At 32.7% G+C, this 60,948-nt stretch overlaps 7 protein-coding genes and 1 pseudogene across 7 annotated transcripts; 5 read left to right on the top strand and 3 right to left on the bottom strand.

Moving 5' to 3' along the window:
- Nucleotides 1-7,623: 7,623 nt before the first annotated feature.
- Nucleotides 7,624-8,895, top strand: LOC11422851 (heavy metal-associated isoprenylated plant protein 12). Its single transcript, XM_003592330.4, has 3 exons — nt 7,624-7,783; nt 7,957-8,032; nt 8,304-8,895. The coding sequence occupies exons 1-3, from the start codon at nt 7,778-7,780 to the stop codon at nt 8,618-8,620; spliced, it is 399 nt and encodes a 132-aa protein (XP_003592378.1). The 5' UTR covers nt 7,624-7,777; the 3' UTR covers nt 8,621-8,895.
- A 2,705-nt stretch (nt 8,896-11,600) lies between these two features.
- Nucleotides 11,601-14,648, top strand: LOC11414675 (alpha-L-fucosidase 1). Its single transcript, XM_003592329.4, has 3 exons — nt 11,601-12,355; nt 12,573-12,812; nt 13,798-14,648. The coding sequence occupies exons 1-3, from the start codon at nt 11,811-11,813 to the stop codon at nt 14,483-14,485; spliced, it is 1,473 nt and encodes a 490-aa protein (XP_003592377.1). The 5' UTR covers nt 11,601-11,810; the 3' UTR covers nt 14,486-14,648.
- Nucleotides 14,649-15,873: 1,225 nt separating this feature from the next.
- On the bottom strand, nt 15,874-19,231 carry LOC11414674 (cytochrome P450 704C1). Its single transcript, XM_003592328.4, has 5 exons — nt 18,865-19,231; nt 18,228-18,443; nt 17,425-18,036; nt 16,640-16,843; nt 15,874-16,444 (listed from the first exon to the last, which is right to left on the bottom strand). Exons 1-5 carry the CDS (start codon nt 19,171-19,173, stop codon nt 16,259-16,261), a joined length of 1,527 nt encoding a protein of 508 aa, XP_003592376.1. The 5' UTR covers nt 19,174-19,231; the 3' UTR covers nt 15,874-16,258.
- A 3,542-nt stretch (nt 19,232-22,773) lies between these two features.
- LOC11414673 (cytochrome P450 704C1-like) lies at nt 22,774-33,553 on the bottom strand (annotated as a pseudogene).
- Nucleotides 33,554-36,251: 2,698 nt separating this feature from the next.
- On the top strand, nt 36,252-38,478 carry LOC11422850 (PTI1-like tyrosine-protein kinase At3g15890). The gene is made up of 4 exons (XM_003592325.4): nt 36,252-36,477; nt 36,628-36,784; nt 37,047-37,309; nt 37,616-38,478. Exons 1-4 carry the CDS (start codon nt 36,422-36,424, stop codon nt 38,247-38,249), a joined length of 1,110 nt encoding a protein of 369 aa, XP_003592373.2. The 5' UTR covers nt 36,252-36,421; the 3' UTR covers nt 38,250-38,478.
- Nucleotides 38,479-42,346: 3,868 nt separating this feature from the next.
- Nucleotides 42,347-43,732, top strand: LOC11422849 (carboxylesterase 1). Its single transcript, XM_003592323.4, has one exon. The coding sequence runs from the start codon at nt 42,502-42,504 to the stop codon at nt 43,516-43,518; it is 1,017 nt and encodes a 338-aa protein (XP_003592371.1). The 5' UTR covers nt 42,347-42,501; the 3' UTR covers nt 43,519-43,732.
- A 193-nt stretch (nt 43,733-43,925) lies between these two features.
- Nucleotides 43,926-45,612, top strand: LOC11415103 (carboxylesterase 1). The gene has a single exon (XM_003592322.4). The coding sequence runs from the start codon at nt 44,456-44,458 to the stop codon at nt 45,437-45,439; it is 984 nt and encodes a 327-aa protein (XP_003592370.1). The 5' UTR covers nt 43,926-44,455; the 3' UTR covers nt 45,440-45,612.
- A 3,386-nt stretch (nt 45,613-48,998) lies between these two features.
- LOC11427874 (serine carboxypeptidase-like 45) lies at nt 48,999-55,811 on the bottom strand. The gene is made up of 13 exons (XM_039831334.1): nt 55,215-55,811; nt 53,665-53,791; nt 53,369-53,539; nt 52,875-52,979; nt 52,688-52,783; nt 52,498-52,586; nt 51,606-51,800; nt 51,441-51,524; nt 51,228-51,352; nt 50,909-51,001; nt 50,700-50,817; nt 50,373-50,516; nt 48,999-49,366 (listed from the first exon to the last, which is right to left on the bottom strand). The coding sequence occupies exons 1-13, from the start codon at nt 55,341-55,343 to the stop codon at nt 49,250-49,252; spliced, it is 1,593 nt and encodes a 530-aa protein (XP_039687268.1). The 5' UTR covers nt 55,344-55,811; the 3' UTR covers nt 48,999-49,249.
- Nucleotides 55,812-60,948: the final 5,137 nt, after the last annotated feature.

Genomic DNA, 60,948 nt, shown 5'->3' with positions numbered 1-60,948 from the left:
CAAAACCAAAATGAGGCATATTTGCAGGGACCAAAAACAACAATTTTTTTTTACGGGGACTAAAACCAAAACGAAGCATATTTGCAGGGACCAAAACCATATTTTAGTCAACTTAAAATAGCCAAACTTTGCAAAGTCAGTCCTTCTAACTTCTAAGCCATTCCCATAATCGTGATACATGGGAACTAACTATTCGATTAAGCCAAAATCATAATGCTGATTTTTTTTGCGGTGGACTATTTTTTTTTACCTCTGCATGTTACTCGTTGTGTATCAAACTAGTAAAATGTTTAGTTCAGTGTAATTGGAATAAAATCTCTCAAAATGCAACACAAATCAACAGTTTAAACATAAAAGTGGTTCCTTGGTGGAATTGAAATTCCAAACAACAATGGTTAGTTTTTTTTGTTACCAAGTTGATCAAAACAACAAAAAGAGAAGGAGAAAAATAGGAAAAACCAAAAACTAATCCTTAGAGAAAAATGTTTCTACTGCGTCGATCTTGGGAAGACTCATAATATCATATGAAGGAGAAGGATCGATGAGGAAATCCATAATCGATAAAGCTCCAAGCTTATCCAAAAAATCGTTTAATCATTAAATTTAATTATTTTAATTACATAAAAAATGGATTTAATTACACTTGTAGTCCAAGTATCGCGATATAATGTGATTTTGATCCTCCATTTTTTAACTAGTAAGTTAGATACTAGGTATTTATCTTCAATTGCAATTGTGTGGTTCCCTTATTTTCTCTATTTACTTTTTTTTTTTGGTAAAGATGAGATTGAGGTCCCCACATTTTCCATAAATAAATAACAAGTAAATTAAAAATCCGAGATTTCAAACGAATTTTTATGAATAGTATTAGGAGTTTCATGTTGCTCAAAAAAAAAAAAAAAAAGTTATGTATCATGTACGTGTTAATTGTTACTCTTTACATAAAGTAAAAATAAAGCAGTATGTTATCCATATATAGTATGGTAAATGTGTGCCATTTAGTAAGGCCATTATTTATTTCTGTGAAAAGTATTCACATGCAGCCCATCATCAATTTGTAGAGTGAGCATGGTTCTATATTTCACCAATTTATTTTGGTCTGCTAGTTTATAGTTGTGGCTACCTAATAGAACTGCAGAAAATATCTTTATATGTCTGTATGCAAACTTCTTGCCAAGGCAAACTCTTGGACCCGTATGTGCTAGCTAGGAGGTCACACATATAGTAAGAATTCTGCTCTTCACTCTGTATAATTTGCTCGCGCCTTGCAGCCATGCTAAAAATACCCTTGTGCTAGTTAACAAGCGCAGTGTTAGTTAAGTCACGCTACGTGCTGTCTTAAACAAGGAAGAGCACCTCATTTTCTCATTTCTTATCTAAAATCTCAAAAAATCTCTCTCAAATCACCCAAATTCAAAATTCCTTCAAGCTCAAATCAAACAACAGTCCGGTAACAAATAAGTTTTCATGATCAAACACCATTAACCTTTTATATTTATATATTAGATTTTTTTTCTCTTAAATTAGAAATTTTTTAGATTTAGAGTTTGTTTAAATTTTGGTGTTTTTGGCAAGAAATCATAAAATGTTTGCATGTAAATGACTTGTGTTGCTTAAATGTTTAGATGTTTGCATGTTTATGTTGTAGTTTTGAGTTTTAGAGAATTTTTTTAGATTTAGGGTTTGTTTAAATTTTGATTTTTTTTGCAAGATATGATACAATGTTACATGCAAATGAGTAATATTGCTTAATTATTTAGATGTTTGCATGTTTATGTTGTAGTTATCATTTTTAGGGTTTATGTTTAATTTGCACTCCAAGTGTTTGATAAAATGTTGGAATGAGTTTTTTCATTGATTATGTTAAATTACTTAATGTGTAGATTTGAAGCAATGGTCGGGTGGATCGACGTTCATGCAGAATTCAACGGCGGAGAACCTCAGAGGTTGAAGGTTCGGTGCCTTGATGTAATGTTAAGAGGTCTCAAGGATCAATTGAATGAATTCAACCAAGGAGTCAACCCCAGAGACGCAAGGAAGGTGGAATACGTTCGGTATAAACTGAAGGTGAGAAAAACACAAGAAGAGGGGTTGAATTGTGTTTTCTTTTTCTCGTAAAAAAATCTTCTTCTGATATCACTTCAGAAGCTGGTTGAGAGTGCTTCTGATGTGATGTTCAGAATTATATATGCAGCGGAATAGAAACAGAGCAGAGAAAAGAAAGAGAGACACAAGCAATTATCCTGGTTCCTTCCACAAATCGGAAGTAGTCCAGTCCCCCCTTGCACTTCCAAGGAGATTTCCACTAAGAAATAATCACACAGATTACAACTGCTCAATACTATCTAGTATGAGACTTCCCAAATGCTCAAGCACGCATGCAAGAGACTTCCAATGCTCAAGCACTAAAGCAAGAGACTTCTAATCAAACAGAATTACACAGAAAATTGTTTGACTTGAACACTTGATATACAATCAGTGGTGTTCACAATACAATGCAATAAAAGACTCTAGACTTAAGAATTTCTAAGATATATCAAATCAGTGCAGAAATTCAAAGTGCTTTTGAGAATCAAATTTGGCAGAGTTTGGGCGCTTTTAACTTGTGTTGATGTCTCTCTTGATCTTCAAGTCTTCACTCCTTTATATAGTGGTAAGTAGAGAGACGTTGAGATCTTTAGCACGTCTAAAGAGTCGTTGAGTTCCTTTGATCATCCACCAGTAATCTTTTGCCTGATTTGGGTGTAGTCCTATGAAGGATCAACTTCAAATTCATTCCTATCTTGAAGGAACAATTCTGCAGGCAGAGCTGTTAACTTGTCTTGTAGCGAAGACACACTCAGGGTCGTGGAGGTAGTGGTTGTACACTTGTACTTTGTCAACTCTTCAATGAGGGACAAGCACCCAGTGCTTTTCAAATGAACGTTGGCACTTCCCTTTTGATCCTTCGCTCTCTTAGACGAGGTTAACTTAAAGAAACAACTCTTTTGAGATTCCAGATTGAATCTTCTGATCAACTGTAGCTTCTGGTGATGATATAGCTTCTGATGAAATCTTGCTTCTGATGAACTTCTGCTTCTGATGACGTCATTACTTCAGAGGCACTTGTAACTTCAGAAACACTTCATAGCTTCAGACGCAATTTTCTTCAGATGCTTTAGGTTCCTTTGCTCTCTATTGTTCTTCCAAGACCTATTGAAATTGATTAACTTTGCCTATGGTCCTGTACACTTGAACAAATATTAGCAATAACCAATTGACAATTTTTAATACCTTGTTATCATCAAAACTCATTAGGGTTTATTGTAAAACACATTTTGTTCCAACATAAACGTCCAACGCTCGACGAGGGGAGAGTATCATTCACTTGGGTGGAGTTAAAGAACGACGAAAACGTGACGAGCATGTTTTGGGAGCACAGCATGTTCCAGTGGATCGATATGTGGGTAACGTTGTTGAGATCAATTGAAGATATCATCAACAGCTTGATTCTGCCAGAAGATCGTCATTAGTTAGGGTAAGGTGCATTCCAACTACAACAATTGTCTTACCTCTGAAATGGGGTAATTCAAACTTGCCAAACGGCCATGACTCAAGCATTTCGCCCAGCGTTCATGTTTTTCCTTTGAAAAGATTAAATTCTTGTTATGCTGGTTTAGATGAAAGTATTAAGTGTCAAGGAATGAACCTCATTTCGTTGGCACTTGAATACCATCAACTAAAGTAAGCCTAACAAAAATTCATTATTTTCAAAGGAAAAACGTGAACGCGGGGCGAAATGCTTGAGTCATGTTGTTTGGCCAGTTTGAATTTACCTCATTCAAAGGTAAGACAATTGTTGTAGTTGAAATGCACATTCCAACTACAACAATTGTCTTACTCTGGATGGGGCAATTCAAACTTGTTAATCGGGAGGACTACATTCGATAAGCCTCTTGAATGTTGGTATTCAAGTGTCAAGGAATGCACCTCATTCTTTTGACACTTGAATACCATCATTGGAGTCCTGCTGTTTAGCAAGTTTGAATTTGCCCCATTCAGTGGTAAATAATTGTTGCAGTTGGAAGGTACATTCCGAAATGTAATGTAATGATAAGAACATGTATTACTGAGAATCAGCTATATAAGTTATTTATTGACTTTTTATTCGAACTTTTATTTGAATTCACGCTGTCGCAATATTTATTTGAATTCACGCTATCACAATTTTTATTCGAATTTATTTAATCGCAATTTTTAATTCAAATTATTTTATTTACTTTATTCTAAATTATTTTATTTACTTTATTCTAATTTATTTTATTTACTTTATTCTAATTATTCATACATTAATATTTATTAAATTAATATTGATTCGATATTATTCATTAAATAAATACAAATATAAATAAAAGTAAATGAACTAAATTAATATTTATTCATTAAATACAAAATTAGAAAATAAAAGCAAATATAAATAAAAGCAAATATAAAAAGGAATGAACAAAATTGATGCATATAACAATATCTCATTTTATTAATAGAATTCATACAATACAATAATTGATACAATAATTTATTCCAATTCATTAATTTATTCTACTTATTTTCTTCCTCTTTGGGGTAAAAAGTGATCAATCTTCATGGGGTAAAATAGTGAGCAGCCTTCTTCGGGAAAATACATCACCAACCATTGGGCTAAATTTAAATCTGGTTTTTTTAATACCCCAACAAGAATCTTTTTACCCACGGTGAAAAGTTTATGGAGTAAAAAAAAAGCAGATTTAAACTTATCCGAAGGGTCGATCACTTCCCCAAGTTGGCTACTCACTATTTTACCCCGAAGAAGTTTGACCACTTTTGCCCCCAAAGAGAATATTGAAAAAAGAAAGAAAGAAGAGAAATAGAGGGAGAGAGTGAGGAGGGGGAGAAAGTGAGATCGTGTGAAGAAATAGGGAAGTATGGAGGGATATTTATAGGTGGAAATGGTAGTGTAGGTTATAACACCATAAATATGGTCAAAAAAACGTGTAAAGTTTGTAGAAAAAGTGTGGATTGAAGGTTGAAAACCTGACCACCGGCCAAAAAACGTTTGTTCTTCAGTTCTGACCACCGGTCAACATGCGTGAGTTAACTCGCGCATAAATATTATAAGACCATTTTAAAAAAAAATTGTCTCTAAATATTATAAGATCATCTATATATTTCTAGATGCATTTATATTTTTTTTCCCATAATACCCCTTACTAATACTACAACCTATCTTGGAATATAAAAAATTAACATTAAATACCATCTATACAAAAAATGTAATTTGGTAATAGGCATACTTTGTAAAAAATTATTATTTCAACAATTTTCCCAATATATGTGATTTTATTAAATGGTCCTATAAAAATAGACAAAACCAGTTTTTTTTTTTTTTTTTTTTTTGTTAACATTCCTTTATCATAAGAAAGAAGTGATATTGATAACATAAATTCAAATAAGAGGTAAGTAAAGTCTGATCAATATCCTAAAAGTTAGTTTAGGGCTTGTATATTAAGATAATAGATTATCTATATTAAGATGCCCCCTAACACGGAGTGCATCTTTGCTCCATTTATGAGAGCTCCATTTACACCTGTTCACTGCATAGATTTATGACACGTGGCAAAAACAAAATCAAAGGCTCAGATTAAAAGATTAAAAATAGGCATTTGTTCACTGGAAAAAATCATACACACGCTCTCTCAAACAGCCCCACGTTCCTTCTTCTTCTCTGAAACAACATGGCCGCTGCCCCTCCTTCTCGCCGGCGCCGTCCGATCGTCTCCATCTGATGAAATTAACTACTTCGAGACAACAGGGAAAAAATAAAAACAAAACGATCCAGATTGATATCAACGGAGATATTGAAATTAAAAACTGAAACAACAATTGATCTACAAAATCTTCCAATAACAACAAAAGTAGAAAAGAAAAGGTGAGGGAATTATTCTTTGGATGATAAATTTGTAGCATTTGAATTTCGATTGATATCACCGTTTTAAGAATATCCCAACATATGCTTGTTTTGATTAAACAAATTTACTAGGTCACTGTATGGTTTAAACATGCACAAGATTAAAGGAAGTTTGTTAATGTTCAGAAAATGCAGTGACGTTGTTTGTGAGGAAAAAGGAGGAGGAGGTATTGTTTCAGAGAGAGAAAGAAGCTGAAGCGCATAGGTTTTTTTTTTTTTCTTCCAGTGAACAAATACCTATTTTTAATCTTTTAATCTGAGCTTTAATTTTATTTTTTCCACGTGTCATACATCTATGCAGTGAACAGGTGTAAATGGAGCTCTCATAAATGGAGCAAAGATGCACTCCTAACACGAACCTCTTTATCCAAATATGGACCTCCAACTTAACCGGCTACAGCCTGTTTCATTCTGCTCATTTTCGTCTGCTTCTTTTCTACCTAGTATGTCATCTTTGATATAATCCCCTGCCAAGTATCCTTCTTAATTTTGATAAACTTGTTTATATGTTTAATGACCCTTTTTTTTTTTTTTAGAGAATGTTTAATAACTCTTAATTAGTTAATAAATAATATACAACACATTATACATTAATTCAGTTCCTCCACCCTTCTAGAAAATTAAAGAAAAGAAAGGAAAAAAAAATATCAGTTTCTGCACCGTCGTCCATTCTCATTCCGATCACCGGCCTTACCCTAAAAAATGAAATACACAATATATATTCTTCCGAGAACTTCTTAAATCAGATCCGGTAAAAATTCCCGAGTTGTTAAATCAAACAAGTTATAAACTGTTTCATCTTTAAAAAAAATAAAATAAACTGTTTCAAGCATGTCAGAAGGAAAACTAGCAAATTCAATTCACTTTCTGTCAAGCTTAAATTTGTAGAGAGTAAAGTAATGCATGCAGTAGAAATAGTACTACTTGAGAACGAGTGGTGTAAAGTCTATATATCTTTGTAAAGTTGATATTTTTTGTTTTAACTTTATTATTATACCTTTTAAAAATCATGGTTGAGCCTAACACAAACCCACAAAACTGATTTGTGAGATGATGATTGCCTCCATTTATAAATACACATCATCTCCTATTTGATATAAGACTTTTAACAATATCAACCGGTACATTATCTGGTGAGTAGGTAGAACTATGAGGACCATGGTTGGACCACTTTTTGGAGGGTGCATGTTAGGGGCTCCCCTATATTAAACTCGTCTCGTCAAAAAGAAATCTATATTATACTTGTGTGACACATGTATGGGGGCGACGCGGAAACAAATGGACCAGTGTAACACATGTAGCCTGAAAGTCATACCAACGCCAACAAAAATGTTTGGGGATTCCAACGTTAAAGCAACATGATGCCTTCTTGGAAAGTTTCCTTACTTTTTTTTTCTTACTTTTTCTCCTAAATATAGTAGTTGGTAATTTAGATCTACTTTTTTAAGAGTCAAAAACTAAATATTAAAATTATATGAAAAATAAACTTAGCTTGGACAAGTCTTTAATTTCTCCCCTAAAAAAAAAAGTCTTTAATTTCTGCTGCTTAAATTTCGAGGAAAATCACGAATTTGTACTTGTTTGGGTTGACCCCTGCTTCTATCATCAAGTCTTCCTTACCTTGCTACTATAAATAAGCCACAAATTATCATCTTCACTTCATAACTTAACTTCAAATTGAAAATTATCTCTTCCTATTGCCACTTCAATCCCCCTAGTTCTTCATTCTTTCCCTTCTATTACAATTTGCATCAAGAGTTTCTTCTACCTTAGCTCATAAGCTTCCATAACAATATGAAGGTTAGTTAATACTTTACCATAGAATTTAGAAACATGATTGGTAAATTTTCCTTTTCTTATGCACAATTTCAAGCCTGAATTTGAAGTACTTCTTTGGTAATCTTAGTTTGAGACTTAGAATTTAGAAAGATAGTGAGTGTTCAGTTCTAACAACTATATTTTTTCTTTGACAGAAAATTGTGCTAAAGTTGGAGATTCATGAAGACAAAATTAAACAAAAAGCTATGAAGGCAGTCTCTGGCCTCTCAGGTAAAGAAAAAAAATTCCATTGATTATGTAACATCAATATCAATGTTGTGTGCGGTCACAATCTTAGGACTGCACACACTTAGTCATATATTAGACTAAATTCGATATTTTAGATTTAAAAAATAAAATAAAATCTATATTAAAATTTGAATCGTCTAATTTTAATTGGACAATTCAGATATAACAACAATCTAAATTCGTAGAATCAATGATTTGTCGATTTTTATTTTAGTGATATATATACTAAGACTGTATTTTAATAATTTTGCAGGGGTTGAGTCAGTTGAAGTAGACAAAGACAAGAAAATGACCTTAGTAGGAGATACCGACCCAGTACTTATAGTGGCTAAGCTAAGAAAGTTATGTCATGCAGAAATACTTTCGGTTGGACCAGGTAAAGAGGAAAAGAAAGAAGAACCTAAAAAAGATGATAAAAAGAAGGAAGATGATAAGAAAGATCCACCAATGATAATTAATCCTTTCATGTACTATAGTACACCTACCTCTACCTATTATCATCAGATGCAACCGCTATACTGCCGTGCCATAAGCGTTGAAGAGGATCCTAATGGCTGTGTCATCCTCTAAATTTTATATACTATGTTTGATAAAAAAAAAATTTAATCAGAAAAATAATCATTTTTTGAGGAATCAGAAAAATAATCATTATATACTTTTTTGAGAGGGAAAATAATCATTGTATTTGTCGTCTATCGTTTTGTTTTTTTGTTTTTTGTTTTATGATTTGTAAAAGTAGCATGGTGTATAGTGTGTCGATTATAGTATGAGGTTTGCGAGGCTCTGCAAGGGTTTTGGATCCATCAATCCACAATTTAATATTAGTAGAGAGAAGTCTTTTAGAACGAAGACATTCTATATTCCTCTTAGCGCAAATATCACTCATATTTAAGGAAAACCATAGTATATACAACCTCGAAGTGCTACAAAAGAATAACAAAGATGGAATATATTTTTTTTTAAAATAAACTAAAATAAAATTATATAAATCAACCTTCTTTACTTATCCTGTATAAGAACTGTTATAGTGAAACAAAGAGAATGTAAAATTAAATCATACACATATACGGTACACCATAGAAAACACTGAGAAAGGATTTAGCCACCACATTTGATAATCAAAAATAAGGTTATTGTGTTTCGCTTTCAACCATCTAAAAAATTGTGCATTTATGTTGTCAAGCAAGTCGTGGATATTTTCATTTGTATTCTTGAAGATTCTCGTGTTTCTTTCTTTCCATCACACCTAAATTGTAGAAAATCAAATTAAGCGAATAATACCATGCTTGCGATTAGAGAAACTTCTGAAGTACTCGAACTGATCTAAATGATCTAAAATATGAAACAGACTGACCTTGAAGAAGCCTAACCAATCAGAAACAACGATCCAAATTTGACTGAAAAAGTCACATTGAAGAAAAAGATGAGCCACATTTCTAGATTACCACACCCTCCACACAAGATTGAGAAGTAGCTGGAATCACCCCTCATTTGAACAAATTATCTTTTGTTGGAAGGCGGTTGAGAAGAAGACGTCACACAAAAAGATTGATTTTTAAAAAAGCATTTTTATTCCACATCCACCTATCAATAACATCATCCCGCAAAATAACAAAGTTCAACAAATCATTACACTCCCTCAACCGCTCTCCTCCCACGCCCATAACCTCATGCGCCACTTCCAAGCCTCACCACCCTTACCCCCACCTTAAAAGCTTCATATTAGCCACCGCATCCATCTTGTTATCAGAAAGCTAAAAAAGACGATTGAACCTATCTTTCAAAGCTATTCCTTCCAACCAAGGATCCCATCAAAATAAAAAGAAATTACCATCACCTAATTCACAAATAGAATTATCATCAATCTAACTTCCTATAGATGTACCAACACCACAAACAATACTACGCAATGAACCTGTAGCCATCTTGTGATCGTTTTTTGAATTATATGAAATTGATATCCCAAACCAATAGAAGTTGAATTTGATATGTTTGATTCAGAGGCGGATCTAGGTGGGGACTGGGGATGACCATGGCGTCCCCAAAATCTCAAAAAAAATCATTTTTAATAGGTATATATAAACACATTTTACCTAAATATTATATTATATATAGTGACGCTTACATTACATAACATTCATACAATCTAGTGAAGCAGTTATGCATCTCGCCTATGAACTCTAAATCGTTTGTTTGATCCTTAGTGCGATCAATTTTAGTCTATCAATGACATATTATTTGAATCGAACATGGAAAAAAGATGAACCAATTTGATTGGATTGAATCTTTGACTTCATATCTGTTAATTTGTTTTGCTCTTAAACCCCTAACCATAACAATGAGGACAAGAGGGAACCTCAGTTTCCGAAGGACGAAGTTTTAGATAATTTTTAAATATAAATAAATCCAATTTTGAATCTGCCATAACCAAAAGGTTTGTCTACAGAAATTGTTCTAGATGCAAACCAATGCTGCTTCAACTTTGAATTTTTTTTGCAGTAATGCTTAGGATATTATAAAAGTTCCTCCATAAAAAATTAGACATATGAAATTTTTTTTCTGAAAATGGTCTATTATAGATGTTTTTTTGGAAAATAAAATTTTTACGAGGGTGCAAATCAAACCGAAAATTTTATAGGGGCGAAAATCGGAAATGACATATATTACATGGGTGAAAAACACTATTAACTAAATAATTAATTATGGTGAAACTCACTTAATGGTAAAATTCACTATCTATTTTTTGTATCTATCTCTCTACAAATTATTCACTCAATTTATTCTTCCATATGGAGAGATCCTAACATAAAAGTTAATTGGGTTTAACAACTAAACCAGCATAAAAGTTAATTCGGCTTAACAAACTAATAAATATCCCAGTAGCACTAACATGACTTAATAAAAAATGAGCATAATAGATTAAAAAGTCAAATAGATTTATTTCGAAACCTAGATCAAAACTATGTGATTTTTTTAATCACTTTTGCTTATTTTTATGGCCCACGTTTAGTATAAATATTTGTGTTTTTATAAATGATATATTTTTATAAATATTTGTGTATCGATTACATTGAAAATTATTATATTTAACTTTTTGAAGAAATAATTTAAAATTTAAAATTCTTAAAAAGTGTTCAAGAATACTTGTTAACAAGATCATTAATATTTTATTACTTGTTAACGAATCTTTGGGAAATCGGAGCCACTCTTTTATAATTAAAATTAACAAATCAATAGTCACATGTGAAATGGTCCATTTATGATAGAGAAATGATATTTGAACATCCATTAGTGACAACTTTTGTAATAATTTTCTCTCTCATACTCACATTATTTTTTATTTTATCTCTCTATTGCTATAGTTTTCGTGCCAATACCACTTTTTTCTTTGTAAAATTTAGTTGTTAAATAAATTGTCACTGATTGTTCAAATAACACTTCTGTTTATGTTTATGATAATGGGTTTACCTTAGACCCCCGCACAAGCAAAGAATGAAAGCGACACATAGAAGCAAACCTTTTATCTTCGTGGAAAGTGAATGACAGCAGAAAAATCAACATGTGAACCATTGTTGTAAAGTGTGATGAATACTATAAGACAAATAATCAACTGAACATAACACACATGATGATTTTATCTTAACTTCACCTTTTGTCTTAGTTCTATTCATCACATTTTTCAACTCTTGTCCCCATTCCCCTCAACCCTCATAGAAAACCAAACAAACAAACAAAAAAAAAAAAAACAATCAAGATCATCATGGCTAGACTATGGTGTTCTTTTTTCTTATTCACACTATTATTCCAACTAAACAATTTCTGCATTTCTATGGTAGAACAAGTACCAAGTCCACCATTACCAATTCTCCCACTCCCAACATATTCACAATTAAAATGGCAACAAAGAGAGATCATAATGTTCCTTCATTTTGGTGTCAACACATTCAGTGACAGTGAATGGGGCACAGGCGATGAAAATCCATCAATATTCAATCCAATTGGACTCAACACAACCCAATGGGCCAATGTGGCAGCAGAATCAGGAATTTCATTGATGATATTAACTGCAAAACACCATGATGGATTTTGTCTCTGGCCATCTAAGTACACTAAACATTCTGTCATTAGTAGTAAATGGCAAAATGGTAAGGGTGATGTTGTTAAAGAGTTTGTCAATGCAGCCACTGATAAAGGAATTGATGTTGGGATCTATCTTTCACCTTGGGATAGACATGATTCTAGATATGGTCATGATTTGCTTTACAATGAATACTATTTGGCTCAATTGCAAGAGCTTCTTAAAAAGTGAGTCTCAAATTTTTATTTTATGTATTGTGATTGCTTTGTTTGATCTCATAGATTAAGCGAATGTTTGGATTTAATTAGAAGAATGGTTGTATATCACCATAACTTTAATGAAAGTTACGCGTGTCATAGTGATTTTATCAAATTTATTGTCAATCCAGATATCCAATGACAATTACGAATTTTACATTATGTTGTATACTTTTTGTTTTTATAGATATCAAGATGTTAGGGAAATTTGGTTTGATGGAGCAAAAGATCCCAGGGCACAAAATGTTACATATTATTTTTCAGATTGGTTTTCTATGGTGAAGGAATTGCAAAGTTCTATCAATATTTTCTCAGATGCTGGACCTGATGTTAGATGGGTGGGGGATGAAACAGGGACTGCAGGGGACACGTGTTGGTCTACCATTAATCGAACATCTCTTTCAATTGGAGCTTCAAACATAACTCAGTAAGTGCTCTTATTTTTCTTTTTTAAGCAAAAGCATGCCAAAAAAGTGGTTGATTCTACATTTTGCCACTTACACTGAACTCTATGGTGATAAATATAGCTAGAATGATGATAAGGTACGGAATGTGAAGCTTGAGTGCTAACTTTTCTTTATTAAGAAAATGCATGATCTCCACTCAGATCAAAAGGAAATAGTAAAGAAACTGCATTCTTTTGTGATCTATATTCCTTTCTAAATCAAAAGTAAGGTAGGTACTAAATCAAATCAACCATCGTAAGCAAAAAAAATGTGGGTTACCAAACTCGTTGTCTCATAAATCATGTTTATGCATGCTTAGTTGTATAAATTTTGTCCCTAAGCAACCAACTAATTTAAGTCTTCAATTATTTCGATTGTTACATTTCGTTTCAATCAAGTCCTTCCATAAATTAATGGTCCAAATGCTAACCTAGATGTGAGGTTAATACTTAGTCCAACATGACATCAACAATTGAGGTATTTGGGATACCTAACCCTAAGCAAAAGTAAAATGTATTTGGTCCAAATTTAGATTAAATACATTTGACTTTTTACTTATATTTATGACCGAAGATAATACCTTAAAAATGAACATAATATGTTGGTTTCGTGCTAAGGTCAAACTTAGGTTTTGTAATGTTTATCCTAAACTATTCTCAGCCATATGTGTGAGAAGAAAATTGCATAATGATGATACATGGGGACCTAAATATTCAATTAAGCCAAAATAATAGTGTTGGCTTTTTCTTTTTTGGGGTAGACTTTTCACTCTGCGTGTCACTCACTCATGTGTGTATCAAACTAGTAAAATATTTCGTGGGATCAGAATAAAATCTCTCAAAAAGCAAAACAAATCAACGGTTCCATCATGAACAAATTATATTAACCCATACCCTAGCATACCTATAATATTTTTATTATACTTTTTAGAATTAATAATAATAATTCATGTTAATCACAATGCAGGTATCTGAACACTGGTGATCCAAAAGGGACAGATTGGCTACCAGCAGAATGTGATGTTTCAATTCGTCCAGGATGGTTTTGGCATAAATCAGAATCACCAAAAAAACTAAGTGACCTACTTGACATTTATTACAAATCTGTTGGAAGAAATTGTGTGTTACTTCTTAATGTACCTCCTAATACAACTGGTCTTATATCTGAAAATGATGCACATAGATTAAAAGAATTTAGAAGTGCAATTGATACAATATTTCATAAAAACATAGCTGAAAATCGTTATGTTAAAGTTAGTAGCCAAAGAGGAGGAAAAGAGGGAGGGTTTGGTCCAGAAAACATGTTGGATAGTGACCATTTGTGGTCATATTGGACCCCACGGGAAGATGATAAGGAAAAGGACCATTGGATTGAAATTTGGGGTAATGATGGAAGTTTAAGATTTAATGTGATTAGAATACAAGAAGCAATTGGACTTGGTCAAAGGATCGAACGGTATGAAATTTATGTGGATGGTAAATCAATAATCCAAGGGACAACAATTGGTTACAAGAGGCTTCATAGGCTTGATGGAGATGTTGTGCATGCTCGTGTTGTGAGAATTAGATTTATTAAAGCTAGAGGAGTGCCTCTTATTTCTTCTATTGGATTACATTTTGATCCTTTTTGGCACTCAAGGTTTACTGCTGCATGAAGAAGATAATTATATATATATATATATATTGTTCTGGGAAAATGTTTATCGTTAAGAAAAAGTTTGACAAGAAAATAAATGATTATATGTAGCAGCATGTAACATAGAATTTGATTAGTCAAATCTCTTATTATTATGCATTCTTCTCTTTATTTCTTGTATAGATCTTTCGTAACAAATAGCACTGTTAGTTGTTTTATGTCAAAAAGAACAAAAAGATAAGTATTTTTATTTTTCCATTCAATGTTTTTTCATATATTTTTGTCTCAAAGCATCGTGATTAGAAAATATTAATGCGGTCACAAATATTTAGACACGTCATTTAAACACATATAAATATATCTTTTTGTTATTTTTAAAATATATCTTATATATTTGTCATAATTATGTGTGTGATTAAATGGTGTGTTCAAATGTTTATCTCAAACTCCTTAAAAAAAAAATATTGTTTATCTCAAACTCAACAAAAAAAAACTTAACAAGTTATGTCAAATTCTTCTTCTTTTTTTTGGTGGAACGTCAAATTCTTGCTTAAAATGGCCAAACTTTGCAAAGCCTATCCTTCTAAGCTATTCCCATAATCATGGTACACGGGAACCAAATATTCGATTAAGCAAAAATGATAATGTTGATTTTTTTTTTTCCTTTCCTTTTTTGTGGTAGACTATCTTTGTCTATCAAACTAGTAAAATATTTAGTGGAATCGGAATAAAATCTCTCAAAAGAGTGGTGATACATGTACACCCCCATACCCCCATGTGGCAATACATCTCTTACACCCACACAAAATTATGACATGTGGCAAGAAAAAGGGAGAGGAGATGAAAGAGAAAGTATGGTTGTGAGATGAATTTACCAAAATATCCTTAATGCATTGGGTGTACAATAGGATATATGATTAAAGGGTGTTCATGTAACATTTTCCCTCTCAAAATGTAACACAGATCAACAGTTCCATCATGAAAGTGGTTCCTTGGTGGAATTGGAATTGGAAGCTTTCTTTGTGGAAGTTGTTACTTGGTAAAGGAATCACTTAGTCACACAATTTAATTATTTTAATTGCATAAAAAAATAGTCTTAATTACACTTATTGTTCAAATATCGCCGTAGAATGTGATTTTGATCTTCTATTTTTATCTACATGTTTATCTTCAATTGCAATTGTGTGTTCCCTTTTTTTATTTAATTGTTTTTTTTTTCTTTTTGTAAATATGAGATTGAGGTCCCCACATTTTCCATGATATTTTCCATAAATAAATAAGAAGTAAAAGAAATCTGAAATTTCAAACTAGTTTTTATGAATACATGTTATGTATCATGTACATGTTGATTGTTACTCTCTTTTTTAACAGCAAAATTTATTAATAACAAAGTACCTGCAAAAGATGAACAGGGACCGATAGAAACTACATAGCAATGGTGCCGTATATAGGAGGAACATCCAAAAGAAAATGCATGTACATCTTAAACACGAATAAAAAAATAAACCTCCAAATTCTAATCAACACCTAAACCAAGATAAACACCCACAAAACCAACATAAACCAAAAGTTGATTCAAAACCTTACACTCCATCGTAAATGACCACAAACAAAAATCAAACACCTATCGACTACTTCTCACACCAAGGTCGCTCCAAAAAACCATCACTCCCACTAAAACCCCTAACAACAACAGCTCACCTTCTCAAGACAGCAAACAACATCAATATAGTAAAATAAAGTAGTATTTCATCAATATAGTATTCTAAATGTGTGCCCTTTAGTAAGGCCATTATTTATTTCTGTGAAAAGCATTCACATGCAGCCCATCATCAATTTGTAGAGTAAGCGAGGTTCTATATTTCACCAATTTATTTTGGTCTGCTAGTTTGAAACTGTGGCTACCTAACAGAACTGCAGAAAATATCTTCATCTGTCTGTATGCAAACTCCTTGCCAAGGCAAATTCTTGGACCCGCCTGTGTTAGGAAATCACATTGATAGTAAAGTTACATAGAGATATATTGTGAGACTGTTTGAAAGAGCTTATGAAAATATGATATAGCTTATATGAATACAATTTGATTTTATCTAGTGGTAGAAATTGCTTATACAGAAGCACGTATATGATAAGCGATTATGCGACGACAAGCGCCTAATTAAGTTGTTCATACCTGGAAGGCTGTGAACTTAAAAGGGCTCTCTCTTTGAAAATTTCCATTTTCATCAAGCCATCTCTCTGGTCTGAATTGCTCAGCATCTTCACCCCACAAGAACTTCATCCTTCCCATGACATATGGTTGGAATGAAACAAGATCACCTTTCGTAACACTATATCCATCCGGCAACGTGTCATCTGAAAAACAATACTTGCTTTCCTATAGACAAACACCATAACATGAAACTAGTTAAGAGGTTCAATTTTTTTATCTAACTCTTCTAAAGTGAACAACAAATGTAAAGTGAGTAATATAAATTGTTGATGATTAAATTAAAGACTAATATTCTTTAACAACTAGTAACAGAAGATTCAAGAAAACGTAACTTGCAACAATGGAGCATGATCGTTTGTTTATGTAGTTAGGCCAATTGTGCCTACCTCTCCGACCATAGAGCATCTATACTTTTCTATATTACTTAAATGAATTAGGGTTTATAGCGTTACAAGACATATATAATATTACGGTTCAAATTACAAGAATACTCCTAAACAGTACTGCGGGGTTGTCGCCCCCACAACAAACAGTTTGGCCTAACACACGTTTGGGCCAAATGCAAGGGTAGGGCGGAGGGATATTTGCAATACTATATGCTAGCTCAGCCCCCCATGCCTTTGCCCCTCTTTTTATGCACATGCATAATTAATCATAGATGAGTTGAAATAGCAGCTAACGAGCCTTATATTTGAGAGCAGTTTTTTCCTTAAAAAAGAGCATATAATTAGGGATAGAGATAATACCACTGGAACTGGTGGGTGGAGCCTGAGTGTTTCAGTCAAAGCTGCATGCAGGTACTGCATCTTTTCCATGCTTTCTTCAGTTAATCTAGCTGCAAGTTCATCAATAGTTGATCCATCTTCTACTTTAGTTGCCTCCATAATCTCCTGTGCAATTTTTTCCTGAACATGAGGATGCTTGCAAAGTTGGTAAAGAAACCAGGAAAGAGTGATTGCTGTTGTATCTTTTCCTGCAATGATAAAACTCAAAATTACGTCTTTAAGGTACTTTGAATCTGTCTCATTCAATTCTAGAAACCTTGACAAAATGTCTCCTTTCAACTCAGAAGAGTTATTCTGTGGCTTTTGAGATTGCTCAATCTTGCTTCTGATTACTGTGTACACGTATTCGTCGATTACTCTTAGGTTTTTTTTAAGTACTGCTTCCGATCCCATGTTCAGGAACCGCTGAACCTTCCAGAGAAAGTTAACATACCGAAACATAATAGCAGCACTAGCTTCATCAAAAGCATTGGAAAATTGTGTGCCTTCTCTATAGGTTCCACACATTGTGTCCAATTCTACACCAAGGATAACTTTGAATACAGAATCTAGAGTTGATTTCATGAATAGGTCCTGCCAATAAGCAAGATATGCAGATTAGACCAAGATTGTTACTACCTCTGTCCCTAAGTATATGATCTTGTTGACTAAATCACAAAAATTAAGAGCAAGGGAAAATTTCAAGAGGTTCTATAGTTAGGGACGGAGGTAGTATTACGAAGATCATAAGAATTTTTTGTATTTCAAACCAAGCAAAATTTTACCTGCAGCTCAATAATATTGTTTGAGGTTGCAGCTTCAGACACTATCCCTGCAAGTTTTACCGCATTAGATTTGAACACTGAGCTGCTGAAGTCTCTCAATAACTTAGTTGAGAATTGATAGCTTGCTGATTTTCTCTGATGTCGCCACTTCTCTCCATCTACTGTAAATATACCATCTCCCAGTAGATCTTCCAAGACACTATGGTGATACCAACCCTGCAATAGATGAAGATATTTTGAAGCTAAATGCCATGGAGGAGCACTATTATACGTTCTTATTCATTTATATCTAATTAACTATATCTATTGATAATTTCGTTAAGAGAAATGATTTTTGTCACACAAATTCAACATCAAATTTCAACAATATTTTGGATGGTTAGAGTGCAACTCAAATATATTGTCAAAATTATGTTTAGTAGATCGATAGTAAATATAACAATATGTCGCAATTCATTAACCATCCAATCAACACAATGAACCACAACTTTGAATGTCATTACCACGTCTGGACCAAGTGCAAATGGAAGTTTTCCCCCCGCATTCTAGTCGGAATCCAACAAAAGTTTGGGCCAAACCTAGGGGGAACATTCTATCTTAAGTGACATATCGATTTATTAGTAACTACGAGTTATACCTTGCCATAGTTTGAGAAGTTCGTCGCCATCATATGCTCAATATTAGCAGGATCTGAAGTGTACACTTCACTTCTATTAAAGCTAAGCAACCTATAAGTTTTTCTTTTGCTTGTGAGGTCAGTCATGTACTCAAGCAGCCTATGAAAGTTGAACAGTTGATGCAAGACTGTGCCAGCAACAGGGTGATATCTTCTTTTCTTGTCAAAAAATCTACTGCCATGGATTTTGATGATAAAACCAGCTAAAGCAATTGCTATTAGTATTGGAAAAAGAGGTTTCAGTGCAAAGAGAAAATCAATGAATTTCATTGCTTTTTTTTATTAGTTAGAGATATAGTTAGTTAGTTACTAGTAACTAATTATATATCTCTAATAATTTTTTCTAACCAATATGTGAACTTCAATACTAGCGAACTAACATATATATGTAAAGGGCAGTCCATAATATGCTGATTTTTTTTATACGTGCATGAATGATATATTGAAAGTTTGATGTTGAGGTTGCATAAAGTAGTGAACGAGACGTAATTCCATTTCCGCATATAGAAATTCATTCACCTAATTGTGTTTTCAATTTTGATCAGTGTTTAGACAAAAAAAATGCATTAAAATTAAGAGTATCTAAAAACCGTGAAATTGAGAGGATTTTTATATTAAGTAGGAAAATTGTTTTTTTTACACTCATTATCTATTCTACACCAAGAAATTAGAAATAGGAATAGAGCGAGTAACGTAGTAAGTAAGCAAAGCGATATAAAGAGAGATAAAAATAAAATGAGATGTTAAATGAGTGTGGAAAAATCAAGAGAAATGATATTTGTACAAACTCTTCCTCATACTTAAATTGTGTTCTTATTTTTTCTCTTCATGTTCTCTCTCTATTATTTTTTACCAATATAAAAAGAAGAAAAATTGTTGTCTTAAAAGTTATTCCAAAATGATTGTACAAATATCATTATTACTCAAAATCAAAATCAAGGTGTACAAATATAAGGGTTGATTTAAGTAGATCCAAACTCCGAAGAGTTTTAAGATAATAGGCAAGTTGCGGTTCTTCATTCCAACCATTCACGTAATCATCATATCATCATAAACATCATCATTGTTTTGTCATGTAATGTAATGTGGTACTACATTTTCAAAAACCAAGATTCATAAGGTTACAATAAAACACGTAAGAAGAAAATGATCAGAGAAGCCGGTTTTATTTATTTCACTTTTAATTAGAAAAAATATTACTTTGTTTCATTTTATGTTCTCTTTTCAAATATTTGTACAGTAAATATTAGTCGTCCTAGGGTCGATACCGAGTTTTCAAAGGAAAAAAAAAATATCTAGAACTATTAAGTTCTTAAATAAAGTTGCAACAAAGCAAAAAAAATCTCATTTATTTGGTCATAGTGTATCTTTGGATTGATGGTTAGTTCGGTAAAATCACAACGAACATGCATGGCGTGACCACAACTACTCCAAACAAGCATATAGCCAAACTCACCCCCCACTTTTCCGATTAGAAATAACTTTAAGATATGACTCTGAAAGATAAAGTAAAATTGCAATTATAAATCTTTTTTTTTACTGTTTTGTATAAATTTAGTATATTTTTCATACAAGAGGGGTCATATGTATGTTATTGTTGATTCAAACTTTTTCAATTTTGCCTTTAAGAAGAGGACAAAATATTGAAGAAAGAATTGGAAACCCATAGGCAAAATTGGAATTTCATGTATGGCAGTAATTGCCACGTCATCAAATTAGTGACATGACAGTAATTAAGTGGGGAGAGAGACGAAATTTTAAATGATTAAACAATGCAAGGGTAAATTGTCAGGATTAGCGATTACATGGACCAATTTTTAAACGACCCCTAATTACAATGATGAAATACATATTTAAACCATAAATAAAAAATGCTACACCTAAAACAAATTATGTTAGAGTTCTGATACACAAACCACCTTATGTGGCTACACACTCTTGTACCACTTTAGGTGGCAAATTTAATATTTAAGAATTAAATAAAAAAGTGCCAGCTTAAAACCAAAAAAAAAAATAAAAAAAATTCAATTCTTTCTCATTCACATCGTTGTTATCTCTTCCTCTGTCGCTGGCTACTGTGCCGCCGGCCACCGCCACCGAAAATAAATGATGGAGACGGGTCCAAGTTCTACAAGCTTCTCAATAACGGGTTGAGCGCCCAATCACGACGTAGACAAAGAAGAGGATGCGACGGAGGTGGGGCAGAGTGAAACTGTTCCTCTTCCTTATCCTCCTCTCAAATCTACCCAAATTCAAAGAAACATCTCTCACCACCGTTACTTCTCATCGACGTCGAAGCCGGATCTAAACAGAAACAATGATTGTTTTAAAAGCGGATTTGAACGTCTGTTGGATTTGAAGGAGATGCCGGCGGAGGGAGTGAGGGACGGCGGCCGTAAAAATAGATTGAATCGGAGGAGAGGGACGGTGGCCAGATGAGACAGAGGTATTCCGGCGAAAGAGAATGAGGAACGACAACAGTGGATGGTGGCGGCAGAGGGTGGAGGTGCAGATAGAGAGAGTGATATGCGTGAGAGAGAAAGAGGGGATGGTTTGGTGAGAGAAACAAGGAACAGGTGGAAAGGGAAAGGAGACTGGTGTTTGAAATTACAAAAATGTCCTTGCCACATGGAGTGGGTACATAGGGTGTATGGAATATGAGTGTGTCTACATATAATTTCTCTTATGTTAATGGATTGAGGACACATTCAACTCATATGAACTTGAATCCTCCAAAGTCAATGAAGTTCAGAACAACCAAACCTCGTGTAGTTAAAGCTCTCATTGAACAAAGGTCAACATTCCTGTCAGCTTCATCATACTGAACTAGTCATCTCCATTAAAGCAACATGCAGTTATGTTCCCATATATATTGAACAAAAAGTAGGCTTCGCCATTTGTTCCCACCCCAGTTGACAGCTGAAGAAGATAATTATATATTGTTCTGGGAAGATGTTTATTGTTAAGAGAAAAAGTTTGACAAGAAAATAAATGATATGTGGCAGCATATAACATAGAATTTGATTAGTCAATATCTCTTATTATTATGCATTCTTCTCTTAATTTCTTGTATAAATCTTTCGAACGAATAGCACTGCTCCTTGGCCCTTGCTTACGTCAAACTCATACTTAAAATGGCCAAACTTTGCATAATCATGATATACATGGGAACTAAATATTATTCGATTTTAAGCGGAAATCATAATGTTGTTTTCTTTTTCTTTTTCTTTTTTGTGGTAGACCATTTTTTTTTCCATCTTCATGTTGTTACTGTGTGTATCATCAAACTAGTAAAATATTTAGCGGAATTGGAATAAAATCTCTCAATATGCAAAATAAATTAACAGTTCCATCATGAAAGTGGTTCCTTGGTGGAATTGGAATAGGCTTTCTTCATGGAAGTGATTACTTGGTATAATCATTTTATTTAGTCACTCAATTGTGATAGAACATGATTTTGATCCTCCATTTTTTAACCAAAATGTTAGATTCCACGTATTTATCTTCAGTTCCAATTGTGTGGTTTTCTTTTTTTTTTTTTTTTTTTGGCAAGATGAGATTCTCCACATTTTCAATGATAGTTTCCATAAATAAATAAGAAGTAAACAAAAGATTTCGATCGAAATTTTATGAATAGTATTAGGAGTTTATTTTATGTATCATGCACATGTTGATTGTTACTCTTTACATCAAGTAAAATGAGCTTAGCTCAGTTGGTAGGAATATTGCATATTATATGCAGGAGCCGATGTTCGAACCCCGAACACTCCACTTCTCCACAATTAAATTGTGTGAGCTATTTGACCAAAAAAAAATAAAGTAGTAATTCATCCATATAGTATGGTAAATGTATGCCATTTAGTGAGGCCATTATTTATTTCTATGAAAAGCATTCACATGCAACCCACCATCAATTTGTAGAGTGAGCGTGGTTCTATATTTCACCAATCTATTTTGGTCTGCTAGTTTGAAGTTGTGACTACCTAACAGAACTGCAGAAAATATCTTCATCTGTCTGTATACAAACTCCTTGCCAAGACAAATTCTTGGACCCGCCTGTGTTAGGATGTCACATTGACAGTAAAGTTACATAGATATCTGGGGTGACAGTGCTTATAAGAGCTTACAAAAACAACATATCACATGTTTATAAGCTATTTTAGCTTATTCTCATAAGCTGTCTATAAACAGTTTATGAAAATAGGATATATAACTTAAATGAAAACAATTTAATTTTATCTTTTGTGGTAGAAATTGCCTGTACATAAGCACTTACTCCCTCCGTCCCAAATTGTATGACGTTTTGGGCATTTCACACATCTTAAGAAATGCAATGTGTGGGAAAGAGATATTATGAGTTGTTTTACAAAATTTTCCTTAATAAATGATATGGGAAAGATAAATGAAAGAATTGAAAAAAGAAAGAGTAATAAATAGTTAAGGATATAATAGGAAAAGTAACATTAATGTTTCATTGGTATTCTAAAGTGACATACAATTTAGGACAAATATTTTTTCTAAAGTGACATACAATTTGAGATGGAGGGAGTATATGATAAGCGATTATGCTACAAGCGCCTAATTAAGTTGTTCATACCTGAAAGGCTGTGAACTTAAAAGGGCTTTCTCTCTGAAAATTTCCATTTTCATCAAGCCATCTCTCTGGTCTGAATTGCTCAGCATCTTCACCCCACAAGAACTCCATCCTTCCCATGACATATGGATGGAATGAAATATAATCACCTTTCCTCACACTATATCCATCCGGCAACGTGTCATCTGAAAAACAATACTTGCTTTCCTATAGACAAACACCATAACATGAAATTAATTAAGAGGTTCAATTTTTTATTAACTCTTCTAAAGTGAACAACAAATGTAAAGTGAGTAATATAAATTGTTGATGATTAAATTAAACACTAATATTCGTTAACAACTAGTAACAAATGATTAAAGAAAACGCAAATTGAAAATAATGGAGCACGATCGTTTGTTTACGCAGTTAGGCCAATTGTACCTACCACTGCGACTATAGAGCATCTATAATTTTGTATATTTATTTAAATGTATTAGGGTTTACAGTGTTACAAGACATATAAATAATACTGCAATCTTTCTAAAGCAAGAAGCGAGAAAGTTACGGTTCGGATTACAACAATACTCTGGAGCAGTACTGCGGGGGTTGTCGCCCCCGTAACAAACAGTTTGCATATCGCACGTTTGGGCCAAATGCAAGGCCAGGGGCAGAGGGAGATTTGCACCACTATGCTAGCTCAGCTCCCCAGGCCTTTGCACCACTATGCTAGCTCAGCTCCACAGGCCTTTGCACCTCTTTTCTGAACATGCATAATCAATCATAGATGAGTTGAAACAGAAGCTTCATTTTCCTCATTTTATGTTTGATTTTCAGTATGTTGTCCTTTGTGTATAGATATGTTTAACATTGACTTTTCAGCTCTCAGGACAAATTACTAGTATTGGCAAGTAATAATATTTATAAAGAATAGAATAAATGTATCTAATAACTTGTAACTAGCCTTATATTTAAGGTAGTTTTTCCTTTAAAAAGAGCATACAATCAGGGACAGAGATAATACCATTGGAATTGGTGGATGGAGCCTGAGTGTTTCAGTCAAAGCTGCATCCAGGTACTGCATCTTTTTCATGCTTTCTTCGGTTATTCTAGTTGCAAGTTCATCAGTGGTTGATCCATCTTCTACTTTTGTTGCCTCCCTAATCTCTTGAGCAATTTTTTCCTGAACATGAGGATGCTTGCAGAGTTGGTAAATAAATCAGGAAAGAGTGATCGATGTTGTATCTTTTCCTGCAATGATAAAACTCAAAATTACGTCTTTAAGGTACTTTGAATCTGTCTCATTCAATTCTAGAAACCTTGACAAAATGTCTCCTTTCAACTCGGGAGAGTTTTTTTGTGGCTTTTGAGATTGTTCAATCTTGCTTTTGATTATTGTGTACACGTATTCGTTGATCACTCTTAGGTTTTTTTTAAGTACCGCTTCCGATCCAATGTTCAGGAACCTCTGAACCTTCCAGAGAAAGTTAACATACCAAAACATAATAGTAGCACTAGCTTCATTAAAAGCATTGGAAAATTGTGTGCCTTCTTTAGAGGTTCCACACATTGTGTCCAGCTCTACACCAAGGATAACTTTGAATACAGAATCTAGAGTTGATTTCATGAATAGGTCCTGCCAATAAGCAATGTATGTTAATTAATATAGTTAAAATTTAAAAGTAGTCTTATAGTTAGGGACGGAAGTAGTATTACGAAGATCATAAGAATTTTCTGTAATTCAAACTAAACAACATTTTACCTGCAGCTCAATAATATTGTTTGAGGTTGCTGCTTCAAACACTATCCTTGCAAGTAGAGCTGTCAAAACGGGCGGCCCGGCCCGAACGAGCAACGGGCTTTTGAGGGCCGGGCTAAAAAGCCCGGTTTAAATATGGGCCTGAAAAATAGAGCCCGAGCCCGGCCCTATACGGGCTCCCGGGCTAACGGGCCAGCCCTGACCCGTATTTTTTTTTTCCTTTTCCATTCTTTTACGTACTGAACATATAAAATAACATAAATATACCGGGCTAACTGTAACACCCCGTTTTCCCAATATACAAATTTCTTAAACATTTATCAGAGTAAAAACCATAAACGGGATATCACATAGAAACGTAATCCAAAAACAGTTAAATAATAATTTAACCTTCACAATATCTTTAACATAGCAGCGGAATATTTAATTCAAAAATCATAAATCAGTTTGGCACGTAGGCCCCATCAAAATAGTTCATATTCCATAACATAATAAAAATAACATATTATCCACGTAAGAGAATGAAGCATGTTATAGCATATAACCCCATCCCGTTACGTATCAGAGCGACCTAGACGACACAGTGAAGGCAAGGCCAACTCACGAAGCAACTGCACACTAAGCACGATCACCTGCAAGTTACCCATACGAAGGGCAACATTTTCAAGCAGAAGGGGTGAGATTTCATAATAAAATAACATTAATCAATGTAATTGCGAATCATAAATTAACATCAATCATTCCATTATTAACTTTGCATAAATGCTAAACAGTTATCACGTAATCATATAACCAATCATTATAAACAACATAACATAATCAAATAACACTTATCACATAATCACATATCCATTCATTATCAACAAGGCATCTTAATCATGACAATGTGACAATGCTCCTAGACTCCTTATATGCATGTGGTACCAATCGTCATCATAAGTATTAATATACTTTAATCGTGCGGAGGACAAAGCTCCTATAAAACGTGCGGAGGACAAAGCTCCTAATTTTCGTGGTGAGGACTAAGCTCAATGATATGCTATGCATGGACACATATGAACAAAACATCATAATCATCGTAATCATGTGCATTCAATAACTTGATGCAAAACGTCATCATTTTCATTATATTCATATATAAACATTGCATACTCAGTTAAATAACAGCAGCAGCATAGTCAAGTCGCATAACTGCAAGGAGATATCAATATATCAACAACAATTTACTAGAATCATAATCATTTCAATTATATCTTACATATTGCATAATACCTTAATCATGCTCAAATAATATCAACTTAACTCAATAGCTTTACAGACTGCATTAAACGTTATCATAAGGTTTCATTACCAATTAGGGGTTCACTCTGGACCAAAAAGTGCGACACAGATCGCACAAACACATAATCAAGTTCATCCTGGTTGTACTCGCGAGGCGAGAGTACTTACTCGCCATGGCGAGCACCACTCAACTCACAAACTAAGCTTGTTCTGGGTTCCCTCTGATCCTACATTCATTCCTAATCAATACTAGGTAAGTTCAGGTACTCAAAGGCATACAAGATTCAACTAAAAAGGTCGAAACACGAAATATGACATGCACTCTGCCTAAGCTCGCGAGGCGAGGAAGGTTGCTCGCCATGGCGAGTTGAACCAAACAACTCGCGAGGCGAAGGAAAGGGGCTCGCGTGGCGAGCGATGAAGTTCATCACTCGCGAGGCGAGGATCATCACTCGCCGTGGCGAGCGATGAACAGAAGCACGGGCAGACTAGGGTTTTTTCTCAAAAATCCCTCACACAACATGGTTCAAAGCCTAATTTTGATTCCAGAATTCATCCTAAACATGTTCTAAGGTTATAGGACGGTTCTTACATCAATCTAAACAAGTTTTACCGTTTGATCATCAATTTTTAGGGCTTTGACCTAATTCCAAAACTTCTCTAAATCAATCCTAACTTTGTCAATTAATCATCAGAATTACAACAATCAATGCTATTGAATTATTAGTCTCACCCTTACCTGGTTATGAAGAAATCGCAGCTCTCTCTATGCTCTTCTCCCTTCTAAGCTTTTTCTCCCTTTTCCAAAAGTTTTCACGTACAATGAGTTTCTAAAATATTAGGTCTTCTCCTATTTATATCTCTTTCTAATAACTTATCTTATCTCACTTTCTCCCCCAAAACTATCTAAAATATCAAAACAGCCCTCAACTAAATATTTTTCAAATCTTTATTTTATTTAACAATAAAATAAATTCTCTAATCTTATCAATTCCTCCAAAACTCAGAACCTAACACGTCATCAATCAAATCACCAAAATCACCACAATTTATCAAAACATATCAAAATCATACATATATTATATAAATATAATATAATCACCTAAACTCGATTAAATAACGATTAAACGAAAGTGGGCGTTACACTAACGGGCCAGCCCGGGCCCGTATCTGTTTTTAGCAATATAAAGGATTTAAGGAACTGCAGCCAAAGCCACTGAAATTGTATAGTGAATGGAAAAATTTCATATGCTAACAGTGAATTTTAAGAAAGTTATGCCTATGTGGATTTCTTGCAATTTGTGTAATCAAAAGCACATATTCTGAATTCACACAGCCAATATTAATTTTTTTTCAAACAATCCTAAATGGATTTGTGCTGTCATGAGGATTCTGCTACATAATTATGCAGGATAGGTGCCAATGTGGTGGGAATGGATACAACTAGAGGTGAACATATGGGTGGGGAAATGTGGTATAAAGAGGCAACAATATGTAACCGTGTATTAGACAGTGGGTGAAGCACCAATGATTCTTTATAATGTAGCATTATGTGCTACTCTCATATTTGGTGAGCATTATGTAAATAAACACATCAGAATGTATAAATAAACACAGCAGCAGGATATCAGATTCTTTCACACCAAAAATTGGGCCGGATCCTAATATTGGGTTGGACAGTCCAGGTCCAGCAAACACCACACCAAAAATGACCCACTCTTAAGTGGTTTCTCTCCTCGTTGATGTTAATGGTAAAAAAAACATTGCTTAATAGTTTGGATATAGCTAGTGAATGATAAGAAGATTTGGTGATTTGGAGGAAGCATGCTCATAGTACGATAAATTATTGTTTAAAAATCTCATAACTAATATAATTTTTTCAAAATTTATTAGATTGAAAAATTCATCGATCCAAAGTAAACATTCAAGATTACAGTTGGACTTTTGTATCTCATGTGGTGATCGATTATGTAGAAGGTGGAGTAGGTTAGACCTACACCTACAGGGACGTGTTGGTTCTCTATGATCTGTATTATTCAAGATTGTTAGGGTCTATTTTGTTGTGGTACAGCAGAAAGGAGATGAACTTTTTTTTTTTTTTTTAAGTAGTAATGGTTAGAGTTCGCACATTTTTAAATATAAAAAAATATGGTGTGTTTGATTTGCTAAAAAATGAAGGACATGACAGAACAACTCTAATTGTTCAGTGTTTGATTTGTAAAATTATTTCAGGTACTGGACAAACTGGAGGTGAGGGACAGGACAAAAACTCATATTTTTGTCCCTCACCAAACTACAAACTACAGCACAACTTTTTGTCCCACTTACAAGTTGTCTAAAATACCAAAATAACATTTTGTCCTTCAAAAATCTTATAAAACAAAAAATTATTCAATGTCATAAAAAATTTGTCATGTGCCGTTATGTCTTGTGTTATACTGTTCTATCTTATACTGTTTTGTCCAGTACTTACTGTTTTGCAAACTAAACACACCCATAAGGTGTTCGAGGTTTGTACCCCAACCTATGCATATAATATGCAATATCCTGAGTCAAGCCCACGGACGAATATTGTATGTTTTAAACTATACATGTTTGATCTAATTTTTAGAAGAAGGGACCAAAATTCATTTTATACCGCTTTCTGCTTCTCCCCTCACATTGAAGGAATTTGAAAGAAATGAAAGATAAATGATTATAATTTTAATTATGATGACAAAATTATCTTTATTAATTTTCGGACAATCAAATTTGTGGCATTCACGTTAGTTTGTGGACATGTCTGATAAAAAAAATCATATGTTGCATACTTTCTCATCATTTTCTCAATGTGTATATATGTTGCATGTAAAAACAAACTCCTTGAAAAAGATTGTGTTTTTTTAGTGCTAACTTGAATTTTGTATTATTTTTTAGGGAAGAGAATGACTTTTAATTCCTAAACCAAGGAAAAACTATTCAATTTGAATATTAATTTCTTTTATTGAAAAAAAGTAAAAGTAAAAGAAATAGGCAAATTTAGGTGATTTTGACTTGAAACTTTGAGAAGTTTTTCTTTGAACACATCAGGTTTGATTTTTTCACTGTCAATTTCGATGGATTAGTTTATATAAATTTTTGTTCCGATTTTAAATGAGACTTTCGCAAGTGAATGGTGAGATTAGACTCCTCTAAATAGTCGGTCCTTAGACCGAATACTTAGTTTTTTTTATAAATAAAATAAAATAAACAATTCCTAAAGCAAAAATATCAATGAAATATAAAATTGATATGACGGCCAGGTACGATGGATTAAAAAAAATACGAGAAAGATTACAGTATCTACTACATCCACAAGCATATAATAGTCAAATGGGATATTTGAAGCCCTAACAACCAACCAAATGTTCTTCCATGTACTTGTTTTTCTTCTAAAAAAAATTTCATGTGACACGATGATGTCTAAATCTAAAGCAAATTAAATCTTAAGACTCGAAAACATTTGCAGAAAAAGTTTACATTTACATCTTTTTAATAACACTAGCTTCAGTTCAAAACCCTATCGGTTTACCACTAAACTGAACCTTAGAGTTTTTTTTTCTTCCTTTCCTTACAACCATTTTCTTGTTCCGTGTATATTTGTGAGCCCTAAACACATAAAATAAGGCAATTTTTATGGTACACTCGATAATTTTGAGTGTACCGGTACACCCGTGTATTTAAATGAATAGTTTAATGATTTATTTTCTTTAGAAAAAAATATTTTCTTATAATTATAATAATTATATTTTATTTTTCAAAAGTGTCGGCAAAACAAAATTCAAATTTTTTTAATTTTTATTACTCATAATAGTGAATATTGATTATTTTTTCAATAAAATGTTAAAAAATTTAGTATAATTCTTATAAAAAATGAAATGATATTTTTTCTTATGGGATAATATTTTCTAAAATATAAAAGTCGATATATATCTCTTTATCACATAAAAATTATCGTTAACTTATATATTTATGAAATAGGTGTACTGGTACTCCTTAACTGAAGGGTGTACCGTAGAAACTCCCATAGAATTACGTTATCTACTATCTTTTTTGTTAACGCAGAAGGGGGGTAAGCACACAATGAAATAGGTGGAGAGTCATATTTCAAAGCCCGTTTAGCCCTTCGGAATGATATCCAATTTTCTCTCTTATTGAACAAAAATGGTGATATTGTTCCTTCATTGAAGGATAATTTTGATTTTTTAGAAGTATAAAAGTCATCCAATAAGAAGGGTTTCCTTTTTTTCAAATGAACGATTTGAAGACCTATTGATTCTAACAACTGATTCCCGAGTGGATCATTCGGACGTTTCAATTCATACACGTGGATCTCGGACCTATGAACAGGGATATTACCGAAACTCACAAAGAAAAAAGGAAGTGAGTTAGACAAAAATGGAAGAAACTTGGACAAAAAGAAATAAAGTGACTTAGACAAAAATGGAAGAAACTTGGACAAAAAGAAATAAAGTGACTTAGACAAATCTTTTTTGTCAATAACCTCAGACCAATCAATCGAATATGCATTCATATGTAATCGATCGAACACTACTTGAAATCGATTGAACACTACTTGAAAACGGCTATTCTGCTCAGAAATGAAATGGTCCAATTGTTCCTGAAAATTCTTACTCCCATTGGACCATTTGTATTTATATGCATTTGGATCCTTATTCATAAGGCAATTTCTATGGTACACTCGATAATTTTGAGTGTACCGGTACACCCGTGTATTTAAATGAATAGTTTAATGATTTATTTTCTTTAGAAAAAAATATTTTCTATCATTTATAATTATATTTTATTTTTCAAAAGTGTCGGCAAAGCAAAATTCAAATTTTTTTAATTTTTATTACTCATAATAGTGAATATTGATTATTTTTTCAATAAAATGTTAAAAAATTTAGTATAATTCTTATAAAAAATGAAATGATATTTTTTCTTATGGGATAATATTTTCTAAAATATAAAAGTCGATAAATATCTCTTTATCACATAAAAATTATCGTTAACTTATATATTTATGAAATAGATGTACTGATACTCCTTAACTGAAAGGTGTACCGTAGAAACTCCCATAGAATTAGACCCTTATTTGGGTTCCTAAACGTTAACTTGTTGTTAACTTTGATGACATGTCATTTAATGATGTTGATGTGGCACACTCACAAGAATATTTTAATTAATTGTTTGATTTTTGGATGTCTAGTTGGCTTTTATTTTAATTAAAATTAATTTTATAACAGAAAAACATCAAAACTAAATAAAAGCAAATTCATATGTTCTTTCTCCTTCATCATCCATTTGCTTAACCTGTTCATCAAATCCCAGAAGCTGGATCCAAATCCTATCTTATATGTATCAATTCTAAACCACTTTACGACATCCACATAAAAAGAAATTTCTCACAAATCCATTCCATAAACTATTCTACTACTTGATCAAGCCTAATCCTCAACCACCAATTCTTCAGCCACTTCGTCTTCTCCACCGTATATTCTCTCCAAGAAATTATCATCACACATAAACATTCAAACTCATATGCCTTTGAATCCAAGAAGAAAATTTAATTAGATATTTGTTGTTGTTGTGATTGTTGGTGTTGATGAAGCTGAAATCTCTGTTGTTGTTGATTATAGAATGATAAAAGAAGGTTGATGGATGAAAATTTAATCAGAAATTTGTTGTTGTTACTCTCAACAACAACAACAATAAAGTTGTCGCTCTCTTACATCCCCATAAGTGCAACTTTAGCAAAAAAAATTATTGGGTGTAGCAACACTAGTTAACTCTCTTTTCTTCCCCAGATTTCTCTCAAAAACCATAAATCAAACCCAACACAACTATAATCAAACCTTTGAATAAGCAAACCAAACCAAAGAAACAAAGGACAGCCGGTGGTTTTAAAACAGAACCCAGCATCAATCGCATAAACGTTGAGAAAATTCGCAAATCTGAGCGAATCCAATCACAAAACAAGATTCAAACCCAGAACGCAGCTTCAAGGACAAAACACCCCTGATCCTAAAACAAGGCAACCACCGCTAGAAGGAGGAGAACGAGACCAGAACAACTCCATTTTCCAATCAAAAGATAACAGTGATAGAACAACAATTGGAAGAAGGAGAAGTTACATATTATGACATTAGGTGCTCATTGTGAACTTTGGTATGAGGGACATATGATTTTTTAAGGAGATTGAATAATCTGGTTTTTGGGTTAGATGAAAAGATAATTTTGGAATTGGATGATGAAGGAGATGGAAGGGAAAGACAGATGGTTGTTGCAATGTTGTCCTCTATGCAATTTAGTCCCTTGCCAACATGGACGGACAAGAAAGCAGTTGAAGTGGCAAGTTAAACGGACACATCAACACCATTGACAGAAAGTTAACGTTTAGGACGCAATTGACTAACGAATCAAACAATGGAGGACTTTTTGATAGTTTTATTTGATTCAAGGACGGTGTGATAGCGAGGGACACTTTCAGGAACTCAAGTGAGGGTTTACTCCAAATATATACTAGCTTTGTATAAAATGATAAAAAAACAAAAAATTGTTTAGAAATTGGAAAATAAAATTCTTTACTTTTTTTAATAAAATATATGCGAGCTTTGTATAAAGTGATAAAAAAAAAAAGGGATGGATTAAGAGAATTAAACCTATCTTTTAATCATGTCCACTAGAAGTCACCTATTTTTTGTGATTTTTTTAGTACTGGCATAAAAATTTTGCTCTTCTCCCATCAAAAATTTCGCTCCCAACCAAACTTTTAAAAATACCAATGCGTCACTTAAGTCACGCTGCGTGAGTTAACTCACGCATGTTATAAATCTTGCGTGAATTAACTCACGTAGGGCAGAATTCTCGTCATAAAATGAGATCGATTAAGAATATTAACCCACCTTTTCAACATGGGCCGCACCCCATTTAGACTATTGACGGTAGTTTAACCTACTTACTCTCTATATATTTGAAAATTACTCTTTAGACCTCCACGGTTTGCTCTCAGACATTTTAAATTGACAAAACTATCCCTAATGAACAACAAAGTTAACCCATTCGTTGTTGAACGACAGTTAATTATGGTTCCAATCAGGGCCGGTCTAACAGATTAAGAGGCATAAAGCAAAATAATTAATGTTGCCTATAAAAATATTTTTTTAAACGAAATATTTATAGAAAATCAATTTTGTGGAGACCAAAATTTGAATTCATGACCAAAAGTAATTGAGGTCTTTTTGGTAATCAGTTAAGTTATGCAAATGTCAGTAATTTATTTGTTATATAATATATTTATAACCAAATTAATTTTTTAGAGGCCTTTTTTTTTCATCAAAAAATTTGAGGCATAAAGCTCTTGCTTGACCTTTAGGCCGGCCCTGGTTCAATGACAGATAACTTCCATTCTAAATCATGTTGGCTAATATGATTTTGTTGATGAAAATGCCAATAAGCTGTGTTGCTAACATAGAGAGTTCCTCAAATTTCCTCACATGCATAATTATCGCTTTTTATTTCTCATGTTACATTATTTGATGTCCAGTCCATCATAAGTGGAGTGAGTTGGGCAAGCTAAGAAATAAGAATGATCGGAGGTATTAAACTGTGTTGGATTTGGTTTGTGTATTCGGGACAATTCCAGGAATTTCTTAAGGGCTAAGATGTTGTGGTTGAATCATGTGTGTTTGTCGGATGTTGGTGAAGCGTTGGGATTTTCCTATGCTATCTAATGGGTGCATGAACTACAACTTACAAATATGAATTTTGAATTTGATGTAAAGAATGTTGTAGATTATTTCAATAAAGGTAGCAATGATATCTCTAAATATGGAGCAATTATAGATAAATGTAGGAGAAGTTGTAATAACTCTCATTTTGAAAACTCTAAGGTGGAGTTTAGTTGAAAACAAGGGAATGTGGTCGTTCAGACTCTTGCTCGAGATGTCACTTTTTTAACTAATCCCCGTGTGTTTTAATGATGTACCTCTTTGTATCTCGACATTGATTTTTAATGATAGCTATAAGTTGTTTTTCCTAAAAATAAAATAAAAAATAAGAATGAATAACGCGAGTAATTATGAGGATTTTAAATTATTAGCGTATTGTTGGGTATATTAAATTGAGGGTAGTATATCCTCGTGAGCTTAGATCAGTTGGTAAGTTGGTAGGGATGATGCATATTATATGCAAGGTCCAAGGTTCAAACCCCGGCCACCACAAAAAAAAAAAAATTGAGGGTAGTATTAAGAGCATGTTTGCTCCGGATTAATATAAAAATGACTTTGATATTGAATAATTTAGAGATTTTATATAAAAAAAAAATAAAATCAGAATCTATTTTGTGTTTGTTTACCGTAACAAAAATCATTTTTTTTAAAATAAAATAAAAAATTAGTTTGTCTGAATACAACTACAACAGTACAAAAGGAAGTTTTTTATTGTTACAAAATCAATTCAATCTTTTGACCCTTATTTTCTCTCTCCTCTAAATAAAATATACTTTTTGAGAAACTACTCTTATCAACTTGACATTTGAAGTTATTTTTAGATTTTTTATTAGATTCATATTTTTTTAAGAGTTGTATCAAACAGATGCAATACTCCTAGTAGTGATTATTTTTTTATAAAAAAATTATGATTTTTTTTCTTAAAAAAACTACAACAAACGCACTCGAAATTAAGGGTGAAGTAATATTTCATATTAGCAACCTAATTCATAACGCCTTGAATTCAGAACGACAATTAACTATTGTTAAAAGTATTTTCATCAATTTAGGATGTGAGCAAACCGTGGGTGCTTAAAGAACAATTTTCCTATATTTACCTTTTGTGATTTGTAAGATGATATTTTTATTTTTAAAATATATTCATTAAAAAAATGTTTTTTTATATATATCAAAATATTGTAAAATAGTTTTTAGCAACCTTATCATAGTTTTATATTAATTAGGCCAAAAGCCCTCATTGGACCCCATTTTGATAGAACTTGTCCCAAAAGCATAATTACCCATGGTGATTCTTTTTTACTCCATAACATAAATCTATTGTATCATTATAATTAGGTAATAACTACGTTACTTGACAATAAAAGGTAGGTAGAAATTACCTATATAAGTTGATATAAATCAAAACCATTTATTGACTTTTACTATTTATGTTATAAACAATGGAAAATAAATGAATGGTTTTGATTGATGTCAACTCATATGAGTAACCTCTATCAACTTTTGTTGATGGATAAATAAATAAGAATTTGTCCTATAATTGTAGTATATGAGAGCTAGCCACAGCTAATTAGAAGCCGAGCGTTATTAGCATCCAAGTTTTTAGGTTGTATTGACACAACTTATCGATGGTCAATTTTAAGCTGTACTATCAGAAATTAAAAGAATAATTGTTAATTATTGTGTCACCGTCTAGAGATTAAATTTTAAAAACTAAAGAGTATTTTATCTAAATGGAATATTATATAAATGTGTGACATTTCCAATGGAATATGTTGCTTGACAAAAGCTTGCAAACACTAGTATATACCCTTGAGAGTATATAATACTCAATGAATTGGCCTGTGTCTCTACTATTAAGGCAATTAAGACATAAAATACTCATTGAATTTGCTTGCGTCTCTACTATTAACCTATTAGAGTCCTTGACTTTCAAGGCAGCCCTTTGTCCTCTTCGTAAGTCATTTTCTTATTTCTTGTTGTTTCTTTGCATTTGCCGATATATTTTTGCTTCTTTCTTGTAAATCTAATTTTCCCATTCCAACTCTACACTCACCTCCAAAAACTTCTTAATATTATTCATCTATTTTTCAATAGGAAATTTAGATTCTAAATACCATCCTCCAAGTTAGTTAGAGATTCTATCACAAAAGAAATATGCCCTTGAAATGTTTATGTTGTTTTCTCTCTAATGAAGAGCAAAGCCATAAACGGTATGCATTCATGCAAACCCTTCCATTTTATGTCCACACATTTTATTAGATTATAATAACTGTTATTATGTTGTTCTAGCTCTTGATATTAGATAATCATCTAATAAATATTTGATTTTGTTATGTTTGTTTTATCTTCAATTTTTATAGGAATGTTGATGACAAGAAAAATATTAGGGACTATCCATGGGAAAGATACACCTTGAAAGAGTTGCTTCGTGCAACAAACAACTTTCATCAAGATAACAAGATTGGAGAAGGTGGATTTGGAAGTGTATATTGGGGTCAAACAAGTAAAGGCGTCGAGGTAATTAAATTTTATCCCGTTAAATTTTGATTTTTTTTTTTTAGACAAATATTAGTAAGTTAGTAGTTGTATTAGTTTTCGAGATCGAATTCAAAACCTTATGCTTAATTTTTTTTTTTTATGTCCCTAAACTCACTAACTGAGCTACCTATGTCATACAATTTAGAGTTTCTTTTGTTGATGATAAACTCTAAGGTATGAGATATTTTTTGTGACACTTATGATGCAAAAAATGGCTAATGAATGGAACATATGTATGTAGATTGCTGTGAAGCGGTTGAAGACAATGACTGCAAAAGCAGAGATGGAATTTGCAGTTGAAGTGGAAGTACTAGGAAGGGTGAGGCATAAGAATTTGTTAGGATTGAGGGGGTTCTATGCAGGAGGAGATGAAAGGTTAATTGTGTATGATTACATGTCTAATCATAGCTTGCTCACTCATTTACATGGTCAACTTGCTTCAGATTGTTTACTTGATTGGCCTAGAAGAATGAGCATAACAGTTGGTGCAGCTGAAGGTTTAGCGTGAGTATACCTTCATTTCACTTCTCTACTTTTACAATCTATACTACAATAGTTCCTCTTTCTCTTTGATGCTTGCCTGCTAGATGTTGTAACATATCTTGTTGATTAAAGTTCTGTTTGAATAAACATATATAACATAAACCCACTTGGGTTGGTCCGATGGTATTAGCTTGGGATCTGGGAATGTGCTCCCCTTCAAAGTCTCAGGTTCAATTTTCCTCGGTGCCAATTTGGGTGTGTTAATATAGCTTCTTCAAAAGTAGAGCTTTAATCTGCCGTCTATGATGAATATTTTTTCTTATTAAGGTACTTGCACCATGAGGCAAATCCTCACATAATTCATAGAGACATAAAGGCAAGCAATGTTCTATTAGACACAGAATTTCAAGCCAAGGTAGCTGATTTTGGTTTTGCAAAGCTAATACCAGCAGGTGTAAGCCATCTTACAACAAGGGTTAAAGGCACACTTGGTTATTTGGCACCAGAATATGCTATGTGGGGTAAGGTTTCTGAGAGTTGTGATGTTTATAGCTTTGGAATTTTGCTTTTGGAGATTATAAGTGCCAAGAAACCAATTGAAAAACTACCTGGTGGAATAAAAAGGGACATTGTTCAATGGGTCACACCATATGTACAAAAGGGTGTTTTTAAACATATTGCTGATCCAAAATTGAAAGGGAATTTTGATTTAGAGCAATTGAAATCTGTGATTATGATAGCTGTGAGGTGCACTGATAGTAGTCCTGATAAAAGGCCTAGCATGATAGAGGTGGTGGAATGGCTTAAGGATGGTGTTTCAAAGAGAAAAAAAGAGATTCCAAATTTGAGTAACAATAAGGGACATGATGAAGAAAATGATGAAAACTATGAAGAGTTTGTAACAATGCAGTCCAACAATTTGAAAATACTAAGTGACAATGATAGGCGCAAAATGAGATGATATTTTAGTGTCTGCTTGTTGAAATTTAAAATACATCTCTTATGTTTGAGAGAAACTAAGATAAAAAATTTAGTATATTTGTAGGTATCTTGTTGGCCTTGATCATCTTTATTATATTTAATTAAATTTCTAGTTGTTTGTATGGCCGTATGAGACTATGACTCATACCAAATGTCAAGGTTATATAATTCATTTCTAAAGACAATATTATGTTAAATGTAGTAGTACACTGATGGGCACAACAACACTATCATACTTGTTTGTTCGCTTTTTTTATTGTTTTAACAAGTATATATTAACATTTTTTTTTTTGTTTTGTATAATTTTGGTTTCCATTTAACTTAATATGCATTTACTAACAACGTAATATGATTTGTGGTATGCATTGATATGTAGTGACTTATAGAAATAAACACATGAAAAACTTTGATCCCATAACAATTAACAACCCCTCTAGAAGATGAATCCTAAGCCAATTGTTGATCAATATGAATTTTTTCTAAACTCGTACAAAATTTGCTTATAAAACTCATTATCAAATACAGAACTCGTGTTTTGGTCCAATTCAACGAGTGGATCATAACTTGATGGTACACGACCACAATGCTTCGGAAGTTTTTTTATGCAAAACAGGTTCAATTGAAAACTTGAAATGCTTCTGATATTAATCTATCATCGTATTTAGGTCCTTCGGATAAGGACACGACATCTCTTGTATCCAATGCTATTATATCTGCACACGAAATTGTTGAAGGACATTCATTTTCTGAATATGATATTTATCATAAGGTGTTGTATGTTCCTCCTTTACTTGTATTATGAGAAGTTGTATGGAGTTGTTGAACTATATGATATAGTTGAAGTGGATTAATGAATACATGTTGATGAATTATGATATTTTGGTGATGACTCTTAATTGAATAATGACATGTTGATTGTGTGGATGTAAATACTTGATAATGTAATTGTTGTTGAAGTTGAACAATGTAATTGGAGGTGTACTTTTACATTGTGTTGGTGTATGTATATGTTGAGTAGTTTGCATTATTGAGTCTTTGCTTATGTCCATGCATTATCGTCATATCAAATCATATGAGAAATGTAAAAGGAGGTGTACTTTTACATAGTTGTGCGTAATAGGAGGTGTACTCTTACATAAGATGTATGGTTGACATCTTGTTGTTGTTGTTTGGTACCACATGCATGTACGTGTCGAAATTAGGCGTATAACATATTAACATGAGTCGTAATTGTTGCAGGTGAATAATAAATGTTGAAGATTGTGATGAGATTGTTAATGATAATTGTTGATGATAAGTGTGCTTGATGAGTATTTGATCGTGATATTTGGGATTGTTATGTGAATGTGTATATTGAATTAATTGTTTATGTGAAGTACTCGGAATTGATTTTAATTCATATATGCTCAAATTTATTTTATTGATTATGATTGATGTGAAGCTTACCCCCAGTGGTTTTGACCGCCTACCTGTATGGATGGGTAGACGAGGTGCAGGGTTAGTTGCTTTGGTGAGTTGCTTGGATAGCGGGAGCTATCTCCGTTATCGTGTCCTTAGAGTCTAGGATAGGCTCTGATCTAGGTGTATGTTTATGATTATTCTAGATTATCTGTAGTGGACCTATTATGTTTTGGAGATTTACCCAATTGTCGGGATTTTGGAGAATTTTGATGATGATGTATTTTGATATCATGACATGTATACTTTTGAGGTGTATCGTTTATATCCGCTGCGACTGTTGAGAATTTTTATACATGGATGTTGTTTTGGATTTTGTTGATGACGTGACGTCTATTTCTTGAATATTTATATTATTCGCGTGTTTTATCGATTTAATATAAATAGGGCGTTACATAAACTATAAATAGAGTAGCTAGCCATCACAAATATTCATTTTTTATTCTTGGAATTCAATAAGTGACAATTGTCTTTCTCAATAAAAGTTCTTTTCTTTTCCTTTACTTTCTTGTTATTTACTTTTATGTTTTTCCTCTTCTTCTCTATGTCTACGATGAACATGAGTGAGTATACTTCTTTTGTCTTGGGATTGTTGGATAAGTCTAATGACATAATCCTAATCAAACCAAGCCTTACACCCTAATCTTATGTAACCCTAGTTTCTAATCTAAATTCACCGTTTTAACATGAATTAACCATTATCAAACTTTAGAAGCGAAAGTGGAGGGTTTGATAATTGTTAATCCATCATCTCAAATATCAATTCATAAAACGAAAGTGGAGTTTTGATATTCGAATAAGTGAATTTAGATAAGCATTGCGAAACATGAAAATAGTCTAGCAAACCTTGGGATATATGAAGTTTCGAACTTCAAGGATTCTAATAGCAATCAACCATGAAAATAGGCGTGGTTGCTAGAGGAACACACTTACTGAGACCGAAAGGAGATGTGATAGGCTAAAGAGAAACTTGTCCTTAGAAATTAGGTCTAACATAAGGTTTTAGGTTTAATGGTTTGGTTTGTGAAAGATTTGTCGCCATGATGGACCAATAATCCCAAGGCTCTCTTTTATTATTATTTTCAACCGTTAAAAACCCCAACTTTGCAATCTGAACTCTCTCTAATCATTCAATTAGAGTTAATTGAATTAAACAACTCCGTGTCGGAACGATACTCTTTTTTTACTACTTCGATAGAGCGGTGCACTTGCGGTTTTATCCCATCAATAACATATATAGTTGAATATGCATAATACATTTTGTTTTGAATGAAACAATAATTATCTTATTTATTCACCTTTTGAATTTATTTATTCATTACGCAATTTTAATTAGTTGAATTCACGTTAGATTTAATTAGTTTTTATTCGAATACGCAATTATTCAAAACGTGACTTTAATCGAAATTATTCCAAATGCGGTTTTATTCTAAGTACCATAATGTCAAACAAAATGTGCGCGACACGAAAATAAAACATAAAAAAATCCAAAACAATTAGGCAATAAGGCCATTACATTCATTCTTCCTCATCACACAAGTCAATCGGGTTGCCCGCTACAGTCCCAGGGGCACCTTGTTTTGGTTGAGGACCAAAATAGCATGTCCTCCCGCTCCTCCTCAACCTGAACTGATTGTACACCGGCACCTTCGAACCCTTTTTTTTTTTTTTTTCGAAACCATCACAAACAATTTTGTGCCATATCATAGGCGATTTTTCTTTGTTCTTCTCATCACCCTGAACGTTACCCTGATTCTGATTCTGAGACATATATACATTAAAAAAAATGGCGATCAAAACCTAACTAAACAACAATGCCATAAAATCGTAAAATAAAAAACTAAACCTAAACCTAAACTATCATCAAAACCTACACCTAAACCTAAACAATTCTAACAATTCTACAACGATTCATCAAAACCTAAACCTAACAATTCAATGAAAGTTCTCTAACAATTCTAACCATTCTAACCTAAACTATCCTAATATATCATAAAATCATAAAATCAATAAAACCTATATAATCGAAATTTAACAAAAATAAAAAATAAAAAATCGACCACAAAACAACAATGCAATAGGATTCAAAAAACTCACTTGTTTTTGTGATTGAAATTGGCTTGGAATCGCACCTAAGAGAATGAAAACCGCAACAATTGAGTTTTGGAAACTCCTATGTTTGTTATGTTCTGTTCTTATAACCAATTTTCGGCAGTTAACTACCGATGTTTTCCTCGGCAGTTAACTGCAGCCGGTTATTGAATTCCTCGGCAGTTAACTGCCGAGAGGGCAAAATCGTATTTTACTTGTGTACCTCAGCCTTATGCAATATGTCAACAACAATTCTCACACTCCAAACCATTTTATCGGATAAATATCCATTTTAATATTTATTGTTATTATAAATTACGAATATATCAAAATAAAAGTTGCAAATACGTTATTGAATATTTTTTAGTCACTTTGATTTTCTAATTCATCATTTAATTTTTTTTTTTTGTGATGGTCGGAGTTTGAATCCTGACATATATTATGCACTATAAACTAAAAAAAAAAAACACTAAAATTTATTTTTCCAATTTAGAAAAATTCGAAGACTATCGTGATGTTGTTTTATGTCACACATTCAAGTAGTAGTTTCACTTTGACTTCGATTCGATCTATCACATGATCATTGAAGATCTAGAGCTTCACATTCACGTATCTTTGCACATGTGGTTTCCAAATCACAACAGATCTATTAATTCTCCATTAACTACTAATCAGTACTAGCCATGTCTATGTCACTACACATTACTGCTATTGCTATTCTTTCCTTGCATCTCCTCCTCTTACTTGCGAATGTAAACTCATCATCCTCCATGGATCCATACAAAGTACTCAACCTAATCCACAACCCAAACGGCACCATCACACGCTTAGACAAATACCCACAATCCCCACCTTCACAAGATCCCAATCTTCCTACACCCTCCCTCTCCAAAGACCTGACCCTAAACCCATCAAAACACACTTGGGCTAGAATCTACTTACCCCACAAACCAACCTCCAAGAAACTACCACTCATCGTTTTCTACCATGGCGGTGGCTTCATCTTTTACAGCGCCGCTTCAACTTACTTCCACAACTTCTGCTCCAACCTCGCTAATCAAACTCACTCCGTCGTTGTTTCACTCGAATATCGTCTTGCACCGGAACACCGTCTTCCGGCAGCCTATGAAGACTCCGTGGAGATTCTTCACTGGATCAAAACCTCAAAAGATCCATGGCTAACACATCATGCTGATTACTCACGTGTTTATCTCATGGGAGAGAGTGCTGGAGGTAACATTGCATACACCGCAGGTCTACGTGCAGCTGCAATAGTTGATGAGATTAAACCGGTTAATATCAAAGGTTTGATATTAATTCAACCGTTTTTTGGTGGGAACAAGAGGACAGCGTCTGAGATAAGACTTGAGAAGGATTTGAATTTACCGTTGATAGTTACTGATTCAATGTGGAATTTGTCTTTACCTTTAGGAGTTGATCGTGATTATGAGTATTGTAATCCAACGGTGAATGGTGGAGATAAGGTTTTGGAGAAGATAAGGTTGTTTGGTTGGAGAGTAGCGGTTTTTGGTTGTGATGGGGATCAACTTGTGGATCGTCAGAGGGAATTGGTGAAGTTGCTTGAGGGTAAAAGTGTCAATGTGGTTGGACAGTTTTATAGTGGTGGTAGACATGGTATTTTTGTCGGTGATGCTTCTATGTCTCAAAAGGTTTTCGATTTAGTGAACGGTCTTCATTGATCATGAATTATGAGTCATCTAGCTCGGTACTTTCTTTGTCTTGTAGTTTGCATCATGTTAAAAAAGAAAGAACATCAACTAGGTCTAGTAGTACTACTACATTGTATTGGTAAGGAATGAATAGATCCTAAAGTTTTTCATATGCTTTTGTAGTGTTCAACAAAAGAACCTAAATTATTTTGAATTGGCTTTTATTGCTTTTTAAACTTGTCAATATATATGGTATCCTTTTGAAATTTCTAATATATGTTTTATGCACACAAAAAATTGTCAAAATATTGTATTAGTGTTAGTTTTCTAAGATGAGTAAGGAATAAAATAAGATACTCAATCCGTCATTTAATAAGGCCAAAAAATAACTGACTTATTTTACTTTTCAATACATATTAATTATTATTTTTTCAATTATAACTTTAATTAATACTACTTTCATCATTTATTCTACTTTACATTCATAATCCTTTTTTTTATCATTCACTAACATAATTTTCTTAATAAGTATAAAATGAGCAATAGGCTCAATTAAATTGGGACGGTTGGCAAATAGAGAGACTAGTTAGAGTCATTTTATTTTATGGATAAGAAATTAAGAAGAAAGGAGAGATAGAAATTAATTTGACCGAAAATTATTTACGCTCTACCTTTTTTTTCACATTGACATATTATTATTGGCACATCATATAGAACAAATTTGTTTGTGACATTGATTTGTGTCATAATCTTAATTGGCCTGCATTTAAATTGTAAGGATTGAATTGAGTTTTTAATATATTTCTTTATTATTTCCTCTAAAAAAAATAACGGAAGATTCGAAGCCATTAGTTTTATAACTTCTAGATGTTAACACATTTGTTGTCGGAATAAAAGAGAAATATTAATTGATGAATGATTAGAAGAGCAAGCAAGGAACTTTGAACAAAGCTCTACAAACTCTACCATGTCAGGTCAACCCTTCTCACCTGAACCCATTGATCCCTTCCTCCATCTCAAAATCACCTTAAACTCCAACGGCACAATCACACGCCTACGTGAAGACCCACACATCTCACCATCATCAAATCCCAACCTTCCAATCTCCGTTCTCACCAAAGACATTCTCATCAACCCTTCACACAACACCTCAGCTCGAATATTTCTACCTCGCACAGCACTTGAACACGCCTCCAAGCTCCCTCTCATCGTTTATTTTCACGGTGGTGGGTTCATCCTCTTCAGTGCAGCCTCAGATTTCCTTCACAATTATTGTTCAAACCTCGCAAATGACGTTAACTCCATCGTCGTATCCATTGACTACCGTCTTTCTCCAGAACACCGGTTGCCAGCGGCATACGACGATGCTATTGAAGCACTGCACTGGATCAAAACACAACCAGATGATTGGTTGAGAAACTATGCTGATTATTCCAATTGTTACATCATGGGAAGTAGTGCCGGAGCAAATATAGCATATCATACATGTCTACGTGTAGCTGTAGAGACTAATCTTAATCATGAGTATCTGAAGGCTATTAAGATAAGAGGGTTTATATTGTCCCAACCGTTTTTTGGTGGGACCAATAGGGTGGCATCGGAGTCGAGGCTGTTAAATGATCCCGTTTTGCCACCTCATGTGTGTGACTTGATGTGGGAACTAGCGTTGCCGGTTGGAGTTGACCGTGATCATGAGTATTGTAATCCAACGGTTGGGGATTGCGTTGGAGTTTTGGATAGGGTGAGGAAGCTTGGTTGGAGGGTGTTGGTGAGTGGGTGTGAAGGGGATCCATTGATAGATCATCAGATGGCATTGGCAAGAGTGATGGAAGATAAGGGTGTGGTGGTGGTGAGGAGTTTTACAGCAGGAGGTTGTCATGGGGCTGAAGTTCGTGATCTCATCAAGCAAAAGCAATTGAACGACCTAATCAAAGATTTCATTCTGTCCTGAATTAATCTTAGATGATAATATTTGTTTTTGAGGAATTATTATATGATATTGATGGTACATATGTAGCAACTATCAAAAATAAAATTGTAGAAAGAGTAAACAACCTTTGGTTATGAATGTACTGATACTGTTTTTTTCCTTTCTGAACGTATAGAATAGAAATTATAAACAAATTTCAAATGTGTTTATAGTTAGTTATTTTAATTCTCGAATATGATATTTTGATTCTCAAATATATTTTTCGTTGTTCAATTTAGTACCTAAATACATAAATAAAATGAGTGTTTGCCCATTTACAAATCCATCTAGCTGAAAAACTTTCCGTGAGTTTCTTTCCGTGAAATATGGCTATGTCATAACTCATAATCAAACCAAACATCGATTGAAGTGCTTTGTTTATTTATTTAACTATATTATTAAGTGGTTTATTAAACTGTGTTAATTTCTATTTTTTTTTTTTTTGGTACAATTAATTTCTACTTTTTATTTTGCTCATTTTTAACATTGTGCTTATTGGTATTATATCTTTGTCATCATTGTTAAAAGAAAGAGGACCAAAATATAAATGTAATACAAAGGGGATATATTTATTTGATTTAATACAAAGGGGATAACTGTGGTATTTGTCAAACATGGGGTGCTGTAGTAGGTATTTGAATTAAGCCCAAAGTTTTATATTTGTCATCAAACATAAGGTGTTGTAGTAGGTATTTGATTTATGTTTCTATTGTAGATATAAATAATATTGTTGTTAACATTTGTATTTTTTTTTTCTATAAGGTCAAGAGAAAGGTTGGGCATCCGGGGGAATCTGAAGCATTTTAATTAGGTTGGCAACCCACAGAAACCCCCATCCTCTACCGCCTTTTCAATACGTAATATTATTAAAAAAAAAGGGGAAAATATTTATAAAAGAGGGGGGACTAGGCCAAAACCCTCTAAATGAAGAAAAAGACAGAAATAAAAGGAACAAAAAAAATTTATGGAAATCTATAGTTTGGTAGTCCATTCCTGTCCCGTGCAAAGTCCGCCAACAACGTAGAAGGCAAAATGGTGAACCAAGTAGACTCGTCTATGTCATGTCCCTCTTTCTCCAAAACCGACTCGGAAATATTATGCAGCCGACACATATCACATATCAGAGAAAGCAAGTCGGGAATCAATATTACCAATTCCCCGGATGTTCCAAAAAATAATATTCATTTAAACGGTGGAAGAGGACCTTGAGAGCGGGTTTTATATGAATAGCATTTTTTTTTTTTTCTTCTTCTGAGACTTGGAAACAACCTCTATAAATGATACCTCGGTTGCTGCTGTCTTTGATAGCCAAGTGTGTATTTAATTTCTTCGATATATTTAAATAATAAATCTAATAAATTTTATTTATCAATAATCTAGATTTATATTTGTTAATTTTTTATTTGGGTTAATTAAGTTTTTAGTCCCTATAAATATTCACAGTTTAGTTTTTAGTTCCTACAAAATAAAATCACACTTTTTAGTCCCTATAAAATTTTCCATCAGCATTTTTAGTTCCTATAAAATTTTCCATCAGCATTTTTAGTTTCTATAAATTTTTCCATCAGTATTTTTAGTCCCGATAAAATTTTTCATCAACAGTTTTGGTCCCTAAAATGCTTAAGGAAAATGTCACAGAAACTAAAAAATGTGATTTTATTTTATAGGGACTAAAAACAAAACTGTGAATATTTATAGAAACAAAAAACTTAATTAACCCTTTTTATTTTTATCAAAATACTTAAGCAAGCTTTAGTTGTCCCGTGCCCTGGACCGGTGCTCATTACTAGTATTTAAATATTTGCATGCGGTCCATCAAACCAGGAACTGTGATAGACACTTACGCCCATACGAATATGCTCGGCCAATCTCTTTATTAGAGACTTTGTCCCAATTAATGGAATGAGCGAAAAAATAATTTTACTTAGTGATATGAATGTAATGACAATGTAATTAATTATGAAATTGGAGGAATTAAAAAAAATTAGATCATTTCCGGTTTTCCCTTGTAAAAAATTTATTTTGATTCGCCTTTCTATAAAATATTTTTGTTTTAATTTATCCCCTTATAGGCCAAACAAAAACAAAAATTTCTTAAAAAAAATAAAATAAAATTGGTTTTTGTTTGGCCTACTAGGGGATAAATCAAAACAAAAATATTTTACAGGAGGTGAATCAAAATAAAAAATTTACGAGGGGGAAAACAAAAAATGACCTATATTACAGGGGGTAAAGACTTATTAACCCAAAAAACTAACTAACCTATAAACCATAACTTGTATTTTGGACTTAACAAGTCTCCCCAGTATATGTATAGTCGGATACTCAAGATTCTTCCGGTTGTAGAGGAGGACACTATAACAAAAGAAAATAGTTTTTTCAGGGCCTGTCTAAGGGGGTTGCCACTAAAGCAAAGGGCTTCAAGCCCCCGAGTTTTTCAGGCCTCGTATCTGTATTAGGCCTCATATTTTTATCTTTGAAAATATTTTCGTACGTCAAATTTCGTAAACACGTTCACTCGAAGTTCAAGTGGTATGCAAATGAAGAGTCATAGTTCATGTTGTAAGTTCGATTTCAATACTAGGTATTTTATTGGTTATTTGAACCTTAAATTCTTTTTGCTTTCGAATTCTTATCAATCGAATTCGATGTCGATTGTTTAAACCTAAGGGTTGACATTTGATGAAGTGGAGTTGTTGTGAAGGGAGAGAGCTTAGGGTACTTATCCTCACATTAAAACCCTTCTTGAACGTGGAAATCAATCCTACTTTATCCATCTATGAATTTTGATTTATGAGAGAGGTGGGTAAGCTCGGGTAATAAAGGTGATACTGTTGCTATGCTATGAGCAAACTGTTTTCTCAAGTGAATTTTGGGCACTGATTGCTTTCAAGTTTCAATTGCATATCTTCAAATCTTCAAGTTGCCCAGTTCATATTCCACATTAATTAATATCAATTTCTCTCTTTCGCAACTTTGTTAATTTAAAAATTGCATGCCTTCAAAATCTTTGACGGATAATATATAGTATGAACATGATGGTATCACCTTTCAAAATCTTCAAAATCTTTCCCAACTTTGTTGCTATAATCATGTATTTGTGTACATATTCTCTATAAATAATGAACACTGCTATTGTAATCATTCGTTGAAAAATACAATTCAGTTACACAATTCTCTCCATTTTAGTTTTTAACAATCTCAGTCAAGTTTCTTAATAAGGAGTATTGTGATATGCAACATGTGCTATTGACATAAGGACTGATATGAGCTTGCACTCATTCTCGTTTAAACATATGTAACAAAACTATATCTCCAATTTTTGATATCATGTTCTAAAATTGGTCGAGTGGTCGTCAGCATGTTCCAACTCATTTAGAATGATTTCTATATATCTGACTAATTTAGAATGATTTCTATATATTAGTTATATAGTTGTTTCTATATATTAGTGATTTAGATTGAGTTTGTGAAATACATGTGCACACAGTCTTGGCCTTAAATATGTTAAGGAAGAAGTATCAACACCATATAACACACATTGTCTCATGAAATCTAAGGGGAGTAAATGGATGAATAAATGATAGATGAAAGAGAATAAGCTGTGTTTATAGCTTATAAAGGCATATTCGATAGCAACGTGAGATACAACTGTTATTCAAATGACGGTGTGGTTTAGTATGGGAAAGGGAAGTTGTTTCCCATCATGGGAAAACTTACTTTTTACCATTAGATCAAATATAGACCATGATGTTATCAAAGACACTCACCACAAGATTTTTTCACTCTCCTTCATGTCTCTCTCACCACTTGCAGCAACTTGACATAAATAACCCATTTAACAACATTCAATCCATGGCATAGAAACCCACTAAGCTCCTCCTCTTTCCTCTCTAGACATTTCAATTCCTGCAATTAACAATAAGATCTAGGTATTCAGATTCACAGGCAAGCACAATGGAAACAAGAAAAATAAAAATAAAAAACAATAGAAAAAATTCGGATTCAATGAAAAAAAAATTCTTGCCATTACTACTGCTATGTTACATTGTTATGTACCATTTTCCATTCTAATTGATTTTTATTTTGATATTGTTGAAGGAATTGAAATTCATACACAAGTGTAGCATCGTGGAATACAGACCCAAAATGTCTTCTCCACCACTCTTTCTCATCTCATTGCAACAAACTCCTCTCATTTCATCATTCCTTTTATTCCTATCCGTAATCACCTACCTCATTTTCACTATAACTTCCTTCATCATATAAAATTTTCATCTTTTATTGTTTTTCATAATACCCATCTCATTGTTTATTTTAAGAAATTTGTGAAACTAAATGATATTCGAACAAAGACAATTCAACTTGTTATATTCTGGAACAGCACCCATATAAAACTTAGAACTTTGAATTTTCCGGCAGCAACCATGGTAGTGTGTGGTGGTGCGGTGGTGGTCAAGTGATGGCTGAATATGTGAAGTGGTGGTGGTGTGGGTGCGATGGAACATGAAAGAGAGGGTAGAAGAAATAATCTAATGTTGAGAGAGTAGTATAAGAATGTGCTCCTCATTTAATCTGATGGACATAATTCACTTTCCCATGGTGGGAAAAAACTCCAGTGACCCATGCTAAATGCCACCTTAAATGACTATTGTAACAGAAAAGAGACATATACTGCAAACATGTATCAATATATAGTGGGACCCCTTTTACTCCATCCACTCATGTTTGTAGTCAAATAAGAGATCTAATGGCTACAGCTCATTCACAACAACGTCATGATTCTTGTTCTCTTCTCGCTGTATGTAGCATCATCCATATATATAACCCTCTAACTACATGCAAGAGTAAAGGACTACTAATGAAGTCAGCAAACCAACTTAACCAACCAAATACACTAAAATGGAACGGTTACATTTCTTGGAAGTGGTTTTGCTTCTATGAAACTCTGAAACAGCCGGAGGGACCTCCCTGGTTGAGAAGTTGGGGCTGCATGACCCGCTCCTCTAATGGTTGCAAAGGTGAGGATGTCACCATAAGTTTCAGTCCATCCAGCAACCTAAACAATTAAACATTAAAATAAGTTAGTTTCAAACGTAGGAATGAAAAATATACTGGGTAAGTTAAAAACATAATGACTTGTTATATTGCTCTTTTTTATAGGGACTTACTATATCAAGTTGTTTACCAAACAATTGATTCACATATCACCAAAATAACAAATAAATATTTAAATATTTACCTGTGGTCCATCAAACCAGGACCTGTAGTGGTCACTAATGTCCAGACCGATATCCTTGGCCAACCCCTTTAACAGAGACTCTGTCCCAGTTAATGGAATGAGCGAATCCTGGTCTCCACTGCAAACAAAAATACTTTTACTTAGTGATATGAATGTATTGACAATGTAATTAATTATGAAGTTGGAAGAACAAAAAATAACTAACTAACCTATACACCATAACTCGTATCCCGGACCTAACAAGTCTCCCCAGTAGAGATATAGTCGGATCCTCAAGATTCTTCCAGTTGTAGAGGAGGACACTATAACAAAAGAACATAGTTTTTAAGAAATTATAAAATAAAATAAAAAACTATATGATAATATATTTTTTTGAAAATTATTTTAGACAAGAGAAAACTAAAAAAAGTTTATTAAATAACTTTTTATTTTCAAAATATAGTATGTATTTATTAATTTCTTATAACAATACATATTTTAAGATTATTAAAATACAATTTTCAAAAACAAAATCAATAAATCACTTACTCGCTACATGTAGTCCACTTGGTGACTCCTACCAGCTTTGCATGAATTGCTTCTTGCACTTCGCTTCTATTCATGTATGTGGAGGTTTCACCTTCCACACATACATCTCTCTTCTCTCCAGTTTCCTACAAAGATGAGATGAAAAGAAACATGAGAAAATTAATAGAAAAATAAAAGAAAGACTAAATTGAAAGAGAATGGATGAGTACATACCATTGAAGTCTCATAAACCAACTGAAATTCAGATGGGAGGCAAATGTCTTCAATGATATTAAAAGAATCAACAAATGGACCAACCTGTCCATGAAGTTGGTTAATGTTTGATCAATTTACTTAATAAAGTGGCAATTTTAAAAAATAAAAAAGTATATGTATTACCTCAGAAGCAAACTGATAAAGCACTCGATCACAAATGGGACTAAGTGTCCCATTTATGTTTTCACTCATAATTTGGGCGTAGTTGCAGACAGTCCGCAACAGCCCGTATGTTTCCACGGATATCAATCCATGGGACCATAAAAATTCAGCCCTGGAATTGTAATCAGTGGTAAATTCCAGAAGAGGATTGCCCATCTGCAAATGTGAAAACATGCGTTAGAACTTTTCATCATATAATTACTTCCCCCATTCCTTATTATAAGCAATAAAACAACTTCTTTTTTTTCTTTGTATAAGCAATTTTAACTACCTTTACAAATTTTTTACGTTATTCATTCCACAACACCCTTCAGTAAATTAGAGTTTGATTTTCCAATACTACCTTTAATTAGTTGCAAGTTGTATTAACAGCCAACAATTCCCCATGTCACTTGTGGTCATGCAGTGATTAGTTATAGTAGTAAGCAGCTGCTAATAAAAAAAGAGTTCTAGTAGGCAGCAATGGAATAAGAAAAGAGAGATAAGATCATTCTAAGTTCAACTTAAGTCTATACACGTCAAAAACAGCTGGCGTGGGTAAATCAAAATAAAAAATTGGCAAACAATAACCAAGCAGAAAGAAGAAAAAATAGGAGAGTTCACTTTTTAAGAAGTGAATGCATAAAGGCAAAAACAATAAAAGGAGATGCACACAAATGTTGTATCTTTATGATACATGAAGGGTTATTTTTGTAAATGTATGTATGTTTTTTATTAAATCAAAAGAAGTTTGTTATTTTGCTTATAAGAGAGAATGGAGAAAGTATTAATTAATTAATTTAAAATTAATCATATCGAATATACTTACAACTATCCCCTTCAAATTGAATCATCAAGTAAATAAACTACCTGCATAGCTTTCTCCGGTAATGAAAAAATCGCTATTCTGATACTTTTGGAACTTGGTAACCCAACCTTGGAGGAAAATAAGGACATCCCTTGCTGCAAAACAGAGTTAGAGTATCAGGTATCAAGTGAAACAGAATTATTGAAATCTAAATTCAAAATTAAAGTAAAATATTGATTGATTTTGTTATAAAAACCTGTCCTCTCGTCGGTCACCATGAAATAATCAGAGGTGTTGGCGGAGTAAGAGAAGCCAACACCTGCAGGGGACTCCAAATACAGCATATTGGTCACTGCACAACAAGGTAGAAATTTAATTAGAAACTAAATTTTTAGTATAAGCAAAATTAAACAAACATGCAATAGAAATTGGGTCGGGGTTACCTCGGTTCCAGCTGTACCTAATTTTTACTAGACCACCCTTTTTGGTGGGCTTAAAAGGACCATGTTCAGCAAATGCTCCTTGGCCAATAGAAGAACAGCCAGGTCCTTTGAAATCCAAAGAAAATAACATAATCAGAGAGGTGTTTGTCTACAAAATCAAATTACTATACTAATTTCAAAAACAGTAAACTAATTCCATTTCCATTCTCATTTTAATCTTCATCAAGCATTCCTTTAGTACTTGGACTTTTAAAGTGTAATCAATAATCATCAAGTCATTCCTTAATAACTAATCTCATTCAGACACTAATTAACAACCCAAATCAAAAGAAACATACTTAAAGCAACTTAGACTAACACTTATCTTTACAACAGAGCAATCAAAAGTAACAAGTGGTTAAAGAGAGAAGTAGAGTCGGATTGAAGTGGTTAAAGTGAGAAAAATCAAATAAATGATATAAATTAATGAAGAAGAGTTGAGTTATACTATTTACCTCCATTTAACCGTAGGACTACAGGTTTTGATGTTGCATCAACCTCAAATTCTACAAAATAGTAGAAGAGGCTCCTTTGGTTGACTTCATCAACAGTAATGTAGCCAGAAAACTGTTGGAAGTAAATCTCAGGCTGATCTGGTAAACGGATCACCTTGTCAGCTTCAGATCCTAAGCATTTTAACAGAAAAAGAATCAGTGATAATAATAGTAATAATAAAAATAATAATAATAATAACAACAACAGGAAGGTTGAGAAGAAGTAAACATAATTAAAGATTAGGTCAAAAGTTTACCTTGAGGATGGAGATCCGGATCCGGGATCAAGTAGTAAGCCAAAAACACCATGAATGCCGACACCAGTAGAAATAGGCAGAAACCGGTGCGAATAGAGAAGATCATTGCTGAAGAGGAAGCAGAAACCTGTTTTCTCAACAAACAAAAAAAAGAGAGGGATGAGACTACGTCACAGTGGAGTCTCTCACTAAAACCATAAGGTTAGTCACTAACTTATCTATTAATTCTTTGAAACAAGCAGTACTATACGCAATACTAGTTTTCAGCACCAATGACATTACTATTTCTCATTAACTAACTGCCAAATTTCTACTTCTGATTCAGTCACTACATAGTCAATTAGCTACGTGTTTATATGGTCGCTAACTAACATATAATTTTCCCGAATCAAACAATTTATAGACAACTAAGTATTTGTATGGTCAGTAATAATCATCTGCCATGAACCTGAACTCTGTAAATTTAAATACCAACATAAAACAGCAATTATGAATCAATAATGATGAGTCTTGAGCGGAAAATAAGACACATTAATTATCTTAGTCATTTTAGCCAAGGTGAATACTATTGAGTGTGAGGGTACTTAATAGTATGCACCTGCGGGTAAAACATAAGATATAATAAAACAATACTTTACCGGAACTGCCTCACAATTTTATTATAATTTAACTGAGAAAATGCTAATGGTTTAAGTACACTGAAAAACTGACTACTTAAACCATCAACATAATCGTGTCATTATTTATTTATTTAATAACAACTGATAGTTTGAACCTGTAGAATTCTAAGCGTTTAACTATTATTGTTTAACATCTATTGTACCTTATAGAACCAGTCCATTTTATCATGTAAAGTATAATAATTAATAACAAACAATGTATGTTTCTTTAAATATAATAAATAAAATTCTCATAAGAGTTGTTTAGAGAATCATTGACTATATTCTGATAACTAATATGATCAATACGGGAACAATATTTACGAAGCTAGCGTATTAATAATAAGAATTTCTCTTGAGATGAATATGCTCTACCATGGGGGCTCTCTTTAATAAGGAATGCTGAGTTGAAGTAAGCTAAGGTAAAGGTAAATCAGTGTTCATGATTCCTACACAAACTAAGGTTGAATTCTCATAGCAAAAAAGTTTAGCAACATAAAGTTGGATTTCTCATAATAATTTTCTTATTTTTGAGGCCTATTTCATAAAACATTAACTTAGGGAAAAACTAGTAATCTTCCCAATTATTGGTTAAAAGAAAGTAATCAAAGTTAAATTAGCATAACATGAGAGTTTTCTTACTCGTAATTAATTGAAGGTAAAATTCCCTAAACATTACTTAAGCCCAAGGTCTAGATTATGAGTAAAAGCATCAATTAAGTAGCTATTGACTAAATGGTAACTACTTCAGGAACTACTCACACTACACTACCATAGTAATTCTCTCCTAAAACTAATTTTAAATGCATATCTCCCAAACCACAATAATTAATTTCTAACACTAATCATGCCTAAATATGCAATAATTGAGTTGTAAATTGGTAAATATACCTCCAATATGGGTGTTTGATTTGAAGAAGAAGAAAAATGGAATTGGAACATATGAGGAGCGATGATGTTTGTATTTGAATGAATGAAGGAAATATGTGGTTGTATTGTATTGTATTGTATTTCTTCCATTGATTGATTTGTGAGTGGAATGAATTCCACAAGTAGAAACAATACTTTAAAAAAGATTTAGTCTAAAACAGAAAAATGGAATCCAACAAAGAAGAAAAATGATGAATTGATACAAACCAACCCACATGTATTATGTCCCCCCACACTACATTACATTATCATACAAAAAAGAAAAAATAAAAGATGTTGGCTTTTTCATCTCACTGTGAATGCAGAAGAATTTCAGAGATGCAATTCCCCAAGGGAAACCCATAACATGCATAAGATCTAAACAATTGATGTATCAAAGAATCGCCGACGACGAATCGTCAATATAGTTGTTGAGTCGGAGAATCACTGTCGACAAAGAGGTTGGAGAATCGCAGGTATCATTGACTACGTGATGGTTTTTCAGCATTATTGAGAAAGGCCGGCCATTCCTTCAACTATACTTCCAAAATCTTATCCCAAAGTACTTTTTAGAGTGCAGCAGATAATGCATACCATATTTTATTTTTTTTTCTTTCATAATGCATTTTTGTAAATATTACCAAGCAAAAATCCAAAGTGGACCAAAAGAAGTAACCGTAGAAGACATAAGTGATCAAATTGAAACGTTTGTTACTTAAGGGACCATTGTTAAATAAAAAATTAAGTTAAGGGATCAAATGATCAATTAAGCCTTTTTTTAACAAGCAAAAATGGAATATATTAACACTCATAAGTAAATAAAGTAATCTCCTTAACACAAGGTATACCATGATAAATGATTATTCTCGAGAGGTCGCCACAAGAGCCATCAGGAAGGTCCCTTCACCAAAAAGAAACATTTATTATGGTTGGTGTCATTGAAAAAGATAAATATGAATATAGTTTGTTATGATTTAAAAGTAAGAAACATTTATATTTATACATTTAATCAAAATCAAAATTTCATAAATAAAAAAAAAACATCGTTTATAATTTTTAAATGTTCACGCAACAAAAGAGCGGAGTAAAAAAAACATGGTTACTTTTGTATCAATGTTATGTTCTTTTCCTCTAAAATTAGGTTAGTTTTAAACGTAATGTAAATTTCTTGACCAAACACAAATTATTTCTGTGTGTTTGTATTTTATATAGACACATTTTCAAGAAAAAAAATTACGATTATTTTTTGGTCAAATTTTCTTGAATAACTTTTTGGTCAAAAAAAATTACGATTATTTAATTTAACATTATATTTTTTATTTTTCTAACTATTTAAAAGATTAGACACTTAAGTTTCCAACGGATTTATTTATAATACTTTTTTTTTTAATCAAGTTAAAATGCTATTAATAAACCAGATGCTGCCTGAACCGCTTACAAAATTAAGCAAGTTAAGAGTTTCTAGAGAAACATAAACCTATACTATCCCTATACAACAGCTTAGAAATAAAGGTTGGAGAAGTGGGACCACCACTGAGAAGAGAGCATGGAGAGAGCATGGCCATTCTTGGCCAAAGCATCTGGAGCCATGTTCCCTTCCCTAAGCACATGAGAGAAGGAACACTGGATCTGGGAACAATATTGCTTACAATTGTACCATCTAGCTGACATTCTCCAAGAGACACTTGCAGAATTTTTAGAGGCATTAACCACTCCTAAAGAGTCAGTTTTCCACAATGATGTCAGGAAAGTGAAGCTCTTTCGCTTTCTCAATAGCCCGCAGACACGCGCAAAACTCAGCTTCCAAAGCCGAAGCATGCCCAACATTTTGGGTAAAAGCTCCCAAAAATTTGGCATTATGATCTCTAATAACAAACCCAATGGAGCCAGCAGATGGACTGTCTATAGAGGAGCCATCACAGTTTATTTTGACAGTGCCAATAGGAGGGGGAACCCAACTAGTTTGATGAACTTGAACAATCCTACTAGCTTTGAAAGGAATGCCAAACAGTCTTGAGATCTTGTAATCAGTCATAGCGGAGGAGCCTTTCACAATATCCATATCAAAACTAAGCTGAACTTCTGCTATGATGCTGTGAAACAAGGTGGCCATGGACTTGTACTGATTATTGAAATATCTGGCATTTCTCTCCAACCATATACTCCATATAGTATGAATAATATCAGTGTTCATAACCTGCTGCACAAGTTTGCTCCCTATTCCCAGACGGCCAAGAAGCAAGGAAAGATAGCTAGTGAGGTCAAGCTGCTGCTTTGTGCCCTTCATGAGCCAGTCTTAAAGCTGACAAGTAATAGCACAATCAAGAAAGACATGATGAGCAGTTTCAGCAGTCTTGTTGCAGAAGCAGCAAATGGAGACTATGATGCAACCCCTTTTTCTTAAATTCTCATCAGTGGGGAGTTTATTCTGAAGCAATCTCCAAGTAATGAAGGCACGAGTAGGAGGAATATAGGTATTCCATAACAACTTACACCAGGGAGACCTTTGGCCAACACTTATCACAAAAGAGTAAGCAAGCTTGCTAGAGAGACTACTACCATCCACAGAGTCAGTCCATCAGAGCCTGTCAGGTATAACATCAACAGGAAGGGTGACTCTCAAAATTCTGGAGGCAACAACATTATCTTTTTGAATTATGTACTCAGGCAAGCACCATTATTTATTTATAATACTTATAAAGTATTAGCTTCGAAAATAAACAATGTTTGGTGTCCATGTTTTAAGAAAGGGACTAGACTCACAAAACGTGCAACATGTGACCTGAGAGATATGTCCGACGTATTTTTAGTAGAATTTCCACCTATGGAAGGATTATATGGGTAACCAAAAAAGACGCATATATAAAAAAAAATCATTTATTTATTTCATTTTTAATCCAAATATAATTATTTTTTGCCAAAAAGTCTCTTATGAAACTATTTGGAGCTAAAAAGGTTGTAGCAAATATTCTTTCTAATTTTTTTTTGTTTTTTGTTGGGTCTTATTTTTTTTTAACAAGCAAAAATGGAATATATTAACACTAATACAGTAGTCTCATTACCACAAGACATACCAAAAAAACCATTAAAATATACAAACTGTCAAAAAATAATTAGTTGATGACATCACAAGAAAAAGGGCTCAACCACCACCTCTCAAAACAATAAATAAAATTGATTTTCTTAGCTTTCAACCATCAAAATAAATAATCAATAGCACAGGTGTTTTATTAGTTGCAACATGAGGACATATTTAAAGTTTGTAACTTACTCTTACATAATCAATAACACACACATGTATAATAGGGCACCCTTTTTGGGTGACATTTTATACTCGAAATTTATCATTAATTTAAAATATTTTATCTTTTTTATAAAACTATTTAAGTTTTAATTAAAAAAGTTTACTCAAAAAAAAAAGTTTTAATTAAAAAAGGTTAAATTCTACTAAAATATGAACATTATTGATTATAGCGTAATTTACCTTGCTAAAATATTTCACCACGGTGATAATTTCCTCCCATGCCCGCCCCTGACTTCAGGACACTCTTTAAAGATTCCAAAATAAGAATTATTTCGTAAGTAAGTCAAATATTTCAAGGGTTAATAGTGATTTACCCCCTTAGAATAGAGGGCATTTCTGATTTTCACCCCTGTAAAATTATTAGTTTGGATTACATCCTTGTAAATATATTTTTTTTCAAAATAACCCCCTAACCCATATGACTCAGCAGATTCGCAGAGTTGGTGCTGACATGGATTTTTTTTTTTTTCATTTTTCATTTGCAACATGTGTAATTCATTACACATTATATTTAATAAAAAAAAGTAAAAAAATCTGACAATTAATTTTTGAAAATAAAAAAATTGAAAAAATTAAAAAAAAAATCAGGTTTTATTTCTAAAAAAATAGAAAATATATTTCAAAAATTAGAAAAACAAAGTTTTTATTTATCTAAATAACACAATAAAAAATTATTTTTGTAAAAAACATCAAATATTCTGAAGAAAAAAAATATTTCGAAAAAACTTTTAAAAAAAGTTCAGATTTTTTTTCAAAATAAAAAAAGAATTCGAAAAACTTTTTTTTTTAAATTCTACAAATTTTTCGAAATAAAAACTTATTTTTTTTAGTAATTTTTTCAGAATTTTAGTTTTGTAGAAAAAATAATAATCTGAATAAAAACTTTTGTTTTTCTAATTTTTGTTGTTTTTTATACTGAAAATTAAATTCAAGATTTTTTTTTATTTTTTTAGAAATAAAATCTGAATTTTTTTCGGTTTTTTTAATTTTCAAAAATGAATTTTCAGATTTTTAAATTTTTTTATTATTTTTTTTATTAAATATGATGCATAAATGAATTACACATGTGGCAAGTAAAAAACATGAAAAATAAAATCCACGTCAGCGAATTTGCTTAGTCATATGGATCATGGGGTTATTTTGGAGAAAAAAAAATACAAGTATAGAATCCAAACTAAATTTTTTATAGGGGAAAAATCAGAAATGACTATATTACAGGAGGGTAAAGCACTGTTAACCTATATTTCAATTTTCAATACATTTATTACACAATTTTTTATTAAAAGTTACCATTTAAATGTCTTAATTATGGTCAACTCATTAACAACTCTAAGTCAACAATTTTCTCTAGTTCCATCTCTGATGTTAGATTGAATAGAATTGTTCAGCTTCAACATCGGAACTTTTCCTTCTAATTATCTTGGAGTGCCAATTTTCAAAGGAAAACCAAAAGCCAGTCACTTACAGCCTATTGCAGACAAGATTAGCATGAAGCTATTAGCGTGGAAAGCTTCCTTGCTTTCAATGGCCGGAAGAGTCCAACTTGACATGTTTCTCTTATCAAAGAAGTAGAAGGAAAAATCAGATTTTTTTTTTAGAGTGGTGATATAGACAAAGTAAAACTTGTAACAGTTGGTTGGAAGAAGTTATGTAGACCTTCAGCTCAGGGTGGCTTAGGTTTGAGATCCTTACAGAGTTTGAATGCAGCCACTAATTTGAATTTGTGTCGAACTTTGTTGAAATCAGAAAAGTCTTGGGCAAGACTATTTGAAGATTAGAGTTATCAAGAACATAAAAGGGTTTTTTTTAGATTACCTTCTCTTTTTCTTATTTTTTTATTCAAAAAAACATAATTTTATTTTTTAACATATATTTTTTATTAAAAACAGAAATATGATGAAGATGTTCATCATCTTCATCTTCTTCCTTTGAATCTTCATCATCTTCATCGAATCAAAAAAATTTATACACAAATATATTTTCAAATATCATGAATTAATGTTATGTTCAGCTCAAATCTTTGCTTTCTTTTTTTGTGATGAAAATATATTTCTATGAAGAAACTAAATTTCTTTCTTTTAAACACAAAAATCAAAACCCTATAAAGAAAGAAATTTAGTTTCATCACAAAAAAAAGATTTAGTTATATAAATGTCACACCGTATATTATTATTATTATTATTATTACTAGCGTCCAGACGGGCACTCCCGTGCCCGTCTGTTCGCATTTTTTACTGCGCTAACGTATTGATATGTTTCTTCATGAATAAATTTAGCCAATAGAAACCCTCAAAAAATAGGTTAGTCAATAACTTGTTAATAAATAAATTGGTGATTAAATGATACATGTTAATAAATCATTAGAACTTTCCTTCAAAAAAAAAGAAATCATTAGAACTTAGGGTCATTAGA

This window comes from Medicago truncatula, chromosome 1 (genome assembly GCF_003473485.1).
Source record: "Medicago truncatula cultivar Jemalong A17 chromosome 1, MtrunA17r5.0-ANR, whole genome shotgun sequence".
NCBI lineage: Eukaryota > Viridiplantae > Streptophyta > Magnoliopsida > Fabales > Fabaceae > Medicago > Medicago truncatula.
The sequence above is the reverse complement of the archived record's forward strand: the minus strand, read 5'-3'. Positions and strand labels throughout refer to the sequence as shown.

Coding starts and splice junctions, on each gene's coding strand:
- LOC11427874 (XM_039831334.1), bottom strand. CDS start 55,343: ATGGAAGAAATACAATACAATACAATACAACCACATATTTCCTTCATT. Junction 50,517..50,699: donor CCTGGTTTGATGGACCACAG/GTAAATATTTAA, acceptor TTAATTGTTTAG/GTTGCTGGATGGACTGAAAC. Junction 49,367..50,372: donor CAAAACCACTTCCAAGAAAT/GTAACCGTTCCA, acceptor TGTTAATTGCAG/GAATTGAAATGTCTAGAGAG.
- LOC11414675 (XM_003592329.4), top strand. CDS start 11,811: ATGGCTAGACTATGGTGTTCTTTTTTCTTATTCACACTATTATTCCAA. Junction 12,356..12,572: donor TTGCAAGAGCTTCTTAAAAA/GTGAGTCTCAAA, acceptor TTGTTTTTATAG/ATATCAAGATGTTAGGGAAA. Junction 12,813..13,797: donor GGAGCTTCAAACATAACTCA/GTAAGTGCTCTT, acceptor ATCACAATGCAG/GTATCTGAACACTGGTGATC.
- LOC11415103 (XM_003592322.4), top strand. CDS start 44,456: ATGTCAGGTCAACCCTTCTCACCTGAACCCATTGATCCCTTCCTCCAT.
- LOC11422851 (XM_003592330.4), top strand. Junction 8,033..8,303: donor GGCAGTCTCTGGCCTCTCAG/GTAAAGAAAAAA, acceptor ATAATTTTGCAG/GGGTTGAGTCAGTTGAAGTA.
- LOC11414674 (XM_003592328.4), bottom strand. CDS start 19,173: ATGAAATTCATTGATTTTCTCTTTGCACTGAAACCTCTTTTTCCAATA. Junction 16,844..17,424: donor TCCACCCACCAGTTCCAGTG/GTATTATCTCTA, acceptor GTTTGTCTATAG/GAAAGCAAGTATTGTTTTTC. Junction 16,445..16,639: donor TTAAGTTCACAGCCTTCCAG/GTATGAACAACT, acceptor TTCCTAACACAG/GCGGGTCCAAGAATTTGCCT.
- LOC11422849 (XM_003592323.4), top strand. CDS start 42,502: ATGTCTATGTCACTACACATTACTGCTATTGCTATTCTTTCCTTGCAT.
- LOC11422850 (XM_003592325.4), top strand. CDS start 36,422: ATGCCCTTGAAATGTTTATGTTGTTTTCTCTCTAATGAAGAGCAAAGC. Junction 36,785..37,046: donor AAACAAGTAAAGGCGTCGAG/GTAATTAAATTT, acceptor ATATGTATGTAG/ATTGCTGTGAAGCGGTTGAA. Junction 37,310..37,615: donor GGTGCAGCTGAAGGTTTAGC/GTGAGTATACCT, acceptor TTTCTTATTAAG/GTACTTGCACCATGAGGCAA.